Below are 54733 nucleotides of genomic sequence, written 5' to 3'. Positions count from 1 at the left end.
TAATAAAACAAACTTTATCTCAATTTATTTTCTTATTTTTTTTAGGCGAATTAGAATTTATAGTGTGAATATATATATATATATATATATATATATATATATATATATATATATATACTTATAATATATTTATATTCGTCGTTGGTATATTATTGTTGGATATCATTTTCTTTTTCAAGCTCTTTATGGCTAACTTTTGCGACGCTAAAACATAAAGAGTGGCAAAGAGAAGGGAAAATGTATAGGCCAATAAAATAAGTTGCTATTAATGTTAGTAAAATACTTTCAATAATAATAAATAAAATAACGTTAATCTAAATAATGAACATTCAGACGTACCCACAGAAAACGATTAAAATAGGGAGTATAAATAGAATATGAAGATACTTACAAAAATATGAAGGTGTTCAGTAGTTAGATAAGTATGAAGACATTACGAAGATACTCACAAAAGTATCCCTTGAAGTATGAAGATAAAAATGTGATATATTCAAATTTTCGGTCACACACATAAAACTGGATTTAAAAACAAATACATAGCCTATTTTCTGTATATGTAAATAAAACAGAATAGATAACTATTTTAAATTATGTCCAGCCGGATAAAGATTCTCATTCACCAGGTAGCAGAACTGCATCAGGATGGCCAATAGGCAGCAACTTCAGTGTAAAGTGAAAGTAGGTGGATAGAAAAAAACAACAAACGCACACGGAAGGCGCAGACTTTATATCTCTTTACGTGTGTTAAAACAGCTGGCGTCGAAATCAGGTAAGTTATGTTCTCACATCATTGTATATTTTAGCTATATAAACTACGTAGATTAAGTTTATCGCGACCTGAATTTGTATATCGCTTAACATTGTTGTGAGGAGGGAACATGAGTTTTGTAATAGCCTGTATTCGAAAATTCGAGAGAAGCGAGCAACCAGAACAAAAATAAATCCATCAAAGTGTTCTATTACGATCAAAAATCCCACTTTATAATAATTTAATCTCAGTATAGTTGTGAAATTGGTTTAGCTATGCCGTTGTAGCGAACTAGACTAAACGACGCCAAAAAAGTTAGGCTACATGGTCATGATATATACTCCATGAAAAAATACGCGAGACATTGACTTAATGAGAATTCTCATATTAAACAAGTTTCCTGTATCAGACAGTACTGAAAAGAGCAAGGGAGGAAGGCCTACTTAAATGGCTAAAACGTAGTAAACTGCGAAATGTCACGTTATATGGTGTAGTGGAAACCGTTTAATGTAGCACGAGCACCTACACAAATTCACGCCCTACTTTCTGTTCCCCATATGTGTTGGTGTGTTATGTTCTTTTGTGCACTAGAGAGTGGTCTGTCCTTTACTAACCGTGCTCACTGTTGTTGTAACATTGCATGTGTCAGTCTCAGTCTTAGGGATGTAACACCCTCATGCTGTTATTTTTCATAAATATTATATGAATACTAATGGGTGGCTTTGCTGTCTGTGGCCTTTTTTAACATGCATTAAAAAGGTTTAGTGACGTGTTTGTTTCTGTGCAAAGTAGATTAGATGGCTGGCTATCTATCTATCTATCTATCTATCTATCTATCTATCTATCTATCTATCTATCTATCTATCTATCTATCTATCTGTCTGTCTGTCTGTCTATATGTCTAGGCCTATCTATCTATCTATCTATCTATCTATCTATCTATCTATCTATCTATCTATCTATCTAAAGTTTAATTAGGAAACTGTGAAATTACACACTTCTGCACGAAACATAAAAGTAGAATGTCTTTCCCTATTATAGTCTGAGGAAATAATTGTTAAAGTTTTCAGTGAAGCCAGTAGGCCGTAGTTCGCAGCAATCACGGTATTAGCATCAACAGTGTTTGGATCAGTGTACAATGCTTTAATTTGACTAATTGCTTTAAATGCTTTAACATAATGTGTCAAGATGTAAGTGTAAGTGTAAATGTGAGTTTCTCTTAAGTGTAAGAGAAAATGTGATAGGGGGTACTGACAGAAAACTGCTATGAGTTTGTTTGTTTCTGTCATTTGTATATGACCTTTATGAATGCAGTCATCCATTCAATGAAAAGAGATAATATTGGGTAAAGTGGATGAGTGCTCCATGTGTCAGATGCAAACTGCTGTCAAAGTTTGGCTGGTTTGAGGTTGAGAGATTGCTTTCTATTTTCCATTACAGCAAATTAACTTTATATAACTCTTTAATTTTACATTTGTTTTTTCTTTTAGTCAATAAGATTGAACAAAGAGCAAAACTCGGATTTTCAGAAATAATTTCAACAATGTCAGAAACTGAAGTGTGCAATCAAACAAGAGATATTTAAAAATGCAGTATGCACTAAACCCATCTCATCAGATTTCTCCAAAACCCAGTTATCCGAGCTATCCCATCCACATTGATTTTAGATGCTTACAGTTCAATTGTCCCTTTCGAATATTTCTCTTAATATAAACATCTGAGACCATGTTAAAGAAACAGGACTATGAAAGAGCAGCCTTTGCAATAATAAAATAAAACAAAATGTTTTACTTGATTTTTCTTCTCTGCAAATACATAAAATAGGGCACTGATCTATTATTAAATAAGATTTTTTTTGAGAATATGACATTGCTTTGCAGCCAGTAGTACATAACAGTGCTGAAAAAGAAAGATTAATAAACATGAACAAAACACATTTCTATGTAATCCTTTTTTATGTCAGAGAAAGAACCGTTCTGTGTTCTTCAGATAAGTTATAACAGAATGCAGCTGTGAAGCTTTGTCTGTGATCTGCTGCAGAGAGGAAAGCAAACCTAAAGGCGTGATTTATATGGCTACCCAATGACAAGCCTTAAAACCATGCTTCCATGAATATGCCATCTCTTATTTCCTCAAGATCTTTCTTATATTCATTCATTTACTTTCGCTCTATCTGCTACATAAATAGGCACTATGTTTTTAAAAAGATCAGTTTTACCTGCACAGCTTCTGGTGTTCACACAATTGGAATCTAACACAACTATCTGTTGTCTCATATGTGATACGTGTCATGCATGTATACATTTAAGAATGAACTTGAATTTTCATGGGTCATCTGTTAAACTTTGTTTTACAACCTGTAATAGCATGATGTAGTTCCCTTGAATGAATTATCTTCAGATATTATGTCTGCACATAGGTGTGGTCTTTTTTTCACCTACACTGCACCAATCCCTTTGTCAAACATTTAACCTTTGGAGTAAAAAAAAAAAGAAAAAAAAAATTGAGGAAATGGAGATATTAATTGGAACAGGGATTCCCAAATAAAGATGAGTCATGACCTTTAATGTCTTAATGAATGAAAATGTACACCTTATGACTTGTTTAAAAACAATGGACAACGAACCAGCACAGGACTGCAAACACAGGGAGACTAAATAGGGAGCAAACAAAAGAGGGTAACGAACAAGGCAGGTGGGGCAAATTAATCAGTCAGGTAACAAGATGGGAGGGGCCAGACAATTGACAGGAGAGCACATGGCACAAGGAATACAAGACAAACCATGTGCTCACAACAAATCAGGCTAGACACAAACACATGACAAACCAGGAATGTCAGAGCTCTGTCACCAAACCGGATACAAACCAAACAGAGGTGACAGGACCCTAACATTACCCCCCCTCAAAGGGGACGCCACCTGGCGTTCCCAATGAGAGACACCAAAAACAAGACATGAACGAGACAAAACCAAACAGACCAGACAGACAGATCAAAACACAAAGACAGGGAGGGGAGGGAGGGAAACCAGCCTGGTCAGTACCCGCCCAGCGGGTCAGAAAGTCTTAGGTGACCAGGGAGGGACGGGCAGACACCGGCTCAGGAACAGACACTGGCTCGGCGGCGGCCATCTTGTCAGGAGACACTGGCTCGGCGGCGGCCATCTTGTACAGAGACAATGGCTCGGCGGCAGCCATCTTGTCCGGAGACACTGGATCGGCAGACGTGACGTGAACAGTCTCTGGATCGGCAGACGTGACGTGAACAGTCTCTGGATCGGCAGACGTGACGTGAACAGTCTCTGGATCGGCAGACGTGACGTGAACAGTCTCTGGATCGGCAGACGTGACGTGAACAGTCTCTGGATCGGCAGACGTGACGAGAAGAAGCATTGGCTTGGTAGGTCGCATGGGTGGAGCCGCTAGGGCGAGACGCAGGGGCGGCGCTGGCAGGCCGAGGAGCTGGGGTGGTGCCGGCAGGGCGAGGCGCTGGGGTAGTGTCGGTAGGGCGAGGCACTTGGGTGTGGCCTCCGGGCCGACAACAGGCTTAGGAACGGCCTCCGGGCCTTGTGGGATGCAGGAAGCCCTTCTCCGCCTCCTTCTCCGAAAGGAAGCGGCGCAGCAGCCTCTTCGGCCACCACTGGGGGCGCGACAGGGAGAGTGGATGGCTCTGGGACCACCGGGCTTGGGACCACCGAAGTCGGATCCTCCTGGACCACCGGACTTGAGCCCACCGAAGTCGGGTCTTCCGGGACCACTGGGCTTGGGACCACCGAAGTCGGGTCCTCCGGGACCTCTGGGCTTGGGACCACCGAGCTAAGGGGAGCCACAGGAGCCCTCCTCCTCCTGCACCGGCGAGTGCGAGGCGGTGTGGGAATGACCGCTTCTGGGGTCTCTGTAGCTCCTTCATCCACCCCAGGATAGGTGGCAGATGGGTTGGAGCTTCTCTTCCTCCTCCCTCTCCCCGAAGGAGTCATCGGAGGACTGGGGACTTGGGAGTTTGTGAGGTAAATGGGAGGTGGGCCAAGAGGCGGAAGACCACCCTCCCATCCGCGATGGTAAACATACCTCACAAACTGCCAGAATGACAGTATGCCCAGCATTCCCATCTCCCAGGCAGGCACAGGCTCATTAAGGCTGGTGTTAAAAGTGTCCTTGAGCTCTGCGTCGCTGATGTTGAGTCCCTCCGCTACAACCACAAACTGATGAGCAAACTCCTTTACACTGGCACCCCCTTGTTGAAGAGAAAGAAGTTTGCTACGATGATCCATTCGTTGAGCGGAGGGGCAGGGAGATGGGAAAAGGAAGATTTTTTCTGCTGAGTCCTCAGTTGGCTGGTTCGTTCTGTCACGGAAATGGGTAGGTGAAAGTAGCGAGGACTCAAGTGCAGATAAAATAAGGCTTTTATTAAATAAACAAAAATACAACAAAAACTTCCCCATGGGGGAAAACAAGAGAGATCTTAGGCAGGAACAGGAGACACGAGGGAAACATGGACAACGAACCAGCACAGGACTGCAAACACAGGGAGACTAAATAGGGAGCAAACAAAAGAGGGTAACGAACAAGGCAGGTGGGGCAAATTAATCAATAATCAGGTAACAAGATGGGAGGGGCCAGACAATTGACAGGAGAGCACATGGCACAAGGAATACAAGACAAACCATGTGCTCACAACAAATCAGGCTAGACACAAACACATGACAAACCAGGAATGTCAGAGATCTGTCACCAAACCGGATACAAACCAAACAGAGGTGACAGAACCCTGACATTGCATTTTTGTAGAATTTTCATAAAACTGATTGGTTAAACTGATATTTAATTAGAAGTAAAAATCTTTAGCATAGTAAAAAAAAAAAAAAAGGCTATTTAGAAAGACATATTGGTTACTACTGATCTTATCTCGTGACCTTATGTGTTTTCCTTTATGTTGTAAAGGGATAGTCCACAATATATATTTGTACATACAACAAAAGTCAACGAATTTCAGTGTTTTCCATTTTTGTGTGAACTGTCCCTTAAACAAATGCTGATTAGCTGTTCAGTTTTATGACTTTTCTAATAACTTTCATACACACAGCTTAAGCATGGTCCTAGTTTTTTAAAAAGGTTTTAGTGTAAAAAATTCTGATAGTGTGATCATGTTCAAGACCAATCAACATCTTTTTCAGAAAGAAATGAGAAGTGACACAGTTGCTATGGACATGATCCAGCATGCTTACATGCCTTTGGGTACAGTTTGGTTTCAGTGCTTGAATCTAACACACCACGTGTGCTTGTAGGTTTGTAGAACTAGAAACCATAAATGTATCCTGTGAAAATGATATAATCTGTTCATTGGAATTTGTACGTGAAGTATAGGCCTACACATATTTTTATGGACACTGAAACATACAATATCGACATACTCATAGCATCCTTTTAAATCTTTTTGATGTTCACAAAATATTATTATAAATGAGATTAATTATGTTTGATGGCATGATCACATTTATTTATTACAGTTAACACTTTTACCTCATATAACATTATGCCTACTGGGTTTGTGTTTCTTAGAAGAAGGGTTTCCGCTTTTAGATCCTGACATTTGTATTTCTCCTTTAACTGTCTATCTAAACGTAGAAAAATATATGTGTTCATCGTATGTACAAATAATTTAAGTTCCATTACAAAAAAAAAAAAAAAAGAAAACAAAATTGAAAGATATGTTTTGGTCAAAAATGACTAAGGTCAGAGGCATTATCATATTAAATTTTGTGTATACACCATAATAAAATGTTCTTATCTTCTTACAATGCAGCATAGCTAATTTATGTGCTAAAATTACCATCTATGTAAGCAAACTTGTTATATGAGTGATGGTTGGGTTTGCCGGGCTGTTGTTTTGTCAAGCGTGCTGTGGTATACAGTGTCTTCTGTCCCCTTATGTTGGAGAGAGATAAGACAGACATACTGTCTTTTCTCACTTGCCCAAACAAAAGTCACACAGAGCAGTAATTACACACTCTGCTCTTTCCCCAACACATCTGCCTGTGCTCTTTACACTAAATTAAACCAGAAAAAAACCTGACATACAGCATGCTACAAAATGTTGAGCATTATCTTGTCATCAGATGCTATTTTTTTGAATTTCTAAAAATGACATTTGTTTTGCATAGAAGAATTCAGATTTCCAATTCAGTTTGTTCAGTCCATCCCTAGAATAGGGAAGTTGTTATAAATACAATGTTTATTTGTCTTTAATATAAATATTGCAGTTTTCTATTCTGTATGATTATGATGTGCAAACCTAGCAAAAGCAAAAAGCAGCGTCCCTAATTCAAAGCATTAAACCATGTTTAAATCATTAGTTTGTTTATTTGTGATAAGTAAAGAGTGTCTTATCTGTGTGTAGTTCATCCCAAATTCTGTAATTATTTCCATGAAACTCAAGATATTTTTCTCAATATATTTTCAATATATTTTATGCACTGTGTTGTATTACAAATTTATTAGATGTTTAATTTAGGTTTACATTGAATTTATTATGTTAAGGTGATGATTATCAGAGTTTCTAGCAAAAGACTCCGGCCAGTCCTGTTTTACTGAAACTCTTAATGGCTCTTGGAGCTTGTGTTTTAGCAAGAGAGTCCTGCCAGTGCTGTACTCAAGTCTTAGCATTTGAATAGAAATGCTGTCTCATCACAAAGTTTTGGTTCCTGCCCCTAAATGTATATAAACTGTAAGAGAACGTTCCCTTAGTCAGACTTTGGTGACTGCAGCTACCGACAGCTCGTGTTCTCAATAAAGAATTCTGCTGAAGAAACAAGGAAGTCTCCTGGTCTTCGATTCTGAGTTTCCAACAATTGACAGTCTATAGAGACCACATCTGTCAAGCTCCAAAAAGGACCACCTTAAAAGTTGTCCATACTGTTTGTAAGTTAGTTGTATTCCAAGCATTCTGAAGCCACACAAGTTACAACTATTTCTTCACAAATTGAACTGAACCAATTCAGTGATCAGATGACTTTAGAAAACTTGGAATATAGCAATGCTTTTTGGAGGTTGACTGATGTGGTCATATGAACTGATCTTGTATGGTTAACAGCTATGGTTTAGAACATCATGAGAATTAGTAATCTTCATAGATTTCATTTTTAGTGAACGATTCCTTCCCAAGGAATTGAAAATGCTGTTTCTTTCAATGCGGTGGTAATGTTGTGATTTTTACTGTTGCAGTGTTTGCACACTATGGCGCTGTGGGCGCAAATGACCCCGCAGTTACAGTTCTTGCCAACTCAGACGCTGAATGAACTCTACCCAGAAACACTCCCTCTGGATGTCAGACATTATCTGGCCAACTGGATAGAGGATCAGATATGGTATGACATCACTGTTACAAATGTTGTATTAAGTTTGACGCAGTATTTTTTTGGAACTGACACTAGTAGCTTTAAATCAACATAGATGCTATTGTAGAAGTATTTTATTCACAAAGAAAGTGTTTGATAATAAGAGAAGTGAGTAGTATTTGGCTGGTCATGTAATCCCAATATGGCAGCCTCCATGAGCCTCCATATTTCGAAAAGTTAATTTCCTTAACGATAAATCTTTTCATGAAGTTCAAATGACTGAGCGCACCTTTAAAATGTACTGGTGACTAAGTGAAATAAATGAAATTGAAACCGTATGAGTGACAATAGTGCTTATTATAAACTGATGCAATTTAGTGTAGTTTAACTTCTTAGGAATTTCTCATGAATCATGTTCTGTCATAGTGACTCACAGGACAAGCTAGACTAGAAAGGCTTTTTCCTTTCTAAAAAAATTCTTTTTCCTCAAATTCCGTTTTATTTTTTTCCAAATTCCGTTTTTTCCGTTTTAATTTTTTTGGACTAAATAACATTTTAGTAATCAAAAAGCATGTCTAATTAATTGAAATCATGAAACTTATACAATTTAACAACAATTTATTAGGTTTAAAAAAAGTACATGTTTAGGGCCCCATGAAATATGTTTTATATAATTGGTTTTATTTTTTTTTTAGCAAATTCTTTGTTTTCTGTTTTAAGTTTTCTGGATTCCATTTAAATGGTTTAATTAAATTTTCAATAATCAAAAAGCATGTCTAATTAATTGAATTCATAAAAAAACTATTTATAATTTGTTTTCTTCAGAAAGTCTGCGTTGTGTATTTTAATTTTTATGTCAATCAAATGCAGGCATAAAACATTCATTTAATTTATTTTTTAATCGTATAAACATGGAAGAAAAAATTGTATTCCTTAAAAAATAAAGTTTTAATAGTCATTTATTATTATAATTATTAGTATTAGTTAAGGTTTATTGAAATTGAAATTGAAACCTCATACGGTTTCAATTTCATTTATAATAATAATAATGTAATTATTATTACATTGAGATGTAGTTAAACTCTACTGTACAACAGTAATATATTTCACAGTCACAATTTCTTCAAGTTAAACCGAACCTTTATTTTGACAGGTTGTGTGTTTATGATATGGTGATAGTTTTTCACAAATGAAACGGTAAAATGCTCATGAAGTGACTCAGAACGTCTCTGGAGATAAAGTTCATGCATTCATGTCCTCATATAGTGAGACGGCAGAGGCTGAAAACATTGCAAGCGTCACGCATACTTCTGTGTGTGTGGTAAACGAAACCGCGCGTCTGCGCCATTCATTCACACAGAGACACGTAGAACATGCAGGATTCATTTAAAGGGATAGTTCACCCAAAAATGAGAATTCTGTCATTAATTACTCAGCCTCATGTCGTTCCAAACCCGTAAGAGCTTCGTTCATCTTCGGAACACAAATGTAGATATTTTTGATGAAATCCGAGAGCTTTCTGACCCCACATAGACTGCAATGTAATCACCACTTTCAAGGCGCAGAAAGATAGTAAAGACATCGTTAAAATACTCCATGTGACTACAGTGGTTCAACCTTAATGTTATGAAGAGACGAGAATACTTTTTGTGCGCAAAAAAAACAAAAATAATGATTTATTCAACAATTAATCTCTGAATTTGTCATCTCTGAACATTTCTTCTCTTCCGTGTCAGTCTCTGATGCTGTTCACATTGTGAACACAGTGCAGCGCTTCCGGGTTCTGTGACAGAACGAGTGGTTTAGATATGACATCATTTTGTAGGCCAATCGGCAGTTAGCATCACACTGGTTCCCTCCACAAAAACCCAATCAAATTTTTCCATAGGTTTTTTGGATTATCGCCTGTTTCAAGACACGTAACAGCTTAAAAAAATCACGAGTGGGGTATAACTGATGTATTTTATGCCTTAGAATAAAATGTGAAAGTATCTTGAGCTTGTTCACCACAAACCATATTTCAACCAAAAAAATCCAATTGACTTCAGGACAATGGAACCTGAAGTGCTAAAATGCTTACTCGTTTCCACGTTTTGGCCTGCAAGTGATGTCATACCTGCACCACTCTATTGGCAGGTTTCTGCGTCAACACCACACACATGCATCGTGGTGCTCACGTGAACAGCTTCGGAGACTGACACAGAAGATAAATTGTTTTTTTTTTGCGCACAAAAAGTATTCTTGTCGCTTCATAACATTAAGGTTGAACTAATGTACATGGACTATTTTAACGATGTCTTTACAACCTTCATGGGCCTTGAAAGTGGTGATTACATTGCAGTCTATGGGGGATCAGAAAGCTCTCAGATTTCATCAAAAATATCTTCATTTGTCTTCCAAGGTCTTACTGGTTTGGAGCGCAATTAATGACAGAATTTTCATTTTTGGGTGAACTAACACTTTAAATGGTCTTTTTGCGGTTTAATATTCACAGACACTAATCTATATCGCGATTTGATTCAAGTGTACTGTCCTGCTTTTTATTAATTCATCAAAAATCTGAGAAATTCCTTGAAATTCCACATTATTCAGTAAATTTGGTTTTTATGACTGGATTCCGTGATTACGTCCGCAGTTTCTGCACCGCGTAAATCATAGGGCCCTACAGTTACCAAAGATGACTTAAAAATGTCATGTCTGTGTTTGGTTTAGGGAGGAATTTGATCTAGACAGCGTGGAGCAGGAGCCTCGGGCCCGATTACTGTTGGATCAGATGGTGCTTTTGCTGCAGGAGGTGGCCCAACAAAACCCTAATGTGGTGGAGAAGGTCAAACTACAACATATCAGCAAGAACTTGGTGTGCACAACAATCCTAACACTCATAATTATTGCTGGCTTGAAGATGCTGCATCATATAAGCCAGTTTAAATAATTCTTCATTTTTGTACATTTAACATTTCTCACTGAAATAATGAGTAGAAAAAATGTACAAAATCAACATTTTCTATATTTAATAATTTGCTTTGGCTTCAATACAGTAACAATATAAAAGATAATTATTTCATTTTACAGATAACAAAATGTCTTTAACAGCACACTTTTTCTCAGTGTAAATGGGTCCTTATACATGGAAATACAGTATATAGCTGCCATTATAGTTTAGGAGGAGAGTTCTTCGCAGTACTCATATTTGAGGGCCCATGGCATCAAAAAGTGAAAACTCCTGCTTTAGATGATCTACATTACCATGTGGGATGTCCAGGACAGTTGTGTTAATTATGTCAATACAAGGAGTTATTGCACTGCAATTTTTTTTTAAAGATTCACTATATGCTATATAACATGAATCCTGTTGATTTTCATTTCTTTTACATTGTAAACACTTATGGATCACAATACGGAAAGACATTTTACTATTGGCAGCCTACCATGTTGACTTGTGACATCTGACACACTGTTTGTTTTTCTGACTGTTTGTATTTACTATGTAACCTCATGAATTATTCCTCAGAGTGTGTACCAGCCACAACCCATGCAACTTGTGAGGACAGTTCGAGATATGCTAAGGAAAGAAAGACAATTGTTAGGACAGGCAGTAAGCACAAAAAAACTTTAATTCTGAAGTATCAGAACATTTATGTGTTATATGTAATGTAAATGTCCGTTGTGTCATTGCTCTTTGTGTCTGTGTGTTTGTCTATAGAGTCTGGGCTTCCCACCCTTTCAGCCCATGCCTGGGGTTCCTCCAGCTGCCAATGGCACCCCACAACCTGTAAGGGAGGATTCTAAGGCTGATGTGGATAATCTGGTGCTCAAAGTTTTGGAAATTCAGAACTGCCGACAAACGCTTCATCAGCTACAAGAGGATTTGAATTGGGAAAAACAGGAAATAGAGCCCATGCAAGGTAGAAGATCCAAATCTGTTTTGAACAATGTCTAATAAGCTTTAGGAAGTTACGCCTGCCAGATTTAATAATGTAAAAGGCCTTTTGGACAGTGTACTTTTTCATATCAAGTTATAATGAAACTTTGGATACCTGTGTTTTTGAGGAATATTTATGTAGGGAAATTATGTAGGGAAAGCACATACTGTCTTTCTCATGCTCTCTCTTCCACTCAAACGCACACATACAGTACAGACATGCACTCGATTTTATCATTTAAAAAAGTTTAACAACACATTTCTCACTAGCGAGGTAATAAATGCACTGTTCTTGGAGCAGATATTAGTAGAGAAGCTGGTTGCCGAACAATGTTGAGAAAAGCACAGATTCAGGTAATAGATTCAGGTAATTCACACGCTTGCCCGAGCAAACGCCACCTAATCTATCACTCCGAAATGGGTACAGGTGTGTACCAGAGCCCGGCGTGACAATTTTGTACTTGCTTGTAGTTGTGGGAGAGCAAGTAGGTTTTTAAAATATAGTTTCAGCTTCACGCATGAACAAAGTTGTTGTTGTTTTTTTTGAGATCTGAATCATTGATTAACCAGTTGACCGTGAGCGGATTATGGGTTAAGGAAATGTTTTTTCTGGTTACCCCACTATCCCACCTTTTATTAATAATGATGTTATCATGAAAGAGTTGCTAAGATTTTGAAAAATAGCAAGCCCAGTGAGAGCCCAAGCCCAACACGTCATTTCTTTCCGCTGCTAAGTCTTAATGTTTTTGACTTCGCCGGAGCGTATTTTGGAAGTTCCGTTCCGAGTTAATCAAGGAGAGAACTCATACATGATTTACTCAAGCACTGAAAACCTGAAGTGCTTTGAATGTGGTGACCTAGGACACAAACGTTTCACATGCCCACATAAAGACGATCAGCGGCCGTCTACATCGCGTGGAGATGTTAACAATGCGAACCAATATCAACGGGATACAGAAGAGAGAACTGAGACACAGTAGAAAGCAGCCTCAGAAGAGGTGAGTGATGTTCATTTAAATGCTGGGGGTATTGAGCAGCTGGTTTGCGTTGCTGAGACTGTAACTGATGAGAGTGAAGCTCAGGGAGGTGATGAAGGATTGTGTGAACTCAAAGAAACACAAGCAGGAGTTTCTGAAGAAAATATGACTGATGAACTAGATGAATTGTCCCAATGTATTGATGCTAGTTTGAGAAATGAAGAGCAGTGGTCAGATACATCTGGTATGGCAAGAGTGGCTGAAAAAGATATGTATACTCTTGAACAGATCAACTCTTTTTTTAGATGACACAAACGGAAAAGCAGGTGTAGAAGTCTGTGATTTTTTTTCCAGATCTTGAAAAGTTTATTGCCTCTGTTGTATGGGCAAGGAAAACAAGTAGCCTTGAAGAGCTCTCACAGCAGAAGAGCTCCACAAAAAAAGCACATAACTGTTATTAGACATGGAAAACAAACAGGGAAAGAACGTATAACGAGGGGAAAGGCTAAAGAAAAACGCAATAATAATGATGACTGCTAATTCTTTCTTTCTCTCCCTCTTTCTCATGGAAGTCTTGCTGGTGGGATCTTTTAATGTTAATGGTATGAGAGATGGGAGAAAGAATAGGTTACTTTCAGAGATCATACAGGTATAGGTGTGTTTTTTTTGTTACAAGAGACTCACAGTGATCAAAGCAATGAGGCTGAATGGGGCCTATGGTGGGAAGGAGAAAAAGTCCTTAGTCATGGGTCCAATTTGAGTGCTGGAGTGGCAATACTTTTTTCCCCTATTGTTAAAGTGAAAATCTTGTCAAAAAATGAAGTTGATCCAGGGAGATTGCTGATTGTGAGGGCAGAAATTAGCTATCTTATTTTTCTTTTTGTGAATATTTATGCTCCAAATATAGGTGCAGAGAGAATACACTTGTTCACTAAATTAGAAGATTTTTTAAGACAACACGAAGGAGATCTCATTATATTAGGCGGAGATTTCAGTTGTACTTTGGACTTTACATAGGACAGGAATAGCGAGGAACCTCATGCACAGAGTGCATTGTGCTTAGCCAATGTGATTAAAAATCGAAACCTATCTGATGTATGGAGAGAACATAATCTGTTTACACGTCAGTATACATGGGTGAAAATTAGTAATGAAAAGGTTTCTGCTGCACATTTGGATAGACTCTATATGTCACGTAACATGAGGAATAGAGTACTAAATTTAACTAATTTTCCCACCTCAATGTCTGATCATACATTTTTCACTTTTGACTGTACTTAATAAAAAGAATGCATAAAAGTCATTATTGGCATTTTAATGCTAAATTATTAGAAGATACATTTTTTTTGTACATTTTAAGTTCTTTTGGGAGTCTTGGAATAGTGAGAAGAATTGTTGCGAAAATTGCATTCAATGGTGGGAAATAGGGAAGGTACAAATAATGAATTTTGTCAACAATAACACATTCTTCGTTTTGTCTTTGGAATGTCTTGAAAAAGAAATGATTGGTATTGAGCAAAGTATGATTGCAAATGACTCTGTAAATCTTAAAGATCTGTGGACTGAAAAGACTAACCTGCTGAGCTCAGTTTTAAATGAAAGAGTGAAAGGAAGTAGTCTTGTAAGGAGTCGTTTTGTAACAGCAAGAGATATGGATTCTCCTACTTCTTATTTTTTAACCTTGAGCATAAAAAAGGACAAGAGAAATTGATGTACTGTTTAAAAGACTGTAATGGTCGAGACACTTCTAATCAAACGGAAATGCGTAAAATTGCTGTGGATTTCTATTCAAGTTTATACGGCTCTTAAAAATCAGATGAACAATGTAGAAACGAGCTGCTTTATGACCTTCCGGTTTTAACCTCAAAGCACCAACTTTTTTTAGAGTCTGAACTTACCTTTGAAGAAGTCACGGCTGCTGTGATGGGACTCTCTGTAGGCCGTACACCTGGAATAGATGGATTGTCTGGTGAATTCTAAAAGGCTTTCTGGCCTGTTCTTGGACATGATTACTTTGAAGTTATTCAAAAAAGTGTCACTGAAAGAATTCTTCCTAAGAGCTTTCAGTGTGCAGTGCTAACACTACTTCCTAAGAAGGGGGATTTAACACTGTTAAGAACTGGAGGCCTGTTGCAGTTTTGTTTTCGGATTACTAAATCAATTCTAAATGTTTGGTCACCACATTAAATAATGTACTGCATGAAATCATACATAAAGATCAATCTTACTGCATAAACGATAGATCTATTGTAGATAACCTAGTGAGAGATGTATATGACTATGCTTTTGATAACAAGATTGAAATGGTATTTTTATCATTAGACCAAGAGAAGGCTTTCGATCGGGTGGATCGCATTTTTCTCTTTAATGCTCTAAAGGCCTTTGGTTTTGGTGATAATTTAATTTTGATGATGCGGTTAGTGTACACTGAAGCCACATATACAGTATGATAAAATTAGCTGGTGGCCTATAAGTATCCCTGTGAAAGTTCAGAGGGGAATTAGACAAGGCTGTTCCCTTTCGGGCCAACTTTATAATATAATTATTGAACCCTTGTTATGTAAACTAAGGAAAGACCTGGCAGGTCTACAAATTAATTTTCTAAACTCCCAGAAATGTAATCAAATTATCTTTATCTTAATTATTAATTATAAGTTTACTGGTGTAAAAGCGATGCTGTGTGTGGTGTGGCCAAGTTGCTAAAAGTTCATCACTTCCTGGTGGTTTACAATGGGGAAGGGCATGTTTTAAATATCTGGGAGTTTTTGGGGGGACAACTGAGTACAGAAAGCAAAATTGGGAAGGGCCTGTTGGAGGAAGTATGTGCGCGTTTGTCTCATTGGAAATGGTTGGTGCCCCAGCTGTCCTACAGGGAAAGGGGTGCTGATATGTAACAACCTCATAGCCTCTTCCCTTTGGCACAGAATGATGATCCTTGAACCTCCAGAAGGCCTTGTGAGACAAATTCAGAGATGTCTGGTGGATTTTTTTCCAGTCGGGACAGCATTGGTTAAAGGCTCCAGTGCTGTATCTGCCCAGACAGGAAGGAGGACAAGGCCTAGTGGACATCAGATCCAGAGTAAAGACCTTCAGACTTCAAATAGCTCAGAGACTCCTCAATGGGAAGGACATGAGCTGGGCTGGGAAAGCGTGTACCCTATTGAGGAAAGCAGGCAACATGGGACTAGATCGCCACCTGTTCCTGATGGACATGAATAAGATGGATCTTGCAGGATTAACATCATTTTATAAATCACTCTTAAAAGCATTGACACTTTTCAAGATTTCTCAGGAGTCAAACAATGCCCAAAGTTTGTGGCTGAGAAAAGAACCATTGCTATTTAACTCTGCTCTAAATCTGGACATTTTAAAGACATATCACTCAGGAAAAGTCTGTGGGCTGCAAAAATCACAAAAATTGGACACTTAATACTTGAAGGTGAATGCATATCAGCTGAGAGTTTTGCTGGAAAATTGGGCATAAACTTGGAGAGTTAATGAAAATTTATTGAGAAAAAAAAGTTTTGCCACAGTTATAGACTTTCCTTAGAAACTCATAATGGAGAGATGAACATATGTGACTTCCCAGAATTAGAAATTGCAGCTGAGACTACAATATATTTTGTCATCAAATGCTTTTAAAGTATTTTAATTCTTAGTTTTTTTTAAATCACATTTAATAATACTATTATTTCAAAGCTGCTTTAAAAAGAAAAGTGTCATAACCCTCATAAGCCCTCACTTAGCAAGGTATCTACTTGTCACATATTGTTAAGAAGACCTGGCCAGTCACAGAGTTTCTTATTGATGACAGTGGAAAAGGACTCTTGGGGAGAATGTAAACTATGTGCAAAGTTTCCAACTGAAGGTCAAGGCACAACTTTCTTACTCAGCGACTATAAAGTCCTAATCACCCCTATATACTGTATAAACGGCTACATACAGGTCTGACGTGGGGTTGGGGTGGGTGTGATGGAGGACAATGAGACTACCGTGCACATGACATGTATTGCATGAATCATGGTCACACACACATAGATATTGTAGCTTTATAAGTTCTACTGCATAATGTAACTGTGCAATACATTTTTAACAAGCATCATCATACACGTAGTATTAGCATTTCCACAACCACTAGCTTTGGAAAACTGCTCAGCCACAAAATCTCTGGAAGTGCTGAAAATTTTATCCAGCGATCCTCACAGTGACTTCTGAAATTGAAATTGAAAATGAAAATGATTTTGTTTTTTTACCTTGACTATGCATAATGGAACTGAGACAGGATTTTTTTGTTGTGTCAAAATCAACCATTTAAAAATGATTTGTATATATAAAAAACTGTATTATTGCAGGCCAAGCACAAGGCCCTGTGAGGTTGCACACATGGTTTTGTCTGCGTGGCTGTTGTGAAATGGTTAACAGAAAGTTTTGCAGCAACACAAGAGGGAGAAATGCAATAAGGCATAGCTCTAGAGGAGCAGATGTGTAAATAGTCATTTCCGTCATGAAGGCTCCAACAAGTCTCACCATGATTAGCAGTTTGGGTGACTTTTTGATGACCTAGTACAGCAATGCAAAATACATCATGAAGCGTAGGCTCAAACATTCACTTATATGAGCTGTCAGTTTAAATTTTCTGTCTTTATGTAGTAGTCTTTGTATGGAATACAAGATAGATTAAATGTGGATATCTGTGAAAGTCTCTTCAGTGATAGCCTTCAGTATGTGCAAATATTTACAATCCATAATACAACTCTTTTAACTTATAAAACGTCATCATTTGCTCCTCTAAAAGACTAACCTAAATCATTGATTGATTATCTTGCAATTGAATTTAATAATGATTAAAATAATTATCCAGTGTTTGTGATATCCAAGGTTGTGATATGCCAAAACTGAAAGTCTGTAGTGTGACAATGCTTTTATATACAATATTTATGTAAACTCATTATGAGCCTATAGGTAACAAAAACATAATATTCGTCATTAACCACTAGTTGAACAGGAATAGCACTATGCTCATTTTCAGCTTCTGCCAGAGGTTGTTTATATTAGCATGTGGGAGATGGATGAAGGAAAGACAGTTTTGCTATACTTAAAACATGTTAGTGCTCCAGATTCTGTGTGTAATACTAATAACTTGAGATGTTATTAGTATTAAAGTATTTTTTTCATGTTACAGAAATTAGCTTGTAACATGTATAGTAAAATGTTGTGTTTATATTAATTGTTGATATCTATATGTTAATATTCAGTTTAATGGTTATTTATGTTCAGTGATGCAGATAATTGAGTACTCAGTTATTATTACATTTATATCCTATTTATTACTTTTAAAACGTATTAAGTACTGTAAGCAACTGTTTACCAAATCAAAGGTATAGGTAAAGGTATATATATCTCTCTAAGATATAATCCCTTTCAGAATAATTTTGATTGGCCAATTAAAAGGTGCGCTTCCTGTTTGTCAACCATTTTGCGGGCAGTCCATATATGGGAAACCAGAAGCGTGATAGATGAGCTTGGAGCATTTGTTATGAGTTTGGAAGGTGTGAAATGCTTGCACTGCTCAGCCAAACATCCTAAAAGGGAAATGGAAGCAAAAAGTGATCGGACCAAAAAGTAGATTCAAGTAGAGAGTAAACATCTGTAAAGGTTTCATCTCTGGAGTGAGCTGAGAGTTTCAAAGTTGTTGATGCTTCGCTTGCCAGATAAAATACCATGGTTATGCCAAATTGGCAGGGTTGGAAAAATTGGTGTGTCTAATTCGGTGGCTCTGACAAAGCCCTACAACTTGTTAACATTTCTTGCAGCACCTCCAGATGTTCACAATCACCTGTCCTTTAACCTTTTAGCGATCAATGCTTTATACTAAATTTGTTCAACATAATTAGGGGATAATTCACACTCTTTCAACCTTTATTAGCATACCCAGATGCAATTTTCATACCTTATGAGAGAGTCACTTGTTGCAATTTTATGATATACAGGAAGTAAGCAAACACCGCTTGTTTTAAACTGTACTCTGTAGTAGGTGATAACCAGAGATTACTAATTTACATAGATTTGTGAACATAAAATGAACACCATGAAGAACCGCAACACAAGTGAACTGTTCGTAACCCCTGGACTGGGTTATCATTATCAGGGCTTACATGCACACAGGCAAACAGGTGTCTCAGTATATCTAATGAATTTTTTCTTGTTTCCCTACAGTTCAAAATGATTTGGATCAACAGCATCCGGATCAAGTCATTAGACAGAATCGCATAAAGCAGATTGAGTACAACTTTTCAGTTTGTGCAAAGGTAAAAGCTCAAATGCATGCTTGAACATCATAATAAGTTCATCAGGGTAAAGACAAAAGCATTTATAATGGAGCTGTTTTTCACGGTTTGTATATCTGTGTGAGTTTACAGAAGCGTTTGCAGCTTCTTCAAGAGGCCGTGTACGCCCTGGAGCAGTGCCAGTCCTGTCTTATTCTCAGAATTAAGTCCTGGAGGTGGGAACAGCACCGAGCAACCATTGGCGTGCACTTCAATGACAACCTTGGCTTTCTGCAGACATGGTGAGGACCACTGGACCTTTTTGTTACAGTCGTATTACTGTATGAATGTTATCAGCTAAATCTTTCCCTGTAAGAGGTTTGTTTGGTGAAACCTTTCACCACCAAACTGGTTTTCCTTTTCAGTTTTCAGTTTGTTTACTTTGGCCTCTTTTGCCATCTTGAACAGTGGGCTTTGTCACGCATTTTTCCTTCAAGGTCACAGTATTTCTGTCACTACTTCTGGATGTTTCTTCTTGAACTTTATCTCCCAATTTTTTTTGTAATTTTTTTTTTTATGTTTTTGAATCATTTAGTCATGCATTTTTGAAATGTGGAGCATGAAGAAAATAGTTCTTAGAGATCTAGTTTCACTTCAGGACTCAGAATAGATGTCAAGTGGTGACCCAACACAGTACCAACACTGTTTATCATACAAAAGTAAACAGAAATGCCCTTACAACCAAATTGTTAACTTTTTAATTAAATTTATTTAGCACTATGAGCTGCTTAGGTCCAACATTATGCAAAAGTTTTAATATGACATCAACCGATTATCATCTGAATTTTTTTTTAAATGTTGTGATTAGATCTTGTTGCTGTTATTTGAAAACCTCAACAGGTTTGTCTTCATGGTTTTAGTGTTTGGTTTCTCTGTGCCTTTTGAATTTCAGCGGTTCGTGGACAAGATTTCATATAAATCACGTTGTTTTCATTGCGGCATTAACTATTGTATGTTTCTGTCATAACAACTCTCTGAGTGTTTGGCATGGTAATGGGGATGACAATGTTGATATATTTGGTCTTGGTAGAATAGATCTGCTTTGCTGCTGCTGCTGCTGCTGCTGCAGAGCAAGTACGGGACTTGCTACTGCCAATACATACATGACATGCTTCTGTGAGAAAGTAAGACATGCTGCTGCTCTAAAATATAGCGTACATAAATTACCCCCCAACAGAGCAGATGACAATGAGGTTTGAACAATACAAGCCAAGTGTACTCTACACCATAGAAAATCCCCCATCATGCAGGAAGCAAAGGAGATGACGATTCAGCCCCCCAGCAGATCTACCACCAAAACATATGTACTGCTGCTGCTCCAAAGACCCATAGGAACCATGTGTATGCTAGCTACAGTATGTGTGCCTAGCCCTTCAGTTTTGTTTGAGTATAAGAAATGGGACATATGCTTGGTCTTGGCAGACTAGACTCTAGTAGCCTATTAGATTGTGTGCCTGGGCCTGCTTTGCCAAATGGCTTAACACTAGTGGCCTATGACTATGTGTGTCCAGGCTACCACGCCGAATAGCTTAACTCTAGTGGCCTAAACTACAGTGGGGAAAATAATAATTCGATCCCCTGCTGATTTTGTAAGTTTGCCCACTTACAAAGACATGAAGGATCAATAATTTTTATGGTAGGTTTATTTGAACGAATAGAGACAGAATATCAACTAAATAATCCATAAAAAACACATTATTTAAAGGTTTTAAATTGATTTGCATTTCAGCTCAACTAACGCGATCGTTATAAAGGTGTTTAAACAACAAAACACTTCCACTGCATATATTTGACAATCGGAATATCAGCTATTTCATGCCATATCTAACAAATTTGTGAAAATTTTGAATAAAAAAGGAAAAATGACATAAAAGCAGATCATCATTCATTCAGCTCTGTTGTTGCTGCGATATGTCACGTGACAAGCAATGACGCGTCACCACGGAAACCATAAAGTGACACATACATCATTCATGCGGGGTCGCGGGGCAGCAGCGCATTTATCATGGGGGTCGCGGGCTAAAAAGTTTGGGAACCCCTGTTGTAGGCCATTCCGACCTTGTGCAGGTCTACAGTCTGGTCCCTGACATTTGGTCTTTGGTATTGCCCATGGTGGTGGAGAGGTTGGAATGGAAGATACAGATTCTGTGGACAGGTGTCCACTGACATTAGGACATTAGGAGTACTTTCTTAAAGTGACACAGCTAATCTGTGTTCCACATGGGCACATAACCAATCTGTGGGAGGCAGAATTCTTGTTGGTTGCTTGGGGATTGATCACTCGATCAAATGCTAATCAATTTACAACCTTTATATAATGTGTTTTTCTGGATTTTTTGGTTGATATTCTGTCTCTATCCGTTAAAATAAACCTATCATAGACCCTTCATTTCTTTGTAAGTGGGCAAACTTTCAAAATCAGCAGGGAATCAAATCATTATTTTCCCCACAGTATGTGTGCCTGATCCAAAAAGACACAAACATATCTGATAAGAACTCATTCATGTGTGGCTTTATGAATGATATCACGTTGCAGAGAAGAAACCCCCCACAACCACCTAAGCAAATAGTATGAGGAAAGTAACGACTCTCATCTGTTTCTATAGCAACCAGCTTCTAACGGCAGCTGCAGTGACATAATGACATGACTGATCGGCGATTGGCTCTTTTATTAGAAGTCGGGACTATCCCGCCATATTGCTTGTTGCACTTTCTCCCATTCATAAATAAGTGAGTACACTGTCTTTATGCACGGCTGACATGGCCCCCATGCGCTTGTTTCAACTTTAAATGCAGCATACTGAAATTGTTTCATCTGACATTAGATACATTAGATATATTATCCTCTCATTTTGCTAGAGAATCTTTCTTAGCAATGAGAAAACGCTAAACTTGGGTTTTGACATGCTAATGGACGTTAACATGAAACATGATGTTAAACCTCGTGTATGGTTACTTCATAAGGAATGGACAAAGCAGACCACGCAAAACGCATATTGATATAGCATAAGAAAGACCGTTCACTTATTTTAGATTTTGAATTTCATTGGATTTCTGAAAGCGCGTTGTACTGTTAAGGCAAATGAGCATGCAAGCTCATTGGAACCAATCAGCTGTGCCCTATAGAGAATGATATGATTGCAAGCATTTGAGTTAAGGACCTATTAGCCTGCGCCATCTAGAGTTTCATTACAGAATCCTTGCAGCAAGTGCACCCATATTTAATGTACTCTGGATCATATTTGTTTCACTCCGCCTTGTTTTGTTGTCATGCATGTCTTGCAACCTGTTGGCCTTCTGTCTCTGTGTCTTCCACATTCTATTTCCTACCTTTTCTGTTGCAGGTGTGAGCAGTTGCTTGGGGTGAATAGTAATCTGAGGCAGGAGCTCATGTTGATGAAGAGGGACCACGGAGAGGCTGAACAGTTACACACGTTGCAGGAAAGCCTGGAACTTCTGCTCCAGACTCTCGTACAGAAGTATTCAGGCCTCTTTCAGTTCTGAGAAAGATGAGATTGCAGTGTAGTTACTCATCAAGCAATCACAACAGATGATTATGCAATCTTGTGAAAATGTGAGTGCTTTTTCTTCTAGCCTTTGATATTGTACTTTCTTTGTCTTGGCAACTCAGTTCATTGGTAGTAGACAAGCAACCTCCCCAGGTCATCAAAACCCAATCCAAGTTTTCCGCCACTGTACGCTATCTGCTGGGAGAGAAGATGGCCCCTGGAAAACCCGTCGTATTGAAAGCGCAGATCATTACTGAGGCGCAAGCAAGAAACCTGGGACAACAAAGTATTGTACCCAAGTAAGTATGCTGTCTTATTTAAATACACACACAACACAAGTATCTATTAAGAATCACAAATACAGAAAAAAAATATATTTTATTGTTTTAAGTTAATTTTTTTGTTTAAAATAAAAAGTTATTTTGTTTTATTACTGTATTTTATTGCATAATTTTTTATAATTAACTGTACTAAATTAAGCCAATAAATTGATAGCAATAATTATATTAAGGATAACACTTTACACTATGGTTCAGTAAGGTAGCAAAAATTGGTTTTGCTAATACGTTGAACCAACGATGAGCAATAATTTTACAGCATTTATTAATATAAATAAATTAAAATGTTTTAAATATATGTCAATTTTTTACATCAACTACCGTATTCAGCTAGGATGCATTCAATTGATCAGTAAAGACATTTATAATGTTACAAAAGATTTACTTTTCATATAAATGCTGTTGTTTTTTTTGTTTTTTTTCCATTCATAAACAAATCCTGAAAAATTTTTATCATGGGTTTCCACAAAAATATCAAGCAGCACGGCTGTTTTCAACATTGATAATAAAAAATGTTTCTTGAGCAGCAAATCAGCATATTAGTATTATTTCTGAAGAATCATTGTAATGGCATCAAGTAATGGCTTAAAAATTCAGCTTTGCCTTCACAGGAATAAATTATATATTTTATTTTAAAATATATTTTAACAATATTATTGTATTGTTGATCAAATAAATGCAGCCTTGGTGAGCCTAAGAGACTTAAAAAAAAAATCTTATAGACCCAAGACTATTGAATGGTAGTGTATTCTAATACATTTTAAACATTTCAAGATGTATAAATGAATGCATTATTTTATGAATGAACTTGAATAACAATGTATTTCTAAAATAACATTTACCTGAATTAATTGATGCTGTAAAAGTATTGTTCATTGTTAGTTCATGATGCCTTATGCATAAACTAAAGAATCAAGGCTTATTGTTAAGTGTTACCGTATTATTTTGAAAGATATATATATATATATATATATATATATATATATATATATATATATATATATATATATATATATATATATATATATATATATAGACAGCTTTATAGACTTTATATGTTATTCACTGATACTAACTAAATTAAGATCGCACAGTATTTTTCTCCTATTTTGCAATTTTAAAACTCATGCAAAATGTAATTTATCTGGTAACGACTTCTGAGAATAAATATATATATGTATATAGGGATGGGCAGTATTTCAGATACATGTATTAAAATATTATTTCGTATTTTAAAGCCTTTGAAAAGAATCAAATTTAATTTGTATTTAAACACATTTAAGCTTAGTATTTTTGTATTTTGAAAATACATAAAATACTTTGTGCCAGTCAACCTCTTCATTAGGCTGCTGATTTCCTGTAAGATTTGGTGAGGATGTCATGGTCGATTCTACTTGTTGGTTGTAAGGTTAAAACAGAACATCATTCAGATTTGTCTTCAGTTAACATGAAGGAATAAAAGAGCAGTGGCAATGCAAAAGAGAACTCATACTCTGTATTCGTGCACTGACACTTCATGTGCACTTGCGGTCTAGTGGACTTACAATGAACTTACAATCACAGCAAATTTCTACCTGACAGTCAAAGGCCCTGTCCCAAATGGAGCCCTAAGCCCTCGCCATCTTCCTCCGTTCCACACTTTCGTGACGTCACGCCGCTTTGACTGTGAGGTAGTCTGCTGCGGAGCCCGCTTCAGTGCAGGCTCGGAAAAAGTGCACATCGAGGGGCCGCTTGCCCCTCACCTAAAATGACAAATGGGACACCCTACGATCTTGTGGACTTAATGAACAAGACCTCAAGTGTACATTATGTGTGCCATTTGGGACAGGGCTACAGCAGTATTACGTCACAAAAGTGTGGACTCAGAGGAAGTTCATAAGGGGTTAGGCTTTCATTTGACAGGGCCTAAGTAGTGTTCACCACAAGTAATAAATAGACTGCAGTGTAACCTGGTCAATCGGTATAGAAATGGCACACAGAAGCCTTAAACCCAGTCTTTTTTTGAAAATTTGGTGGTAGAGGTAGGTGAAATTAAGACAAAGGTTTTTAAGTTGTTACACGAAAATTCAGAATACCGTAGGTCCAGAAAGATTTCAGCCTAATAGTGATACTATATTTCAGATGTATTTTATGTATTAAATACTAAATACTATATTTGTATTTAAAAAAAAAGAAATTCCACACAGTATTTGGTATTTTATTTTGATCCATTTCAACTGATGTGTTTTGTATTTAAAAATACATTTCATGTATTTATGCCCATCTCTATACCAAAGAAACAACACTGAACAGAAAATATGATGCTGAAGCATGTTGCATGTGCTGTTACTGCATGCGCAGTATCATCTTTGATCTATAACTTAAGTGTAATTGTGTCGTAATGTTACGTTTGTGCCTTTGCCAATTGTTGAAATCTGCCCGTACAAGCTGTCATACATGTCATACATTTGACAGGCTTTGTTGCTGTTCTCAGACTTAAAGAGGAAGTGGAGGCACAACAAGATAAGCGAACAGATTCAGGGTTTCAGTTGAGCTGTTAACCATACAGAGGCGATACAATATTTTAGAGGTCTAATATACACATATAAAAAATGCAAATGTTTTATAATCATTTGCTGTCTGTTTTTCTCCACTTAGTGAAAATGTTGGTGATCTTCTCAACTACACGGCTATCTTAGAACACAACACCGCCAGCAAGAGCACATGTGCTACCTTTAGAAACATGGTGGGTGATGGTGAAAAATAGATGGATTTGCCCTGTTCTGTCACAAACAGCTCATTGAGAGTGTTATTTTTTTTTTGCTTTATCTTGTCGTCATATCGATATTGTCATGTAAAGGTAATGTTTTTGAGAAAAATCACTCTAATAAGACATGTTTTCTCCTCTTCAGTCCATAAAGAAGATCAAACGAGCTGACAGGAAAGGCTCTGAATCAGTGACGGAGGAAAAGTTTGCTTTGTTGTTCAACACCGAAATAACCATCACAGGCTGTGAGAGCCCTTATGCCATTCAGGTGGTTGCCCCTCTTCTTTTACTGATTTATATAATATATAATTATATATTATACAGTTAAACCAAAAATTAATCAGACACCAGATATAATGTTTGATATTTTTTTACTAGTGGGTGCAGGACACTATAGTTCATTTATGTAAGTGAGGATAGCAAAATAAAGTAAACTGTGACATTATACTCAAAGATTCTTCATACTGTGGACTACCAGTAAAATGTATACAAATTTGGGAACAAAGATTATTCAGACACTTTGTCCTGACCATGTTTTGCTTAAGTGTTGTTTCTTTAATAATTGCTAATGCGACATTTTTACACCACGGACTGAACAAAATTAAGCATTGCTTGCTAATTGGTTGACCTAAATTGATATTATCTAATTGTGTACTTATATTTAACAGCTGACAGCAATTCAACCTTATTCATTTGTGAGACAGTGTAACAGAAGGATCGCCAAAACCAGTGAAATATCAACTGATTTGATAACTCTTAGTTCTTGTCATATTTTATTACCATTTTCTAAACTATAGCGAATAAACTGATAATGTGAGAAATGTTGAAGATGTCTGAATAAACTTTGGGTTGACTGTATGTGTATATATATAAATAGTCTGAGTGTGTTTTGCAGTATAAACCCACCAATAATCATGATGTACTTATGTAATTAGTGTTAGTGACAATAAGAGTATAATTACCTGTAAAATATTTGGTAACACTTTTAAATGAGGTTTCATTTGTAACATTAGTTTATATATTAATTAACATGAACTAGCCACAAGCAATACATTTGTTACCATATTTGTTAATGTTTGTTAATGTTATTTAATAAAAATACAGCTGTTCGTTGTTTGTTCGTTACTTCACAGTGCATTAACTAATATAAACAAATACAACTTTTGATTTTATTAATGTATTAGTAAATGTTGAAATTAACATTAACAAAGATAAGTAAATGCTGTAGACTTGCAGTTAAATATAACTTCATGTTAATTGATGTAGTTAACAAGTTGTAACTTATGAAACCTTGTAAAGTGTTACCAAATATTTTTGTGCATAATTACTGAAATTGTGGTTCTTGTCCCCCTTGCACAAGGCAATGGTAACTCCAACATAGGCAAGGCAGGCAAGGCAAGACAGGAGGAGCTCTAGGACTGACTCACAGGGTAACCTCGATTTCACTGCCCAATCAATCCGCACCCAAAGATTTGTTCAGAAACTCTAGGAATGGAATCGATCCAGTCCGCACCCCAAATGAACCTCGAGTTCATACATAGAAATACTCATGATTCTGCTTTGCTGAAAAAATGCAGAATTGTGTTAGACACTAGCTTGTATATTAGCACACTAGCTTGTGAAATCGTTAAAATCGTTGAAATAAGACAAAAATGGAAGCAGTGTTATTTTAGTATCATTCAGATATATAGTGTTTATTAATATTTTGAATTAGTTTTTATTTTTATATTTTCTGGTTTCATTTTAATTTTAGTTAAAGGTTTAGTAATTTTCTTGGTTTTATTTTTATATGTTATCTAATTTTTTTTATTTTTTTTTATTTCAGTTTTAGTTTTATTTATTTTAGTGCTTGTCTCACTAAGTTTTGAGTATGCACAAACCTATTGGACGTAGCACTAAATGACTCTACGGAGCTTAGCTCAGAGTCAAAAGCGTGTCACCCCCAGGGCACATCCTATGTGACCTGCAAAAGTTATATAGTAGCACTACTCCCAAGCCCAAATTGTCAGGCGTTAGTGAAAAACCCCAAGCTGCTTTGCTTCATAGCAAGGGAACTACACCTTCCTCCCTACCTTGCGGGCCAGGCCTCAGCCAGAAGCCCAAGAGCAGGGCTATAATGGGGGGCACTTAAGGCCCCACTTACTGTCAGAGGGACTCTTCATTGCCCACATAACTTAATACACTCAGCATCAACCCCTAGATCCAGCAGGTGAGGGCGCAGGATGTCCTCAGACAAGCGACCACTCTCTAACACCTCGCTAAATGCATGAGCGTGTTAGTATCCATCATAAAGTTTTACTGCCCTCAGAGAGAGTGATTAATTTTTAATTTTTTTAAACAAAATATACTGATATAAATCTGCACTCCAAAAAATGCTGGGTAAAAAACAACCCAGTTTTGGTTATTTGGCAACCCAGCACTGTTGACTATATTGCTGACTAAAGATGAACATTTATTTATAAGCAATTTTAACATCCAACTGAATTAGATTATGACGAATAAAAATCAGTTTATTTATTCAAGGAAAAATGCGTTTTTATCATGCGAGACGACCAATGCTGACTGACTGACGCATTTATCTGACTGACATCTCATCCCTGTATGTTGCGTTGCATTAAATAAAATGATTTACAGTAAAGACTTTATAGAGGAAAGAAAATGTAAACAAACCATTTTACCGAAGATATGCACCAATTTGGCGGCATGGAGAACTGCTCTCTCCTGACGAGGATGCCTCACCCTGCAAAAGATAGCTGGTCATCGTAATTAACCCTCCGTATTCAAATCATTTGAATGTGGAAAAGGAGAAATACAGGCTGAATATGGCCTCTTCTATGATCTCTCCACCTCAGTGTGCAGATCTGGAAGAAACAGCAGGCTCGTGGGACAAACATGGCCCACCAGGAATCGCTCATCGAGTCTAGCCCAAATCACTTTCTTCTGTTTCTCACACGACCAAGCTTCAACCTGGCCCTGGCCAGTACATCCAGCAATTCCCTGTATGCGGGCCTCACGGAAGGAGAGGGCACTCTCTACATCCCCTCTAGCTACATCTATTTCCTCAGAGCTAGATGGCACCAGCAACATGCTCTCTGCTAGATCGAAAGATAGAATGGGCTTCCTGATCTAGCAGATCGTTAGAGCTGGCAAACGAGGACTGAGAAAGCGAAATTCTTTGACCTGTGATCCCCACTATTTAAGTAAGCAACAGCAGGACCCGAACCGCGAAGTGCATATGGTTGTTCCTCATCTCTCGAGAAGAAGGCAAAGCGTGAGAGGAGCTTCTTCACTGTGAACGCATGCCTCAAGTGCTAGAAGCACATGCTCTGTTCCCAAGCAAACAACGCAAAGATCGTGGGTATGCGCAGGTGTCATGAAACGCGCTTTTTAAAGCACGTGCTGCTTGGTTTATCCATAGTTTGTCTTTGATTATCACCTGCAACTAGCAAAACGGCTCCTGAAGACAAAAAAGGCTGAGGACGTGTAAAACAGGCACCCTTTTATACTCATGGGCACTCGTCCGCCAAAGAATCTTGCTGTGATGTTACACGTGCCTCAGACACCGGTCACGCTTAAGTTAATTACAATAACCCAATAGTTGGCAGAGTTTGCTTTATTTGCATTAAATTCTGTGATGACGAAATCCTGGAGGGACTGATGTATATAAAATGTGTGGTGACAGTAATAACTGATTGTCTTATTCTTCTCCCAGACAATCACTCTTCCTGTGGTTGTAATTGTACATGGTAGTCAGGAAATCAATGCTATGGCGACCATCATATGGGACTGCGCCTTCTCTGAGCCTGTGAGTAACACAGAACAACCACACAACAGCTCTTTTGGTGTCCTGTTGTCAACCCTCTTCAATGTTTTAACAAATAGGCAACATGTGCCTTGTGTTGTGCTGAATTCAGAACAGGATACCGTTCGTCATTCCGGAGCGTGTGCCCTGGAAGCAGATGTGTGAAGCTCTTAACAGTAAGTTCATGTCTGAGGTGCAGACGCAGCGGGCCTTGGACAGATACAACCTTCACTTTCTTGCACAGAAGATCTTTGACCAGCCAGACATTGCTGAAGATTTCGGAAATATACCGGTGTCCTGGGCTCAATTCAACAAGGTGCCACTAACTTGCATTTTGCACTTTGTTTACGTACATTGATTTACAATATTATGAGCATGTGTTGTTTAACAGCAAACTAGTTGATTATTTTTCTTAGTTATGCTTTAATTAGCTCTCTGACCGTATTTACATAGTGAAACAATGTTGGATAAGATTTTTCCATGCTGTCTCGAGACCTCTAAACAAAATAAAAAAGAGTCTAGAGATCCTAGCACCTAATAAAAAAAAAATGTTATTGTAGATAACATTCACAGAAGGTTTGACTGGCGAATTGGTGTGAATAATTATTTCTGTGACTGTTTTAACACAGGAAGTTCTGCCTGGTCGAAACTTCACCTTCTGGCAGTGGTTTGAAGGGGTGATTGATCTTACGAAGAAATGCCTGAGAGACTATTGGAGTGAAGGGTACATTTACACTTCCTCAGTTAGTTTACCATTTAATGAGAACTAGACTAGATAACTAAAGAGAACTACTATAGAAATCTACTTCTCATTGCCCCTGCAGATTGATCTTTGGCTTCATTGGAAAACATCATCTCCATGTCCTCCTCCAAAACAAGCCCAACGGCACCTTTCTTTTGCGCTTTAGTGACTCAGAAATGGGTGGCATCACCATTGCCTATGTGGGTCCCACTGATAGTAAGTCTCAAATATTTATACTGTACGATACACTACTGTTCAAAAGAAGTCCCTTATGCTCAAACGTTTAATTTATTTGAAGTTGGCATGAAATGAAAATTCGCCCTATCTATTTTCTAAGTGCATGTTATAGATCTTATTGTAAATGATTTACAAATGAATTTTTAATCAAAAAGTACTGCATCTTCTGTCAGACTTCTTTCTAGTTATATATGCAAGAATTCCCCAATCATTTTAGTCTGCTTAAACCCACCCCTGCAAGCTTGTCTTCATCTTTCTCCGCCAAGTCTTTTGTCTTTACTGAAAAACACATAAATTTACAACTAATTTCCAACATTGAATCGCCTAATGCAGTCCCATGCAAAGCATGCTGGGAACTACAGATCTACTGCTCTGTTAGTTAAGTCAACAAAAATGATTCCCAACAGAACATGATTACGTTAGTAAAATATGTACTAATGTGAGTGGATTGAGATAAAATGTTCAAGAACTGTGTCATTTAAAAGTAATAACATGTATGTCATTGTTGTTTCTGCTCAGATGGAGGCAGGAAAATCCAGAATATCCAACCTTTCACCAAGAAGGATCTGGACTCAGCTGGCCTTGGTGACCGCATACGGGATATTAGTTGCATCAGTTATGTGTATCCAGACTTTGTAAAGACCGAAGTATTTAAGAAATTCTTTACAGGCAAGTAATAGGATCTTTTAAAGATAATATCTATATTTTAAGGTTTCACCAAAAAAGAGAAAATGCACAAAATGTATCTGTATATTTGAATATTTCTTTAAAAAGTATGCATAACAGAAACAGTCCAATATTTATGCTTCTGTTTTCTTGTGTCCTGAAACAGTGCTTTCCCCCCCTAATCCTGATGGATACCTGCCATTCAAACTAACAACAGTAGTCAACCCGTAAGTCAAATTTTTGCTGTAAATGTATATCACGTTTCAAAGATTTTATAAAGTGAAGCATAATTGAATGAGCACAGAGCCATTTTCTTATGTTAACAACGATAACTTGGGGTATATATAGAGAACTGCTTCTATATTAGGACAGGGAAATAACTATTTCTATATTAGGACAGCAAAATAACTAAAACAATAATTATGTTTTCTTTCATGATAAGAGGAGACCTTAGCTCCTCCACTCCCAGCATACCACCTCAGACTGACCTCCCGCAGGATTTCTATGACCAATCTATGGTCCCAGGCTATGGAACAAACATGTGTGTATTGGAGCAATCAGATCTTCAATGAAACAATCAAACAGCCACAGATGTACACATTGCTGCAGTATAGATATTTTTAAGTCTTAATTGTGTGGTGTTTAAAATACCTCTTTTCTCTCCACAGGAATCCGAGTCATTTCTCTCCGTAAGTATAATTATACTTTGGCTTCGGAAGTTCATTCACATCTGTCTGCTCGTGGATCATGTAGGAATGGAAATGTCGATCATATTAATGGGCATATTAAGCTTAAAAGAGCTCACAATCTTTATCACATTGCTAAGCTAACAACAAAATACTTTAAGCACACACACACACTAAATAAAATGCACTACTGTTCAAAGTTTTTTTTAGGAAGTCTCTTAGGCTCACCATTGCTGGATTTATTTGATCAAAAATACAGTAAAAACTCTAATATTGAGAAATATTATTATAATTTAAAATAGCCATTTTTGTACTGTTTTTTAATTGTAAAATGTAATTTATTCTTGTAATGGTAAAGCTGAATTTTCAGCATCATTACTCCAGTCTTTAGTGTCACATGATCCTTTGGAAACCTTTTTTTTGGTGAAACCAAGACTCTTTGATGAATATAACCATTGCATTTGTTAAAGGAAAACTTTTAAAAGTCACTTTTGATCAATTGAATGCCTCCTTGCTGAATTAAATGGTTGATTTCTTTAATAAACAACAATGTTGACTGTTGTCGTTCTATTGCCCTTCCCAGGCATCCTAGTAATTGTACACCCACATATATGTCAGACCCCGTGTCTGTTACAGGATCAATCTACCCATCATCCATGTAAGTCACAGTCACATTAATGTTATATGCAAATCCCTTGTATTTAAGAAATGCATACAGGTTTGGAACGACATGAGTAAATGATGACAAAATTTTAATCTTTAGGTAAACTATAGCATTAATGTCTTGGCATCAATCACACAGCTGTTCTTTATTAACGTTCTCATCTTTCTTTATTCTATTACAGGCCACCAGATCCCTCAGATGAATCCATGGGCATGGATTCGCTGGAGGGAATTTTGGATCAGTTTGAGGTACATCATTAAGAGGTACACTCTGTTCTTGTTGGAGAAGGGCTATCAGATGGCTTGGGGCTCCATGAACTTCCAGACCAATTCACATTACCCATTTGTTATAAAAACAAGTGTATCTGTAGCGATGCATTTTTTTTCCTAAATCAATGGTCACGAATCAATGGACGTAGAGTGTCTTTTTTTGGGGTGGGGGGCGGGGGGTAGTTATCGCATGGATTGTATAACAACTAGGCATTGCACTCGCTTCCTCCCGCAAACAAAAAAACACACTAAACATGCAGTTTAAAGGACCAGTGTGTTTAACTCAATAATCATAGGGAATGTTTAATAGCAACTTGTATAATTTCTATGAGAAAGTAGGTGAAGTGTTGGCAAAAAGAGCTTTTGCGCATTAGCTTGTAGTACCTAAACTGCTTAGTCATTCCCTGTTTCGGTCTTTTGAATACTCTTCAAAGCAGCATTGTAACTGACAAGTGAAACTATCAAGTGGTTGTATTTTCCATTGACAGACCAAATAGAATAAACTCAAACATTTTTGTAGATCAGAAGTTGGTTTTTTTTATGACGATGATGATGCAGAAAAAAACTTATTAGTATATTTCAGTGTGGTTGTGTTACCAGAGTAGATTAAAGGGGATAGTTCACTTTGAAATTAAATTTTGGTATGTTTTAGCTTACCTCAAGGGCATCCAAGATGTAGGTGTCTTTTTTTCCACAGTAGTTTCAGTTTTGATATTTTTAAGTCAAACCGTTCTTGTCTGTCAGTCGTATAATGCAGGTCTATGGTCACCACCTCAAAGAGCATGCACAGAGTCCAAATTAAAACAATTCCCCATCGTCCAAATTAAACAATTCCCCATCGTAAGTACACATTGATGGCCTAAGACACGAAACGAGCGGTTTGTGTGAGAAAACGAACAGTATTTATATCGTTTTTACCTCTACACAACCACGTCCAAGTGATCTGAGGGGCGCGCGTGCTTCCTGGTGTGTGACGTATGCGCGCGTTCTGGCTTAGTCTGCGCAAGCGCCGGAAAGTGTACAAGAGGTAAAAACGATATAAATACTGTTCGTTTTCTCACACAAACCGCTCGTTTCGTGTCTTAGGCCATCAGTGTGTACTTACGATGGGGAATTGTTTAATTTGGACTTCTCTGTGCATGCTCTTTCAGATAGTGACCATAGACCTGCATTATATGACTGACAGACAAGAACAGTTTGACCTAAAAATATCAAAATTGAAACTACTGCGGAAACAAAGACACCTACATCTTGGATGCCCTTGAGGTAAGCTAAAACATACCAAAATTTAATTTCAAAGTGAACTATCCCTTTAACAATATTTTACTCAAGATGTCCTGAATGAGACAGATTGTTCAGGGCACAGACACCGATTTGGTGAGGTAAGCTGAAACGAATAGCATCACATGTCCTCTTTTAGACATACAGTAGGCATAGGTTTTATTAAACTATATGCAATTATTACTTTTGTACCATTTTCCATATAAACAGTTTTTCATTCGGCTGTTTTATTTGCATGAGTTGTTTGTAATGGCATTTTCAATATTCAGTATTCATATGATTCTACAGTCCGCTTTGGCTAGTAAAGCTAAAATCACAGTTTTATTAACTGGATATCACTTGTGAGTTTTACTTAACTCTGTCTTGTATCATTTGTTCCTTAATGCCGGGGACACACTTAACGACTAGCTGAAACATTCCAAGACTGAACTGAACACACTTATAGTAGATTTTAAACACCGATTGTGAGCACCGACTGAACGCAACTGTCTTTGATTCGGCGAGTTTGGGCATGATCAGTAGTAAGTATCAAATTACATTCATAATTGGCCTTACAGTCGTTAATTGTGTCCCCACCTTTAATCGCACCATATGATATATAACTAAATTTCGCAAACCTCTCATTACATCATTTATGAGTATGAATCATGTAAAATACATTTTGTGTGGACAAAATAACAGTAAGTTTTCATATAAAAAGTAGACGTAATACTGTCTCTACATACTCTACAGTGTTCTGTGTGTTCACCTCTTCTGTATTTAGTCCGTAATGCTATAAGTCATCAGCTTTCTTAAAATTTAAATGTAATATACATTTTCCTTTGCATAAACTGTGATTTTTTTTTTTTTTTTTTTTTTGCCATTCAACAATACTGTTCTATATCTTGTAAAATATAAATCTTTCATCTTAGTGCTTTGATTAGGAAAATATCAAATGGGATGTTTTTCAAAGGTACCATCTGTAACTGTCTGTATGTATTTAGTCCTTTTTGGGAAATACCACACAATTTCCTCTCTGTTGCCTATTCAGATGTTCTTTCTGTAGCTCTAATGGATGATTGTGCTAGATATACTCCTGCCTGATTATTGATCCTGAAGATTTCATCAAAATCTTGTTACCTGCCAAAGAAGAGCATAAAGCACTTAATGCATTTGTCATTAAAAAAATGTCAAAGTTGCAATTTTTTTTCATTTAATACATGTGACTAAATATGTAAAGCAGGTATATATGATTTTTTTCAAAGAAATATTCAAATTTCCATGTTAAAAATCTGATAAATAAAGTCAAAATACCATTCGAGACTCTTGCCTGATAATTCAATAGTTTTGGATTTCTACAGAATAAATGATTGTCTCATGTTTCATAAGAGTAAAAAATGATAATTTTGCGTTGAACGAAGATTACTGTTAATTTAAAGAGAGTAAAAAAATAAATAAAAAATTGTTCATGAAATAAGCACTGTGGCATTATTTCAGACTCCACCCTCATTAAATTACCAAAGAAGAGACAATTACTAACTTGAAATGATTATTTATACTCAGCTAGCTTCAACAGTCAAAAAAAGGTCATCTTTACATTTTACACAAGACTCTGATGACAAAATGATAACTGATTTTACAGAGCCCTATGGTGAGCCCTCTGGTCTCCCTTCAGTCAGATCTTGAACAACAAGACACTAGTAGAAGAGTGGAAAGAGTGCAGAGAGGAAAAGAGTGACAGAACACCTGGGTGGAGTAATTGCCTTTTCATTCTATCAGATCCAAATGCTACAAGAACATTAATGTGCATTTAAATCCAGACATCTCAGTCGCTCAGCAATCCTCTAATCGCAGGCCAATGAGGAAGAGGTGACTAAATTACCTTAACAAATCCCTCTCCATCTGTGAAAAACAGGAACGGTCACTGTATCCATTATGTTTTGAACCAATTTTGCTCATTAGTGAGGTTTTAAATTTCTTTTACAATGAATTACACAAATATTCTCTTGCCCGAGACAAAATATTATTGCTTTTGCCTAAGTTTAGCTATGTACACACAAAATAATGCCAAACCCACTAATCTAAACAGAAAATGTATGCATGCAGATTTATGGCAGAAAAAGTTCATTGAAAATGCCTGAATCAGTAGTTTTGAAAATGACATGGTTGAGGGGTTGGGGGGGATCAAGTGCTTGTATCAGGTAAAAGTTGTGGTATAACAATAGACTAGTTGAGTTTTGCGTGTTTATATATTTGTATATATTATGAATTATGTGTGACTGTGCTTCTTTTAAAGAAACACATACTGGGCGATTAGGCCACAGTTAAACGACACAACAGCTTGAGACAGACTAGAAGAGGGATCCAAATTCCCAAAGGATTTATGAAGCTTTTAGTCGTGAATGAACATCCACCTGACCCAAGATTTAAAGGAATGTTTCCTTCATTTTGGGAGATAGAAAAAAGAACATTGCATTGATACAAACACAAGGCGAATGGTGGAAATGGAAGAGCCAAACTGGAAAACACACACACACACACACACACACACCAAGCACAACTGAATAATGTCGACTGTAAGTAGAATGTAAAGAAATCTGTTGCAAAATGCTAATAATATTGTACACGTGTCACATCTCTGAAAAATCAAAGAAAAAATAAACTGAAATGAAATGAATGTGTGAGATTTAAACCCTGTGAAACTGGAAAGCATGCAGAAGTCCACTTCTAGCGTAGTTCACTCTTAGTAGACTAGAAACGACAGAGGTGCCCCTGAGCGGCGTTAGCCACCTGATCTCGCTCCCTATACCTGGAGGTACAGAGCGCAGTCCTCAGCAGGAAGTCCTCATCTTACCCTCATTCTTAGTCCTTGGGAAGGGGTTATAGTGTCTCGATTGCCTTTGGAAGTGTGTGTGTGATCCTCCCCATGGCAAACTTTGTTGGTATGTTGGAGGTGTGTGAAGATGAGGTGTGTGAAATGATCGAACGTATATGATGCTTCAGGGATTCAAAGTTTCCTGGCAGTGTTTATAAGGCTTGTGTTTTGAGCTCAATCGGTTCTCCTCTGGTCTCCTGCTGGGCTTCGGCCTCGGGAGGCCGGTCGCCCTTGAGCGTGGCCAGTCGCTCGGACAGACCGCGCATGCGTGGAAAGAGCATGAAGTCGTACAGCAGGGCGCCCATAGCACCGCCGATCATAGGGCCCACCCAGTAGACCTACCAGAACAGACAGAAAACTGTAACGTTTATGACTCAATACGCAAAATGTTTCTTCATCCGAATATGATGGAAATGTGCCTCACCCAATGGTTAATAAAGTTCCTAAACAGCACAGCAGGGGCAAAAGACCTGGCAGGGTTCATTCCAGCTCCAGTGTAATACATCTGCAATGAGATTCATGTCAAGTCAAGTCAAGTCTTTGTGTTACACGTGAGAAATAAGGGCATACCATTTTGGAGGAGCAGGAGTAAATTATGACAAAATTTTCATTTTAAGGTGAACGATCCCAGCTAATTACTTAATAACGTGCGCTAAGCAAGTAAATCTCACCTGAAGTTTTTTATGCATTTACTCTTTGTTAACATTTTAGTGCTGTTTTGCATTGGAAAATATGGGCCATGAGGCAAAAACCAATGCACAAGCACTGTTTTTAAGACTGAATCTGTCCTGTGGATGATGGCCTCTTACCCCCAGCAGGTGACCCAAAAGCACTGAGAAACCAATGGACAGGGCAGCAGACCCCAGTCGCCCGTTTCGCCTCTCATCCGTCACAGCGAAGACACAGACTACGAGTTGCAGAGTCAGGAATATCTCTATGGTGGTGGCCATTCCCACACTGATGCCTGGCTGAAGCTGAAAGCATATATACGCCCAAAAAATTATCCAAAATACATTTATTGTCCACTATTATTTTCATGTTTTTTAACATCTCTGGTTTAAACCATCAGTTTTTATCACTTGTAAATAAGCCATTATTTTAACTAATGAACTCACTGATTCAAATGCACCCTCTTACCGTGTTCAGGGCCAGATTGCCTCTCATATTGCTTGGCGTGACCCCATACAGCACAGCGGCTCCAGCCAGCGCGCCCAAGCACTGAGCACAGATGTAGAAGAAAGCACGAAACAGGGACATCTGGGAGCCAATCAGGTAGGCGAACGTGACGGCTGGGTTGATGTGGCCACCGCTGATGTGGCCGATGGACTGGATGAGTGTAGCGGCTGCCAGCCCGAAGCAGAAGGCGACTTGGAGCACGTTGTGTGGCCCGGTGGTCCAACGCAGAGCTGCTCCCAGCCCGAAGAACACAAAGAACATGGTGCCGTAGAACTCGGCAAACACAGCCCGCCAAAAAGACATGGACCGGAACTCCCACATGGCTGCTATAACTCAGAGGCGATGCCAAAAATAATGGAGGGACTTGAGAGTGAGAAGGAGAAGAACCTCCAAGAGCTTCCTCTCAGATCTGGATGTGTTCCCTTTGAACACAAAGGCGTATAAACTATGGAAAACCAAGCATAAATGCCTCTAACCTACAAAGAAGTTCGCGTGAAAAGCAGCCCTGCTTCACAAGACTGAAATCATTTGCTCCGTTAACTTCTATCTTGTGGTTTTTGTCATAAAACCTTAAGTGTGAAACTGGCAGGTGATCTCTGCATCTACGTGAAAGTTCGAGATGATATTTAATAAAAGAACACGGATAGACAAATGATGAGCATGTCCTGCAGACATTCAACCTCTCTGATGGGAAAGTGAGAGGCCACAGGGGTATTTATAACGACCGTGACCCTCAGTGACACTATAATCCTTTGGCTGAATTGTGGGAGGGGGCTGCAGAAAAAACAACAAATCAAATCAAAAAGTTCTTAACCCTTTTCTGTCCTGCGCTCCCTTTTAGCTCACGATCATCACCGTAAAGCTTACAATATTTTTGCCATTGTGGAACGGTGAAATGTTAAACGAATCTTGGTGGGAAATGTAACTTTCAACTTAGTTTTCAACTAAAAATAAACATCTCAAACTGAAGGAGAAAAGTCATAAAAGACATTAATGAAAATGTTCAGAAATATAAATGTTTTAACAGCAGGCGAAAGGGAAATGGTGTATTTTTAAGACGTGGGAACATGATGACATTTAAAAGAACAGCTGCTGAGAATCACTGTCACATCCCATCCCAGCCCACAACAGAGAACAGTGTTTAGGAACTGCCTCTTCTCTGGCCCCGGCTACAACACTAGGGCCCCAAAAAGGGTCTAGAGCCCTTCACAGTGTGGATTAAGTGCTGACACAAAGAAACAAACCCTCTCATACAACAGAAGGAAGCCTCACATGGATGTAACCTATCATAACTAACACTCCACATGCACAGGACAAAAAAGTCTATGGGGGTTTTAGCAACAACATCAAAATAAAATAACACAATTAAATATCACATATGAGGCTGTATATGCACGCAATGCATAAATGTAAATATAATATTTGCCAGATGTTTTATTCTTCTTCAGTTTCAAATAAAATAATACATTAATAATATAATATTTGGCAGATGATTTTATTCAAAGTGATACACATTGCATTTAAAATACAGATTTCTATGTTAAGCTTTGGATAAATGCATCTGACAAATGCATTTTAGTACACATTGTATCATTTCAAACACTTTGCTTGTGGTATTTAATAGTTGTGTCATCATCAACGCGCAGCATACCACACAAATCGCATGCTTGTGAAACCATTTTTACTGTAACCGCAAGAAATAGTGACTTTTCCACAGCACACAATGAGGGCTTTGCCGTAGCACCGCCATTGCCTGGTCAGGGCAGAGCCAGTTGGTTCTGTGCAGAACTGATTAGGCAGAGTTTTACATTGTGTGTGCTGGCGGGACTGCTGGCCTGAGGCCCATTAAAGCTCTGGAAAATCCATGTTTGGTGGCAGGAGGTGATAGTGGGGCGAGGGCAACACTGAGCCTCTTCTCTGGGCAATCACGGTGAGCTAGTCTAGTGAAAGGATACTGCTTCGCTTGTGCTTTTGCTCTTTCATTTGGGATGAACCAAAAATGCTGGCCGCAACAGTTTCTGTTGCCTTTGATTCAATTTTTTGTGTGTGTGCGCGCGTGTGGTCGGGCCATTGTCTCAAATGATAGGTGCTTTATTTGCAAATGTTACTAGAGCAAGAAGTGTGATAACTGGTCTAAAAGCCAAAGTGTAAACTATGTTTCTATACCAATTTTTCGAAAACATTGAATATCAGATTGCAAGTTCTTTCAGTTATAATCTTTTCAGTCATAGGCCTACTGTAGGCAATAAAATGTGGTCCTTTAAGGCAAAGCACTTCCTTTACCAAAGATGGGTATTAGCTAAGCATTCAAGATATCATATATCTGATTCCCTCTATATCCAATTTCATGTTTGGTGAGATAACCAACCAGGCCAGTTGCACTTTCTGTGGAAGCAGGTGATCCGGTTGGGTTGCAAGTTGCTCTGCAAGGCCGGCTCAGAGTAACCGACTTTGTGTACATCTATTGTGGGCAGGATTACTCCACGCCATTGCCTGCTCATGTGTCCGAAAGCCGCCTTTTGTCGCACAGGAGAGACAGCTTAAAACCGCTTGCGTGAGGACTTTTCTATTACCTCTGGTGCAGACTGCTGACACCAACACAACCCTCCACACCACCAGTGTCTTAAACAAAACGCTAGCTCAGGGAACTCAACCCCCTAAAATATTCCAGACCTTACAGATCAACTGTTGATCTGAACATACAGTCCCTCCAGATACCATTCATCCATCATTACATCTCCATCTGCTGTATTAAGTTATTTAGGGCAGTTATTAAGAAGAACCTGGTTTCATTTTGAATGCACAATAAACATCTCTGAAAGTCAGTTAAAACAGCATATGCTCATTACAAAAAAAAAAAAAAAAAAAAAAAGGATTTTCCTACCATACGAATATTTAAACATTTTTAAATTAAGAATATCAAAAATATCTATCAGTGAGGAAAGAAAAATAATCTTGTTTTCCATTTGAATTAAGTTTATATTTCTGACCCCAATGGCAGATATGCTTTTCTTATTTTAAGCAAATGTTAACTTAATTTTGTTTTCAGAAGACTTACAGCAAGACTTAATATCCTAAGTAATTCTGCTTATCAAGTAAATCTTGATTTAAAACATCATTTCACTGTTAAAGTCATCTTTTGTAATTATATCACAAAATATTATTATTATATAGTAATATATATTAGTAATAGTAATATATATATGACATATTATTATAATTTCTATGAAGCTTCTTTAGGAAGAAGCCCAGAACCTCAGGGCTGAAGATAAGATACCTACTTAAATTAATGGTCCAACTAGAACCCAGACCTCAAACCATTAGCATGATCATGAAATTGTTGCCTGGAATCACTGGATCCTTCCACCTAATGTGATAGAACAAGAATTTGGTGAATAAAAAGTAATTTCTTAAATTCTGGGATGAATAGCCTACTAATTACATAAAGACGTTGTGGAATGGTGAACGTTTTCAATGTGTGAGCAAAACTTTAAAGAACTCCATAATACACCGAGTTTTGTTTTCACCCAGACTTTTAGCTTTAAAAACAGATGCAGTCCCGTCGAGTGTAGTATCACTTCTCAAAAACGCAAAGTGCAGTTTCATTCTTGCAGGCCTGTTCAGCAGAAATGGAACTATAGCGCCATCTTGTGGGAGCAGCACAATTGCTCTCTTTTCATAAGCGAGGACAACATGTTCCGGAACCTCAGAAGCCTGTTTTTTAGGAATGCACAAACAAATGCGGTCCTGTCATCGATCTGATGAATCCATATTAAACTATTTGTTTTAACAGTGTTCACGATAAATCTCATATTTAGAATTGAGGGTTAATTGTTAATAAATCTGCTGCCAAAACCAGACAATATTAGCTGCTACTATAATTTAATAAACACAAATATCGGATGCGGATGCTGAAAATGATCCAAAATGATGTACAAACATAGGACAAAAAAAAAAACCCAAAGTGTTGTTTAGAGACAGTTTATTAGAAATATGTAGACAAAAACCTCACTGCTTTTAACAAACTGAAATTTATAAACCTGAAATGACAGGTCACAACATCTTTTTCATGATTTTATCTTTTCATCTTTTACTCACACCTGCATTGATATTAAGAGTGCAAACACAAATTGGTCATCTATTGATAATGTTTTTTAAATCTGTTAAGTTACCCTTTTGTTCTGTACAGCGGTGAGCATATTTTTAATGACTTGTCTTTACATATATGGAAGAAACCAGTGCACGATTGCCTGCTACACGTCTATGTGTGATACAAAACAACAAATACTAACTGCCATCCTGAAATTATTTTGTCAAGCAGTGTGTACAGACATGACTATGCACTTTGAACATGTTGGATTGACACATAAACCTATCTGAGGGTCAAAACTGCAGCTAAAACACTTAAAATGGGGGTTTGCAATAAATCAGTGCAAGGGTTTTGAATATGCCATTCTGATTTCAAATACAGCACTACAAAGTGAAAACCAAATGTCTTGGCTGGCAATGCAGAAGCATGTACCTTAAGACAATGCTTCCTTCGAGGAAATCGGAGCTTAAACACAAAGTAACAAAAAAAAACAAAGAATTAAATAAAATGTACAGTTTGAATGAGAGGGAGAAGGCAGAATATGTTGAAAAAGTCATTCAAGTCCTTTTTCCAGTACTACAAATTACAATGTCTACATTACATGATGCAATAACCTCACTGACACTGAGGAAAAGCCCAAGACTTAGAAGCCATTGAGTAAACTGACCATAACTGGTGTCCACAATACATCATTGAGAGCTCGTAATTGTCCATGCAGAACAGTAAAGTAAAGTGTGTATGTATTGTCGAGGGGCTTACGTTGCCATCAGCACAACAGTAAAAATTCATCCCTTGTGACTTTCTGCAGAAAGACCTTGAAAAACAGTTCGAAAACTAAGCAGTTTTAAATGGCTACCAACTCAAACTTAGTCTCTCTCTTCATTTAAGTGTTAAATTAAAATTCTTGCTTTCTTCTGCATGATGGTTTCCTGTTGCTTCACTCGAGGTCAGGCATTTCTGAAAAAAAAAAGTTAATACATTTCATTTTTATATTTGTAAGGTAGGTAGGATTTTTCTAAAAAAAAAACCACCTTCCAAATTTGCTTAAACTGTCTTTATATACCAATACATAATTAAAATGTAAGTACTCTGAAAAAGAGAGTATAAAAATCGAGTGTCTGTAGACCTCTCACGACTGTTGTAAACACAGCTAATTATTTCCATTCACTCCCACCCCCTCCCTTCTGAGCTCCTTCCAAAGCCACGCCCCTAAAACACATGAACGCGCGACGCCAAACGCTCAGGCTCAGCTGGAAGACGCATTTATTTACCTGAGACAGTGGAGAGGAAGGAGCGCAGTGCATGCAGTGACCATGTCAGAATCACATGTAATATAATACCTAACTTTAAGATTAACTTTTAAGATTTCAAATAAGATTTATTTTAGTACTCACTATCAAGCTAGCATATCGATACTGGTAAAGTTTAAAATATACTTTGTTTGATTCGGTAACAAGCTATATTTATAGGTAACGAGCTATATTTATAAGGCAAAGGTAAAAACAGGTTGCATTGATACACGTTTTTCCATTACCATCAGTTACACTGTGATGAAGGTGAATTTCATGTAAGATTCATAACATATACGGTGTTTTGCGAGTTTCCATGATGAAAACATTGTTGACTCTAATGAGGACTACACTCCGGAGACAAGTACCGCTTCGTCGGTTCGAGGACAGGTCCAGGGTCGAGGGCGAAGCAGAGGAGGTCGTTCAAGAGTGCAGACAACCAGGGTCCGAGGAAGTAGTTTTTGCCTTCGCTGACTGAATATGCAGGTGCTTTGAATTTTGAATGCTCTTTCTCTGCCATAATTTTACTCTTCGTAGGTTCCGCGCCTCTTGCACTCCTCAAATCAAACGGGTGCGCGCGCATATGGGCAGATCTAGCAACAGGGGTGGTAGCCATGGTTGCGAGAGTGAGTGACACTCGCCCAAACCAATCAATTGTTTCGTCCCGAATGGAAATAATGAGCTGTGTCTATTGCAAATTAAAAGGTCTACAGTCACTCGATTTTTATACTCTCTTTTTCAGAGCACTTACATTTTAATTATGTATTGGTATATAAAGACAGTTTAAACAAATTTGAAAAAAAGTTTTTTATAAAAATACCCTACCTTTAATGTATAAAGTTGTAGCAGCAAACATATATAGATTTTCTAAATGCAAACAAACAAAAGTCACAGAGGACAGACAGATAATTTAAGAAAACTTACTTTCGTCATCACTATCCACAGACTCTTCCTGGAATTTGAAATAAAATCAGGTCAAACACATTTCAGCAATGCCGCAATTATAAAAAACATTTTTATTATTAGGTTATTATTAACTAACTAACTTACAATAAACCAATCATTTAAAAATAATATTAAGTCTTCAATAATTCTCTCACATCATCAGCACCATCCACATCTGGTAGGTCATCTTCCCCTCCCATGTTGTTCATCATCTTTAAAATCAAACAAATCAAATGCATATGATTGTGATTTATTTTCCCAGAAATTTTAGATTATTAATAGCACTATATGTAGACATGAACCTCTGAAAAGCGATCGAAACTGGACAATTCTTCATCCGAGTCATCCTCCCAGTCTTTCCAGTTATTGAAATCAACACTGAGCCAATTGAGCTGCACAAAGAACAAAGAGAAACATCAATTAACACAAGTGATCTTATTGCTAAATGGAGTTACATTTTAATAGTTTAAACGGACCAAACACTGACCTTCGCCTTCTCTTTTGTTAACCTTGGCCAAGACTTGCCAGATTCTGCTTTTCTTAGACAGCAAAACACAGACCTGTCTGTGCGTTTGTGTTTAGAGTCCTGCAAAAGAATAATAGAGTTCTGTGTACCTCTTCAACCAGTGAGAACACCATGAGCCATGCAGATTGAGCTCTTACAACCTGAATTACACCAGAAACCATCAGGTGGAGTAGCGTTGTCAAACGTACCGCTACTACTGGTACCGGTCGGTACAAAAAAAAAAAAAAAAACCTTGACGGTACCAGCATTTCTGAAGTATCGGTAGTACCGAGTACCAGGTATTTTTGGTACCCAATCGCAATCATATCTGTTGAGTGCATGAACACAATGGCCTATCAGAGTTGCTAGTCAGTAAATTAGTCAGAACCAGCTTAACACACCGCTGAAAAAGCACAAGGTTTTTGTTTTTTTTGTTCAATGTGAGCCGTGTGCTCACGAATCCTTTCAACCAAGTGTGTAAACATGAAGTAAATAAAAGCTTTTTTTATTATTCACAAGAGTGCAGAATTAAGTGAGCTTGCACTTTTTCATGCTGCCAAGTACACTGCAAAGTTTTTGGATCAACAACCGAATTTAAATGAGGAAATGAATCGGAAACTGTGATGATTGACAGTGATAAACAATGGACAAGACAAAATAGAACAACATTTTTTTTTAAGTACTCAATTCAACAGTTTTTGCTCTGGTACCAAAATTGGTATCGAGAACAGCTAAATTTGACTGGTATTGGTACTACTGAACTACTGAAATGTTGGTACCGTGACAACCCCTAAGGTGGAGTACTTACATTTGGGTCAATGGACTCAAATAGTTCTACTTCATTATGGTGTTTCATGTTATCTGTTCCTCCAACACAACTAAAACAAAAAATATAGCATATTACAATTTAGAATTAACTAACACTAAAGAGGCAAGCATTCAAATTTGCAATGCAAATACTAAAACATTATAACTGAGTATCATTATATTGCATCAAAAACATTAGATCATAATTATATTTTGGAATAGCAATTTGAAAATGGATGTACCTGAAATCAAGCTTTGTTTTGTTAAATTTAACTTGGACATCTTTGCTGTCTTCTATACAGAATTCAATGAAGACGGCCTCTCGTCTGTCATACCACTTGGCAGTTGCTGGCTGCCTGTAAAACAAATGGAATTAAAACCAATATATTTGAAAGAGCATGAAGAATGTAAGGATATACCACACTTCAATATGACATTGAAATAAAGCGATGTTGTTTAGTTCTAATGGGGAACATGGTGAAGTAAGCAACCAGCTAAGTGCATTTGTTAAAAGCCAAACTCCAGAACTCCACACTAAAAGCTCAGCTCTAAATTAAGATGTGCGAGCAGGAGGCCCTGGCGGGGGGTGGAGCAACAATGATGTTGCCGTGGAAACCAGTTTGTATTGACTGGCAGGTTTATGCTTGGCCTCTTAACAATTTACCATGGGCTTCACTACAGTAAAAACAATGAAAAAACCAAGCCCCTGAAAAAATATTTGTTTCTAATATGTTGTACTGTATTTTAACTGCATGAACTACAGCTTAATATATATATGCCATGCAACTAAGTGTAATTTGAAAATATTGAGAGAGTTAAATGGTGGCTAATTTAATCATACCAATGAACAAGATGCTGCAATGTTTAGAGCTGGTGTTGAAGAGATATTCTGGTCATGATTATTGCCTGTTGCAAACTTAGTCCAACCTGAATTTGCTGGTCTTACATAGTTTAAGATGGTCTCTGTGTCTTGTCAAAGTGGTGCTCAGCTGGTTTAGCTTGGAGGCTGGCTTATAACCCACATGATCAGATGAAGTGACCCAAACCCTTTTAAAACCATCCAACAAACCAGCCTGGGAGACCAAACTAAGACCTTTCAGCAGAGCACCAGCTTGGAAGACTAGCTGATTTAAGACCGTCTTAAACAGTTAAGACCAGCAAACCTTTCTTTTCTAGCTGGGAACACCCTGCAGACCTTGATCTGCGTAAGGCTTAATCTAGGGCGTGGAAATTGCTAGAACATTCTACAGTCATGCAGATGAATTATTCAATTAAGAAGAATCAAGCAATAGTAAAATGAGCAGTAGCAATTCTCATGTTAGCTGTACAATAACTTCAGGCCCTGATAATCTAGCTGCAAACCAGCTAGCTAAGCTCTTCTGTGCAAGCAATGTGCGCTGTTTCCACCACCGATTAAGGTTTTTCTATGCTATTTAAAACGTCTTTCCGAGAATAACTAGTATTCTCATAAATATCCATATGTGACAACTGCCGCATGGGAGGAAATTACACGTTACCTGATAGAGGTTATTAACACATTTGCTAACTAGCTAATAAGTTAGTGCATCCTTATCACCGCCAGTCAAACTCACATGTCGATATCTTCTTTCAGTTTACACAAAAATCTGCGTTGCCACTTTCGTCCTCTCGCCTGTGGTAGTGTTTTGAATTTATGCTGTCAGTTCAAAGCGCATGCATAAAGACGGAAACTAGCTGTTTATGCGCCGCTCCGTCACCCTGCACAGGAATCGCGCGTGTCCCTCTACTCACTGGCGCGTAGTGACGTCACCTCAACGTTTCTAGCGACTTCTGCTGCGCGCTCCGCTCCATGCGCGCACCTGAGCAAATGCGTCTCCATAGTAACGCAGACCTCGCTCGCTCCGCCTGCCTCGACTGTACAAGATGTCACTATCATCCTGGACCATACTACAAACATACATACAAATCATAAGAATAAATAATGTAATATATTGCCAAATATTTGTTCTTGTATTATCTTTTCTTTTATCTAGAGTCAGAATTAGACTTTATAATGTTAAATCTAAATCTATCTATATCTACATTTACATTTATGCATTTGGCAGACGCTTTTATCCAAAGCGACTTACATTGCATTTCAGGTACACATTTACATTCTTATCAGTTCTATCTCTGTTTGTTATTTTACGTTTTAGTGTTTACTTTTTAAAAAAATATTTTATATCATATTAAAGTACGTTATTGGCATGATGTTTTGCGTTGCATATAATATTGCCAAAGCTCCAATACACAAAAAGTGTCGGCAAACAAACAAACAAACAAATAAATAACAATGGCAGTGATGTTAATAAATTAATAATTTCAAAATATCTATCCCGTGAATATATACAGAAGGAGTTAATCAGAAAAAGCACAAAGGTCAAACAATACATTTACAAGACGATTGATGATGTGGTCTTTAAAGAGCGCCACACAGCGGTCACATCCTGTAATCGCTAATCCGGCTCAACCAACGACCACAAGAGTGACGAACTTCCTGCTTAGATTACCGTGTATTCAGGGCATTTTCACTGTAATTACTGAAAGCGAACTATGTGATAACGAAATATGACATAGAGACGCCGAGTTAGAGTCGCGAAGGAGCTAAAGGCAAACCACTTTCGTCGTGACAGTCAACCATGTTCTTTGTATGCATGTTGTCTTCTTTTGGCCAAGGACGGGGAATTGGGAAACCACAAAGAGACTGAGCTGGTCTGTTGATCAAGCGAAGTGTCATCTGAACTTGAATAGGATATCCCAAGCATAAATTCGCAAGAATTATCATAGTTTTTCTTACGGCACGTTCAATGCAGCGGTCGTCTGTTGACTTCCTCATCGAGTGGAAGCAGGCATTCTCTAGTTGCGGTAGGTTCCCTTTATATTCATCTCTTCTTCCGGCAAAGTCACTTACAGAAGGTGAATTAATTTATTACATGAGCACAATAGGCTTTGTCGCTATGTTTTTTTTTATTTTATTATTGTTTTTAATTTAGCAAATGCTTAGGTTAAAGCAACTGCCATCATCATTTTCTCCGTGTGTCAGGTTGCTGGACAATCCGCTAAATATAAACAATGTCTTGATCTACTAACTTGTATATTTATTTTCTCTAAAACAGGGAAATAGGCCTGTTACTGCAAGTAACGAGAATTTATGGGATCACAAGGTAATTTAGTTTCAATAATGTAATCACTGCAAGCATCAAGTGACATTCATGAGCAGGTAGTGCAACACAGAACGATCCTTTGTTTATACAGTGAACACATTTCAGAGCAGCTGATGTGGTTCTGCACAGCTGCCTGTTGGTGTTGAACGAGCTGATAATACTTAGCACAGCCCATTCATGCAAGAAACTTCATTGTCTAGAATATTCCGCCCTTCTGCTGCACAGCCACAAATAAATTGGATTGTGAAAGGGTAAATTATATTATAATCATTAAACCTTATGATATAATCCTTTTTATAAGAGATACAGGGAGCTTGTAAGATCTGACTGAGAAGAATCTGCATGCTAGCCTGCAGCTCTTGTCAGGTGTGAAGTATTGTGAATTTATGCAGGGTTGACTCATTACACGTGTATTATTCATCATATGTTTCTCCTGACAAGGAAAGAGCGAACCGGTAACAAGCACAAGCTAATATTTAACTTCAAGAATTGTAAAAAGGGTGAAAGGTTGAACATTACTGTAATTGGTAAGTTAACATGACATCAATCAGTTACAGCAGTATTTCATCTAAAACTGGTTTAATTAGCATTTAAATTGTATTTTTTGTACAATTGTTATGCCATTCTTAAGACCTCATATAATTAATATGAAAGACTACATCAAATAATTTAAAAAGAAATGTTTCTTTGTTTTTAAAAAAAAGCTAAAAGGCTTTTTAAAATGGTAAAAAAATAAATAATGACCAGACACCTAAAATGTACACTTTTCTTTTCCTAATGAAAAGAAACATGTATGTATGCGTATAATATATAACATTTATTTATTCAATTTTAAAAATATATTTTTTACTTTTTAACTATATATAGTTGATTTATTTTATTTACCAATAATATTGGGGGGGGAAATGTGAAGTACCTAATAGTACAGCATAGTGTAAATGTAGCAACACAATAAAGCACTAAATAATTGCAAAATTGGTTAATGTTGGCCATTTGAACTACTCTTGCAAACTGATCTCTTTTCCTCCCAGTTTCATCTGATGAGATGAGCGTGCGCGCGGGGCAGGGCAGTGACGAGGTGCTGGTGTCGCAGGCGGTGTGGGATTACCTTGCAGCCGCTGGACGGCCCTGGTTGGTCGACTTCGAGGACAAGCAGGGACTAAGCGCTGACATCATCCGACGCGGGGAGCGTGGCGGCTGCTGTGCCGTGCGGCTCTCCCCGGTGGAGGGAAGCAGCAGGGCCAGAACTGGGATGATGGATGGGCCGGTTTCTCCTGTTACACGGAAAGCTTTCATTGACTTATGCCGCTGTGCCCGGAAGGAGATGACCAAACAGGAGGCAGCTCCTAAGAGGAAACGTTCTCTGTTACCGTGTGTGACGGCAGTGGAGCCCGACGGGGAAGGGAGCTTGTTGTCTCCGCCTCCCCCTCAACCACGGCGCTCGCAAAGGCAACAGCAGAAATACAGGAAAAACACAGACATGGAGACCTGTGTGGTTTTACCCATGCAACATGAGGCAGTGGCAAGGACCGGGGCTGAATTAGCCGTCGGTCATGAAGAAGAGAGCACCGTTTGCTCTATCTGTATGGGTGAAATTGTGGAAAAGACAACTCTGGACAAATGTGGCCACGCGTTCTGTCGGTCCTGCTTAGAACAGGCGTTTCAAGTAAAGAAGGCATGTCCTGTGTGCAGGCTGGTGTATGGTCAACTTATCGGGAACCAGCCGGCCAATGGGAGCATGATGGTTGAAAGAGACCAAGACCTGGAGTTGCCTGGCCATGAAGGTTATGGCTGCATATGCATTATTTACAGTTTCCCTCCCGGTTTGCAAGCGGTAAGTACTGCTTACAGGCGGATTACAACAGCCGAGTGTTTTGCATTCAGATAACCACAGACCAGATTTCATTATATAGCACATAAAAATTGCAAACAAAAACTGTATTCAAACACTATTATGTTTTAAAATTCTTTCAGCAAGAGCACCCAAACCCTGGGGTGAGGTACCCAGGCACAGACCGGGTGGCATACCTGCCAGACAGCCCTGAGGGAAACCGTGTCCTCTGCATGCTACGGCGGGCATTTGAGCAGCGCCTGATCTTTACCATAGGCACCTCGATGACCACTGGCATGCATAACGTTATTACCTGGAATGATATCCACCACAAGACCTCCATATGGGGCGGACCGCGATGGTATGCAATTACATAGCTAAATTATGTCTGGGAAAATCAGTTATACCACAGGCATGTCTTCACTGGAATTGCCTTTTGAATTTTTTTTTGAATTTAAAGCTGTTGTTTTGGATAAAAGACAACCCAAAAGATATATTCAAAAATCCAAATTATAAATGATGCACTAAATTGTTCATTTTTTTGCTAGGTTCTAGTCATTCCGATGTACTAACCCTTTATGATCAGAGCGACTTGGGTAAAAATGCCTGAAACCATGATCAGCTTTCATAGAAAAAAATAGAGGAAATGTTTTTGTGCCACGTTTCATGTTGCTATATGTTTGTTTGATTAATTTTAATCAGCCAAACTGAAGCTTGAGGAGATGCCAGCTACATTTCCATCCTATAGCACATTTATATCGTGATAGTTCTAATATGAAATACATTTACAAGTTGTAGTTTTTTTTTCTGGTCAAGAACAGAGATGTTACTAAATATTGTAAATATTGTATACACAATATAACATTTTGCAACGTGTTGCATTTTAAACCTGGCCTATAATGACGGATATAATACCACATTCATTTAACAATTTATTTACAAAGCCATTAAAATAATATTAATGAAGGATGTGCAGAGATACACTACTGTTCAAAAATTTGGGGTTGGTAAGTTTTTTTAATCAAATGTACTGTTAAAACGTGCAATATTATTACCATTTCAAATAACTGTTTTGTATTTAAATATTTCAAAATGTTATTTATTCATGTGAAGCTTCAGTCTTCAGTGTCACATGATCAAAATGACAGCATTTATTTGAAATATAAATATTTAGTAACATTATAAATGTCTGTGCTGTCAATTGTCTTTCAATTGAATGTATTATTGCTGAATAAAAGTACTAAATACTTAAAAACAAAAAAATGAATACTGACCCCAAACGGTTGAACGGTATATAATATGGAAGGGATAGAGAAACATTTAGCTTTCTAACTTCAGCTTTAATTTAATTTAACTTAATATTGATTTTTTTTTCTTCAGCTTTGGTTATCCAGATCCTACATACCTTGTGCGGGTGACAGAGGAACTACGCGAGAAAGGGATAACGGCTGATTGATTTGTTTCTAGCACTTGAGAAGTTTCAAAAGGATGGCAAACGTGTGCGCTTGACCAGTCTTTTCACAAACCCACTGTGTCGAAACAAGCCACTGTCATCTGCTGCAGGACACCGTTTTCACAATGTTTAATTTCAATCTTTATGTTTAGCTTTGTTCTTTAGTTTACCTGAGTGAATACAGTATTTCTGTGGTACAAACCTGGGGTGCACTTTACTGAGACTTGAGATTGTTCAATATTCTCAGCTGAGTTTCAGATACCCACTGGATTGCTAAAGTGTGAATGTGAAGGTGTACACGTTTCCATATCTGCAGTACAACCTTCCTCTTCCCTTTTTTTTCAGGTTCGAATCACTAGGCTGCCAGCCTCCCTCTTCTAACTCTGTTTCTTCCATCTAAACTATGCTTAATAACCTTTTTAGTTTATGGTAACATCTGGGTGGAGACAAATGGCATAGCACAGTTAAATGGGTACAGCTGGGACAATCCCATACAACTTTTTTTTTCTAGTAATCAGCACTAAGAGGCACTTTGCAATGTAGGTAATCTTTTTATTATGAGAATTTAAAGTGGATTCTGCCTGATCTTCCAGAGTGCAGGATCTAGAGAGGTTATTTGTGGGCCTTTCTAATAATAAGGTCCTAGTAAAAGAGATGCAAGTCGATTTCAGTTTGTCCTAGCTTTCATCCTTTATAACTCCCATTATTGTCTTTCATTTCAATAAGATGTGCATAAAAAGTCATATTTTTGATTCAGTTTTCCCCAGTTTGTATTTTTATGCTGTTTACAGATTTTTGAGTTCATCCATTTTGGATGTTAAAACTTCTGTCACGTGTATATATAAAATGATGTCAAAACGAAAGGGCGTGTGAACCACTTAAACCAAACTAAAAGCATAACAGCTCAAAACTTTGCTGTTACCATTTTGTTTATGCCTCAGACTGAAAAGCATAGCACTGATTTTATTGTGAAGAATCAGCAGAATCATCCATACAAAGTTTGCTGAAGTAGAAAAAAATTCAATAACACAGCAAATGACTCTCACAAAAACATGCAGGTCACATTTAACTCTAAAATCAAAAGAAAAGAATTTTTTTTTTATTTTTTTATATATAACAGCATATTGTTATATTACATTGAAACAGTAATACAATTATAATTTTTTTGTCACAAATTAAAGATTTTACTTCAAAGAAATAAATTTAAGTTTAAATATCTGAAATTATTTTCTACATTATGTTTATAATAACTAACACAATACACTCACACATAAATAATTGGCTTTATTTTCTTTCCAAATACCAAATGTAAATGAATTTTTTCTTCTTTTGATTTTTGTGTGAGATATGACCCGGGTTCGTGAGATTTACCAAATGGCGGCTGTCATTCATGAAGCAGTTTTATCAGATTTCTTTTGTATTTCTCTCATTGAAATGTTATTGTGCCTTCTGCTAAAGGTCACAGCCTGTTATCACTAACAGTATACTATTACTCATTAGTATTGGTTAAACTGTGTTCTGATCAATATGAAGCATTAACTTTATAGCAGTCTTTCAGCTTTAAGCAAAATGCATCATACTTTAGAAACCAAGTCTCAGATAGTTTTGCGCAAACCAAAACATTTCCTTTGTATTAAGAAGGTTTTTGTGTTGTTGATTACGTTTTACAGTATCTTTAAACAGAAAACAGTATCAGATTTGAGTTTTTCTTTTATACCGTATTCTCGTACTCCCACCTTTATGTTATGAAGGACCAATTCAATCAGGATGAGTAGGACTTAAATGTTACTGTCATGCAAAATTCTATGCACTTCAGAATCAGATTTATAAAATAGACCTCTTCAGATGACTGATTGTTCAAATTAAATAATTTGCCTTTATAGTTGTGTTGATTTGTATTACATAATTGAATTGTATGCTATAAATAAAAATGTGCTTTACATTTTCATACTTGAATAAAGGGATTCTGTTCTGTTAGACTGTTCTGTTTTTTTGTTTTTCTTCCAGATTTAGCTTCTCAATGCCTCATGTGTTTATCTCTGTAAATGACAAAAATGGCACTGTTTTGTTAATATGGCCTATCTTCTCAGGATATCCTGCCAGGAATTTCAGCTGTCATGAATTTTCTGCTTAAGCTACAGAAAAATATCACCTTTATCATGAGTAGCACATTTTGTGTCAGGCATGTACTACATCTAATAAATGGATCAACTGTAATTTCAACATTATCCATAAAAGCTTTAGTATATTAAAGGTATGTTAAATAATAAATTTAGACCCTTGACATCAGGAATGCAGTAAATGCAATCTTCTAAAAAAAAAAAAGAAAAGAAAAAAAAGCAGTGCTTTAAGATGCT

The 54733-nt window shown here is 37.5% G+C and overlaps 4 protein-coding genes across 8 annotated transcripts; 2 read left to right on the top strand and 2 right to left on the bottom strand.

Annotated features, from left to right (window-relative positions):
• The first annotated feature begins 664 nt into the window (after window positions 1–664).
• stat6 (signal transducer and activator of transcription 6, interleukin-4 induced) lies at window positions 665–35542 on the top strand. Of its 3 annotated transcripts, XR_013819033.1 has the most exons (22): window positions 665–769; window positions 7967–8109; window positions 10792–10936; window positions 11591–11674; window positions 11783–11984; window positions 19195–19286; window positions 19398–19546; window positions 22649–22783; window positions 22936–23112; window positions 25789–25876; window positions 26043–26165; window positions 29610–29702; window positions 29812–30015; window positions 30329–30423; window positions 30524–30657; window positions 31198–31347; window positions 31511–31571; window positions 31787–31885; window positions 32013–32033; window positions 32614–32688; window positions 32876–33415; window positions 34264–35539. XR_013819033.1 is itself a non-coding variant. In XM_079849696.1 (21 exons), exons 2-21 carry the CDS (start codon window positions 7979–7981, stop codon window positions 32952–32954), a joined length of 2337 nt encoding a protein of 778 aa, XP_079705822.1. In that variant the 5' UTR covers window positions 665–769; window positions 7967–7978; the 3' UTR covers window positions 32955–35542. The 3 variants fall into 3 exon arrangements, 2 of the variants coding, with proteins under 2 accessions (XP_079705822.1, XP_079705823.1); XM_079849696.1 differs by having other exon boundaries at window positions 32876–35542; XM_079849697.1 differs by lacking the exons at window positions 31787–31885; window positions 34264–35539 and having other exon boundaries at window positions 32876–33093.
• Window positions 35543–35760: 218 nt separating this feature from the next.
• Window positions 35761–38965, bottom strand: mipa (major intrinsic protein of lens fiber a). Its single transcript, XM_079849698.1, has 4 exons — window positions 38236–38965; window positions 37908–38072; window positions 37523–37603; window positions 35761–37436 (listed from the first exon to the last, which is right to left on the bottom strand). The coding sequence occupies exons 1-4, from the start codon at window positions 38593–38595 to the stop codon at window positions 37251–37253; spliced, it is 792 nt and encodes a 263-aa protein (XP_079705824.1). The 5' UTR covers window positions 38596–38965; the 3' UTR covers window positions 35761–37250.
• Window positions 38966–42362: 3397 nt separating this feature from the next.
• ptges3a (prostaglandin E synthase 3a (cytosolic)) lies at window positions 42363–47807 on the bottom strand. Its single transcript, XM_079849054.1, has 8 exons — window positions 47503–47807; window positions 46153–46266; window positions 45912–45981; window positions 45086–45184; window positions 44901–44990; window positions 44754–44810; window positions 44578–44605; window positions 42363–43321 (listed from the first exon to the last, which is right to left on the bottom strand). Coding segments are annotated over exons 1-8 (480 nt in total). The 5' UTR covers window positions 47505–47807; the 3' UTR covers window positions 42363–43301.
• A 559-nt stretch (window positions 47808–48366) lies between these two features.
• dtx3 (deltex E3 ubiquitin ligase 3) lies at window positions 48367–54353 on the top strand. Of its 3 annotated transcripts, XM_079849053.1 has the most exons (5): window positions 48367–48793; window positions 49045–49092; window positions 50124–50926; window positions 51067–51284; window positions 52304–54353. In XM_079849053.1, the coding sequence occupies exons 2-5, from the start codon at window positions 49080–49082 to the stop codon at window positions 52377–52379; spliced, it is 1110 nt and encodes a 369-aa protein (XP_079705179.1). In that variant the 5' UTR covers window positions 48367–48793; window positions 49045–49079; the 3' UTR covers window positions 52380–54353. The 3 variants fall into 3 exon arrangements, with proteins under 3 accessions (XP_079705179.1, XP_079705178.1, XP_079705177.1); XM_079849052.1 differs by lacking the exon at window positions 49045–49092 and having other exon boundaries at window positions 48371–48793; XM_079849051.1 differs by lacking the exons at window positions 48367–48793; window positions 49045–49092 and adding an exon at window positions 49425–49619.
• The last annotated feature ends 380 nt before the right edge of the window (window positions 54354–54733 follow it).

Source organism: Squalius cephalus (genome assembly GCF_949319135.1).
Source record: "Squalius cephalus genome assembly, chromosome: 18".
Lineage (NCBI taxonomy): Eukaryota > Metazoa > Chordata > Actinopteri > Cypriniformes > Leuciscidae > Squalius > Squalius cephalus.
Note: the sequence above shows the minus strand (reverse complement) of the source record. Positions and strands in the feature narration are given on the sequence as shown.

What these genes read in the sequence shown, in the direction of transcription:
- mipa (XM_079849698.1), bottom strand. Translation starts at nt 38,595, where the DNA reads ATGTGGGAGTTCCGGTCCATGTCTTTTTGGCGGGCTGTGTTTGCCGAG. An exon ending in TTTTGGGTCACCTGCTGGGG is followed by an intron (nt 37,604 to 37,907) that starts GTAAGAGGCCAT and finishes ATCTCATTGCAG; the next exon opens with ATGTATTACACTGGAGCTGG. An exon ending in GGAACTTTATTAACCATTGG is followed by an intron (nt 37,437 to 37,522) that starts GTGAGGCACATT and finishes CTGTTCTGGTAG; the next exon opens with GTCTACTGGGTGGGCCCTAT.
- stat6 (XM_079849696.1), top strand. Translation starts at nt 7,979, where the DNA reads ATGGCGCTGTGGGCGCAAATGACCCCGCAGTTACAGTTCTTGCCAACT. An exon ending in TGGATAGAGGATCAGATATG is followed by an intron (nt 8,110 to 10,791) that starts GTATGACATCAC and finishes TGTTTGGTTTAG; the next exon opens with GGAGGAATTTGATCTAGACA. An exon ending in CAACAAAGTATTGTACCCAA is followed by an intron (nt 23,113 to 25,788) that starts GTAAGTATGCTG and finishes TTCTCCACTTAG; the next exon opens with TGAAAATGTTGGTGATCTTC.
- dtx3 (XM_079849051.1), top strand. Translation starts at nt 49,517, where the DNA reads ATGTTTCTCCTGACAAGGAAAGAGCGAACCGGTAACAAGCACAAGCTA. An exon ending in GTTGAACATTACTGTAATTG is followed by an intron (nt 49,620 to 50,123) that starts GTAAGTTAACAT and finishes TTTTCCTCCCAG; the next exon opens with TTTCATCTGATGAGATGAGC. An exon ending in ATATGGGGCGGACCGCGATG is followed by an intron (nt 51,285 to 52,303) that starts GTATGCAATTAC and finishes TTTTTTCTTCAG; the next exon opens with CTTTGGTTATCCAGATCCTA.
- ptges3a (XM_079849054.1), bottom strand. An exon ending in AAAACAAAGCTTGATTTCAG is followed by an intron (nt 45,982 to 46,152) that starts GTACATCCATTT and finishes TTTTTGTTTTAG; the next exon opens with TTGTGTTGGAGGAACAGATA. An exon ending in GTTTCGATCGCTTTTCAGAG is followed by an intron (nt 44,811 to 44,900) that starts GTTCATGTCTAC and finishes TTGATTTTAAAG; the next exon opens with ATGATGAACAACATGGGAGG.